General features: G+C 31.6%; 4 protein-coding genes across 5 annotated transcripts; 3 read left to right on the top strand and 1 right to left on the bottom strand.

Annotated features, from left to right (window-relative positions):
• Positions 9,715 to 14,682, top strand: LOC109352437 (putative metallophosphoesterase At3g03305). The gene is made up of 4 exons (XM_019594426.1): positions 9,715 to 10,091; positions 10,822 to 11,063; positions 12,223 to 13,800; positions 14,316 to 14,682. Exons 1-4 carry the CDS (start codon positions 9,857 to 9,859, stop codon positions 14,430 to 14,432), a joined length of 2,172 nt encoding a protein of 723 aa, XP_019449971.1. The 5' UTR covers positions 9,715 to 9,856; the 3' UTR covers positions 14,433 to 14,682.
• Positions 23,059 to 26,662, top strand: LOC109352438 (eukaryotic translation initiation factor-like). Its single transcript, XM_019594427.1, has 5 exons — positions 23,059 to 23,298; positions 23,936 to 24,104; positions 24,201 to 24,326; positions 26,146 to 26,211; positions 26,288 to 26,662. Exons 1-5 carry the CDS (start codon positions 23,099 to 23,101, stop codon positions 26,333 to 26,335), a joined length of 609 nt encoding a protein of 202 aa, XP_019449972.1. The 5' UTR covers positions 23,059 to 23,098; the 3' UTR covers positions 26,336 to 26,662.
• On the bottom strand, positions 28,996 to 30,497 carry LOC109353024 (protein PROTON GRADIENT REGULATION 5, chloroplastic-like). The gene is made up of 2 exons (XM_019595215.1): positions 30,087 to 30,497; positions 28,996 to 29,229 (listed from the first exon to the last, which is right to left on the bottom strand). Exons 1-2 carry the CDS (start codon positions 30,354 to 30,356, stop codon positions 29,125 to 29,127), a joined length of 375 nt encoding a protein of 124 aa, XP_019450760.1. The 5' UTR covers positions 30,357 to 30,497; the 3' UTR covers positions 28,996 to 29,124.
• LOC109352436 lies at positions 42,331 to 46,155 on the top strand. Of its 2 annotated transcripts, none has more exons than XM_019594425.1 (2): positions 42,331 to 42,942; positions 44,825 to 45,127. In XM_019594425.1, the coding sequence occupies exons 1-2, from the start codon at positions 42,626 to 42,628 to the stop codon at positions 44,844 to 44,846; spliced, it is 339 nt and encodes a 112-aa protein (XP_019449970.1). In that variant the 5' UTR covers positions 42,331 to 42,625; the 3' UTR covers positions 44,847 to 45,127. The 2 variants fall into 2 exon arrangements, with proteins under 2 accessions (XP_019449970.1, XP_019449969.1); XM_019594424.1 differs by lacking the exon at positions 44,825 to 45,127 and adding an exon at positions 45,604 to 46,155 and having other exon boundaries at positions 42,333 to 42,942.

Here is a 54,103-nt window from a genome sequence, read left to right as displayed (position 1 = left end):
AATGAATATAAGTGATCATCATTCTACCATTTTAGGACATACACTAAAAGGGGGATTTTAGAACTTGGTGTTTGGAGTTAATCAAAGTAAAACATAAGAACTTGTCTAAGTAGTTCAAATTCATAAGAAGTTGAGAAATATTTTCCTTTTTCAAAATGATTTTGTCTCCTCAAGAATATGTTAATATTTAGTTTATTTTTCTTGTTAATTTTTTATCTGCAATTCAATTCAACTCAAAACCAAAATATGTTTAACTCGTTATTTGTACATTGACATGTTCATATGATTCATTCTATTAGGCAATTCCTTGTGGTTCGACATAAACTTATACTATACTACAATTGAATCTTGAAACAGGTGTAAATTGTAAAATAGTAAAGTGTTATCAATAAATATATTTGTTGAAAATAACTTTTAATATACAAAAGTGATGAAGCTAACTTACTAACTTTTATTTATTGTTGTTTACATTCCATCATTTATTTATTCTTTAATCCCAACCTTCCTTAAGGAAGAAGTTTGGTTTGTTAAATAAAAGGAATCTAAAATGGAGTAAATAAATAAAGGTCACTTAAATTTATTATTCTTTTATTCTTTATTTATTTATTTGTTTCTAACAACTAACTACTCATCACTTTTGTACATTAGAATACCATTAAACCGGTGTTGAAATTTATTCCACAAAACCGAGATGGTATTCAAAGGTACATAATAATTATGTAATAGGGGATTGTTTCGATACCATTGTACCGGTGTTAGAATTTATTCTAACAAAGTCGAGATGGGTCAAGAAGGAGTAAAATATTTACATGATTATTAGAAGTAAGTTGTAACTGGAATATTCTTGAAACCATTATATAAACATTGGTATTTATTTCAACAAAGTCGAGATGGCGAATAAAGAATAAAACTGAGTTCACTTACTTAATCAAATAAAAATGAAAACACACCAAAGAAGAGGAATTTCACTCTCAACAAATTAGCACTACTTCCAAGACGGTTTGTTGAGGGGGGAAGCCTCCTCCTCGAAAAATCTTTCAACGGTGCACACCGTTAGGTGCTTATCTAACACCGCTCAGCTGCCTGCTTGAGCAGGTTTGACCGTGGTGATGGTTATGTGGCATGGTGCTTGCTGATCTGGTCAGGTGTGTGGTTCCAAGTTGGGCGGTCCAGGTGCTCCACTAAGCTGTCTGCTTGAGCAGGTTGTCTTGTGCCAGACTTGTGGTCTGACTGTGTCATGCTTGTGTTCTAATTGTGCCAGGTTGGGTTTGACTGTGTCAAATCGGTGTCCAGGTCAGTTGGGCGTGGACTTTGTCCAAGCTAAGCTGCTTAGTAAGTAGCTTCAAGTTGACTCCATATTTTTCACATAGGCCAAGTCTTGTTGAGTCATGCTTAAGCACATAGCTTGCCAGATCAAGCTTAATCATGTAATTTGATGATCATTTTTTGCATATTTTGAGCACTTTGTTTGTGTTTGATTAATTCTTCTCTTTTCCGCCAAAATCCTACAAAATATATTACAAAATAAATACACAAAGCATATATACAAGATTGTGATATTTTATCCAAAAAGTGTTGAATTAAGTTGGTATTCTCAATTTATTCAAGGATAAGTGCCATGAAAAGTGTATGAAAAATAGGTATTTTTGGCATTTATCAGACCCTAAAAACATAAAACTTTCTCGCACTCACACACATTCTCTGCAATCCCAAAACTCATTTACTCACCATCGAAACTCATTTACTCTCAAAATCATTCAGTGCCGAAAATCATTTACTCAGAAAATCACTTAACACCAAAAATCATTTACTGTCGTATTCATTCTACCTCAAAATCACTCCACCTCAAAATCATTCAACACCGAAAATCATCACTCATTCAACATCGAAAATCATCACTCATTCAACACCGAAAATCATCACTCGTTCAACGCCGAAAATCATCACTCATTCAACACCGAAAATTATCACTCATTCAACATCGAAAGTGAGTTTTCTTTATAAATATTTTGCCTTATTTCATATATTGAGTTTGATTTCACCTTATTACATGAGTTTTTCTTAATGTCCGAATTGATTTCACCTTATTTCAATCATTTAGCTTCTAGTGATTAGGGTTTTCTTCTTTCAACTTATTACATGAGTTAGAATGCAATGTACCCCTTAGTTACCATTTACAAGGAGAATATATAAGAACTATAGATTAAATTATCCATAGAAAAATTAAAATGAACAAATAAACAATATATTTGAAAGTGAACATCCCAAAGTATAATGTATTTCAATCAAAGTTCATTTTACTCAAAGTATAATGTATTTGCTCTACTTGGGGAGCTTAACTCCAACTTTTAGTGTTTCCTAAAAGATTTAACTCATTAATATTTTTTGTCAATTCCTTTCTAGAAAATGAATCAAAATTGGATGAGGGCCAATCGATTGCCAAATGAGTATGAGGATGGAGTCAAATATTTTGTTAGGTTTGCTACTGATAATGCTAAAAACCCGAATAGAATTGTTTGTCCTTGTTTAAAATGTTGTTATTCCAACCGAGTTCCTCCTAATGAGTTAAAAGTTCATCTAGTGTGTCACGGTATCGATCAGAGTTACACATTTTGGACAAGGCATGGTGAGAAATTAGATGTTATGGATTGTCCTGAGACACATATGAAAGAAAACAACACAAATGCATATGAAGGAGATCATTTTGAGGAAATGACAAATGTTGTCGAAGAGGATCTTCGGGATTGTCCTGAGATGTTTCAGCGGTTGATAAGTGATGTTGAGGAACCATTATATGATATTTGTACTAAATTCACTAGATTAGCAATGATTGCAAGATTGTATAAGTTGAAATCAGTTAATGGTTGGATGATAAGAGTTTCACAGACCTACTTGCACTTCTGATGGATGTATTACTGGAGGATAATGTGCTCCTTTCTCAAACCTATGATGTTAAACAAATGCTACGCTCCATTGGCATGGACTACAATAGGATACATGCTTGTGAAAATGACTGCATCTTATTTCTTAACGAGTACGCTTCGTTGAAGCTATGTCCCAAATGTAATGCAGCACGTTATAAGAAGGAAGACTCAATTTCAAAAAAGGTGGTATGATATTTCCCCGTCAAATCAAGATTTAAGCATATGTTCGGCAATGCTAAAGATGCAAAGAACTTGACATGGCATGTTGATGAAAGGAGTAAAGATGGCAAGTTTCGGCATCCTGCAGATTCTCCTCAATGGAAAAAAATTGATCATGACTATCCTAGTTTTGGTCAAGAATCAAGAAATCTACGCCTTGCATTGTCAACTGATGGAATTAACCCATATAGTGTTCAAAGTAGCTCCCAAAGTACATGGCTAGTGATGTTGGTGATATACAACCTACCTCCTTCTCTATGCATGAAGCGTAAATATATGATGTTATCTATGTTAATTTCTTGACCTAAACAATCAGGAAATGACATAGACATATATTTGGCTCCATTAATTGAAGACTTGAAGCAAATGTGGGAGACATGTATAAATGTATATGATGCGCATAGAGAGGAAAAATTCAACTTGAGGGCTATGTTGTTCGGCACAATTAGTGATTTCCCTGCATATGGCAATCTGTCAGGATATAGTACAAAAGGGCATTTTGCATGTCCTATGTGTGAAGATAATACTCATTCAATGAAGTTGGAACACTATCAGAAGAATTTATTCCTTGGAAATTGTAGATTTCTACGTTCTGATCATCATTATCAACGATGGAGAAAAGCATTCGATGGGAACAATGAAGAAGGTCGTGCTCTTTTGTCATTGATAGGTGACCAATTATTTCAAAAGTTAAAGGGATTGAATAATAATTTTGGTAAGCCTTCTTTGAATAGCCATCATATTGGAGTTCATTATATGTAAGACATTTCCTCGATGTTATGCATATTGAAAAAAAATGTATTAGAAAGTCTCCTTGGTACCTTACTCAATGTCCCTGGTAAGATCAAAGATAGCTTGGATGCAAGATTGGACTTGGTTAGCATGGGAATAAGAAAGGAATCGGGACCGATAATGAAGGGAAAACATACATATCTACCTCCAGGAGCTTATACTTGGTTGAGGAAGGAGAAAATAGAATTTTGTAAGTTTCTCGACGGTGTTAAAGTTCCAGAGGGGTACTCTTCCAACATTTGGAATCTCATATCAATGAAAGACCAAAAGTTAAAAGGCATTAAGTCTCATGATTGTCATATACTCATGGAGTATTTCTTGCCTATAGGCATAAGGTCCATTCTACCTAAAAAAGTGCGAGGAACCATAACTAAGTTATGCTTCTTCTTCAAGGCAATTTGTAGCAAAGTGATTGACCTTGAGAAATTACCTAAATTGCAAAGACAAATTGTTTTGACTTTGTGTGAGCTTGAGATGTATTTCCCATCATCTTTTTTTTGACATAATGGTCCATCTAAGCATTCATCTTCTTTGAGAGACACAACTATGTGGCACTTCCTATATGAGATGGATGTGCCCTTTTGAGCATTACATGAAGACATTAAAAGGCTATGTGAAGAACCAATCAAGACCAGAGGGTTGTATTATTGAGCGATATATTGTTGAAGAAACTCTTGAGTTTTGTACCGAATACCTTGCCAATGGTGATTTCATAGGCATTCTAAAGACTGGCTATGCAAAATGAACATTAGGTGAAGCGATTACTGGGAAACAAATACTCACCATCTCAAGAACCGAATTGGAGCAAACACACTTATATATTTTATATAATGTCGACGAGGTTGAGCCATATGTTGAAACACACAATGAGATGCTTAGGAAGTCTAACCCAAGTAAGAATAAAAATTAGATCTCCAAAGAGCATAATCGGTGTTTCATAAAGTAGCTAAAAAATCACATTGTTGTGGAGTTGAATACAAATGCACATTTGATTTCCAAAAGATTGAAATGGTTAGTCAATGGTCCAAGTATTCATGTTCTATCCTACATTGGTTACCTAATTAATAGATTCACATTTTATACGAAAAAACAAGATGATCAAAGTAAAATGCAAAATAGTGGTGTGACAATCGTTGTTCGTACTTTGCATATGTCAAGTGACAAAGATAGAAACCAAATATATGCGAGTATGACATACTTTAGGGTCATTGAACGAATATGGGAATTGGATTACACAATGTTTTGATTGCTAGTTTTTTGTTGTATTTGGGTTGATAATAATAATGACTTCCTCCAAACAAGGATATTACAAACCAAAAAAGAACAAAAAAAAGGAAAAAGTAGATGCATATCTTTGTATGTAATTTTATGTACTTTGCAAAAAATAAATGGCATGAGAATATTGTTTGTAATTTGTATTGTGTTTATTTTTATGTATAATACAAACTGTTTGGATATACATTCAGGTATTAATGTGTATGTGTTGTTAAGAATATATATCTTTGTTGTTGAGTATAAATATATGTCTTGTTGATCAATGTATATGCAGGGTATTAAAGTGTCTTGTTGAGAATGTTTGTCCTCTGTGTTTCATAAATGTATATGCAAGTGTGCAATAATCAGCGGCGTATGCTAGTGGAAACTCCTGCATATGATGTTGTATATGCAATCGCGCACATTGTAAGAAGCATTGTTAGACATGTGACCAATACAACAGTGCATTGTAAACAGCGCATTGTTGTATTGTATATATACAGCAGCACACATCGTAGGAAGCGTTGTTATATACATGGACAATACAATGGTGTTTCCTACAATGTGTTCTGTTGTATATACAATACAACAACGTGTTGTTTACAATGTATTATTGTATTGGTCATATATCTAACAACGCACAATGGAGGAGTCATTGTTGTATAGTTTACATACAACGGTGTCCTTGAATGTGCTGTCAAAGAAGGATATATACTACTGTGGTCACATAGATTGCGCCCGAAAGCGGTATTATACCTGAAATATGCACTGTTAAACTGCATATCTGGCGTAGTGATTAATGAGGATTTAGAGGTTTCATGATTCATAAGATTTTGCTTTAAAACAAGGAAAATGAGGAAGGATACTACAAAGTTTTAACTAGAAGACGAAAAAGATTATCCCAAACTCCTTTAGGATTCACGATTGTTACCACAAACAAATGCTTGTCTTTTTGATATACTCTATCCTTATTAGCGCAATTCCTAGAAGGTCACATATCTCAAAATTTATCTTAATTAAACACACTTAATAATTGAATTCTTAAGTGGTAGGGTTCCAAAAAGGAAATGTTTTTTGGAAGTAGTAAATAAAATTTTATAAGTCATAGTCAATTGTATGGTCTCATACCTATACACTCTTAGGATCCTCTTATTCTAGTGTGTTATTGGTTTTATTCATGCGCTCATGCGCCTATAAGCCTGTCAGGAATCGCTATTTGCTCGTGCCTTTTGCACTAACGACTACTCTAAGTGTCACATGATCTGAGCAATGGGTCAAAATGTAACAATAGTGGGTTGTACTGCAGAGACAGTGGAAGGTCCATGTTAATTGAGTTGTAGAGGGGTGAATGAGATAACCCTCATATTTTATTTCCTAATTTTTAAAAGGAATTTTTTATTTTTCACTCGCCTGACACGTGCAATTCTATGAGTTATTATCCTGAGAAGTAATGAAAGTAATGAACTCACACTAATAATATAAGCAATGTTACCAATTATGTATCAATCATCAAACAAGTTAGAATATTAATATAATTGCAGTACAATCAATACTAATTAAACTACATATCAAATGAAATTAAATATAATTATATTATATTAGTATTAACATTGTAAGTTAATAAAGTAGTTAAAAATAATTTTATTTACACAAATTAATAATGCAAAATGCGTGTATTAGGGGTGTAAAAGTTAAGTTCGATTTAGTTTTTGATGCAATTTAGTGATCGAACCGAACACAAAGATATGATTCGATTCTACTTGATTAACTGCAAATTTTATTTAGGAACCGAACTGAACTGTTCAATAATGGTTCGGTTTGGTTCCACTGTTTTTTCAACTTATCAAAAAATCCTTTAAGAAATAATTGAACAAAATTTATAAAGTATAGAGCCAATTAAATGAATATTAAACACATCAATAATAAACACATCAATAATAAACACATCAATTTGTGTTCGGGTTCACACTTCAGTCACACATCCACCATCAAGCCAAGTTTCTGCTCCTCAATCAAGGTAAGAGCACTAGCCACCATCTAAGGTAGTTTGTGGTTTTCAGCAACCACTGGTGGTTTTTCCCATGTAAAAGACCAAAGTTGCCTAATCAATTTCATGTTTTATTGACCCTATTGTAATTGGTACTTTGGTAGTCACGGGTTCTTCTATTTAATCAGCAATGCTTTAGTTGTTTGAGCTCCACATGGTCATATACATTAGGAAACTATTTGATTGGGGTTAATGTTAATTTTTTAGGAGATTGTCATCTTCATGGTTTTTCATTGTGATAGTAACATATTAGAAGCCTTGTTTTTTATGGATATTTTACTGATCATTCTGCTTACGGCTTTGCAGTCGTTCTCATGGCAATTAAATTAACAACTCTTAGTTTAGAATCTCAAAATATCACTTCACATGCATAATTTCCTTCCAAATTATTGTTGTGCTGATCATGAGTGTCAGCTTAAATAAAAGAAAATAAAAACCTAAATTAAGAAATAGTATACTAACAAGACATTGATCTAGTAGTGTAAGGCCCTGCTAGATCCCAGAAAGACCAAAAGGTCAAGGGTTTGATTAATGGGAGTGACACTTGTTGGGGAGGCAGCCACGCACCCTGAAAGGGACTAGTTTCTGAGGAGATACCCTTGGTAGTACAAAAAAATATATTTTCAAGACTAAAAATATGGGCTCCTCAAACCTGTTAAGTTGTATTGTACCAAAAAAACACATTTTACAAGGAAGCAAGGAGATTGTCTTTGAACCGTAGAACTAGAATAAGAGACCATAATCCCAGCCCTAACTAATCAGAGGACAAAATCACCCATCTTGCGGTTTGCATCATATATCAGACGCAGGAAGCAGCTTTATCCTTGTTGGCGTCGCCTCTGTATTCCTTGTGTTGGTGTCCAATTCATATTGATTGGAAACTTGTTTCGTTTGGTGAGTTGAAACCTTATCTATCAAAAAACTGTGATATTCACACTGCACATCTCCTTTGCCTCCTTGTGCCAACTACAAAATTTGAAATGACATTTGATTTCAAACAAGTATGGGAAAGTTTAGTATAGAATTGTGAATTCTGTTGTCTTAAACAAGGTTCATTAGATTCAGTATGTTTAAATAGAAAAGAAATAAGTAATGATAAGGTAATGATGTGCAGGAATAGGATAGAAAAGAAGAAGACTTTGCTTTATGGCTGGTCTATTTTATAAATAGAATAGAACAAGCTATAAGATATAAACAGGTCATATTTTGGTTCTACTAGAAGAGGTGGAATCAGAGAGAACAGAATATAACATCTGGTTCCACCGGTTTGTTCTGTGTGCTAAATGCTTGCCAACTGTGAGCTTTCATACCAATGAATCATTAGCCTGACCCACCTTGGCCCTATGTTGATGATAGGTCTGAGTATTAAAACATTGCGACAAGGGTCTGAAAAGTACAACTCTGTTTACGTATTATGTTGTTTCTTCAGCTTTAAAACCTTGACATGCGTATTACTTGTTCCCTTCATTTGTCAGGGTAGGAAGATCCTAAAATGAGTGTTGAGAAAAACCAAAGAAAATCAGTGGTTCTCAAATTGTTAAGTTGGACAACGCATTGATTAGTAAACTTTATTCTTTTTGTGCTTCTGTAGATGGAGAATAGGGTTTAGGTATTTTGTGTTTGTCAAGTGAATGGTGAATTACTTTATGTCCAGATTGATGTATTTCCTAGGTTTGTTGTCAGTGCTGATTAACAATATAACTTGAGAAGGTGCATATTTTCACAACAAAAGATTTGTTTACATACTGGAACTTACTCTAGAAATTGACTTCCATCGTTCTGAAAGATTTACACTATTTGATTTATATAAGTTTGCAAGGTGTGATTCAGGTAAAATAAAGAACTATTCTAGAAGGCATCATTTTCTTATAAAACAAAGCAGCTTTATATTCTGTTTGAACATGGAATAAAATTCAAAACTTGCTCCCAACTATCTCTCAGTGTATGTTGTTTCATTGTACAATAGGAATTGTTTTCTTTTCCATACTCTATCTTTCAGTATTTTATCATCAAATGTTCAGGTTATTCCCAGTTAGTTTTATGCATTGAATAGTGTTATTCAACTTGGCTACTACACCTAACTTGTACACATAGAAAACACAATAGCGAAGGCATTGTCACTACACACTAAATATCCACATAAGCTCATAAGCAATGACACTAAATGATCTTGATTTTTGAGAGAAATAGTTTCAACTTATAATTAATGTTTTAGTGGTGATGATTACCTATAATTATGTGATTATTTTGTAGAAATTAAAAAATGGCATGGGCAAAATAGGAAAGCAGAAATTATATCATGATGAGAGTTACAACATATTTTAACTTTAAATATAGTATAGAAGATATAGTTCCCTTGTAATAAGGTATCTCTTAATATGAGCCAAAATCATAAAATATATATAGGTGCCTACTCTTAATCACATGCTTACACATGGATAAAATAACAACTACAAAAATTACAAAATCCTCATTTTCATGACATGAAATTATTTTGATTTGTGGTATGACCGTGCCTATACCAAATTGATTCAGCTTTACTTTATTTTCAGCACATGAAAGTGAATACTCCCAAATCAAAAAGTTAACAATAGTCCAGGGAGGAGGAAGAAGAAGAAGAATGAGGCTTGTTATGTTGATACTGATTCTCATCATTTATGGTGTAAGAGGAAAAGAAAGTGAGAAAGTGATAAACACAGAGGGTAACCCTGATTCAGTGGTTTGGGTGGTTCAACTTTCTGATATTCATTTTAGTGTCCATCATCCAGATCGTGCTCATGACTTCCACAAATACGTGGGCCCCGCTCTTAAAACCATCAACCCCTCCCTTGTCCTCATCACCGGTGATCTCACAGGTGCACACATACGTTTTCAATTTTCAATCCAATGTTTGTTGGGTAGGCAGGGGTGTAAGTAGTATCGGCAATTAGGGCAGTTCTGTTCGCGCCCACGCAATGTTGGGCGGGCAATTTTGGGCGATTGAGCAGATTTTTCATTCACTGTATGCCCAATAAATGTGGGCGGCCTCACAGGCTTGGCCCAAATTGCCGATGATGGTAGGTGTGAGGGTTCTGTTCGATTTCTAGGTAGTTCTGAACTGAATAAAAGGATGGTAGGTGTAAGGGTTCTATATTGATTTCTGGGTAGTTCTAAACTGAACAAAAGGATGATTCGGTTCGGTTTACGCTGTTTTTCATCGTTGGACAGTTTGGTTTGGTTTGGTTCATAGTTTGTTAAATTTTGTCATGTGCTTATTGGAATGTTGTAAAAACTTTTTTTGTTACTTTTGCTTATAGGTTTTATGGGAGACAAGGAATCTCTGTTGGAAATTTTACAAATTTTTGCTAACAAATGTAGTTCACCTCATTAGAATTTTACCATAGCCCCTACTCTAGTACTGCTACAGTGCTATTCATATCCATCCTACTTGGGTTGTGAACCATTTTTTGTGTTTTATCATAAATCCAAACTCATAAGATATGACTAATTTAACAAAGAACACTAGTGTTTAAACGCGATTCTGAGTACAGGTATTCGTAAAAAAACGATGGACAGTCTTTTATGATTTTTTATTCTCTCCTCCAGATGGAAAAAGCAAAGATTTGCTAACAATGAAGCAGAATGAGGATGAATGGGTGGAATACCGGGATGTAATGGACAGTGTTATCGAAAGGAGTGGACTTGACAAGAGCTTATTCTTCGACCTTAGAGGCAATCATGATAATTTCGGTGTTCCGGTTGTTGGCGGTTCATTGGATTTCTTTTCTAAATACAGCATCAATGGGCAGTTAGGCAGAAGTGGGAGTGTTAATAGCATCACCGTTGAGGTACGCCATTTACTCTAACTATCATTCTATGAAACATTAGTTCTTATGTATGCATGCATTTCAGCCCCAGTTAATGATGTAGATATTTTTAATCATCAACGTGTTCTGTATGGTAATTGATTATTATTAGTTCATTAGCAAAACAATACATGTTTAGCATAACTTTGTACACCATTAACTAGTGAAAAAGGGTGTAGTGGAAATTATATGCAATTAATTGTTTTATGAATTATACTTATAAAAACAAATTTTAAGCATTGTTAAACATTTATAATAACAAAAGTCAATGCAACACAAGATGTATAAGTGATTTTGTAGAAGCTCGATAATATATTATACAACGATACACTTGATAGCATTCGTCCATTGTTATTCCAATGTATGTTAAGAGAAAACTTTAGTACACAACTATAAGTTCCGTGATGCTTTGTGGTATTGAATGTTGGGCGATAAAGAGCCAACAACAGTATAATATTTATGTAGCAAATATAAGGATGCTACATTGTCTGAGTGGACATAGATTACAAGATAAAAGTAGGAATGAGGGCATTGAGAGAGAATAGGGGAAACATATATTGAAGAAAAAACAATAGAATCATGTCTTAGCTCTTCGGTGGTTTGGGTATGTGAGAAGTCAGAAAACTAGGTCATATGGAGGATAGCTCACTAGTAAGAGGTAGAGGGAGACAAAGAAAAACTAGGAAACCCTTAAAAGGACATAGAGGTAAATGGCCTTTCTGAAGACATGGTTCATGACAAAAAACATTAGCGTTCTTTGGTCCATGTAACCAACCCTATCTAGGCATCTACTATAGCTGTTGTAAATGATTTGCAACAAATCCAAAAGATTTCGACTCTATATTCTTTTGTTCAATGGCATGTTCCTATTTTTTGGCAGAAGAATCAGCCAATCTATTATTTGGAATTCCCAAAATGTTATTTTATCCTGTCATTTTATGGATTAGTTATTGAGTCATTCTCATGATCAGTTAAAAGTTTCTTCTTTCCTGAATAATACTGCTAGGAAAACTGTGTTTGAATAATGTACGTGTTTAAAGTTGAGAACTCAAAACCGTGGGCTTGAATGCTGATATATTTTATTGTTTGATACTGCAAAGGTTTTTCGTACTCATTTGCTCATACTTGCATACTATCACAGACTCAAGAACGGAAACATCTATTTGTTGGGTTTGACAGCACAATGTCAATTGGCTTACGAGGTCCAACTAATGTCTTTGGGCACCCCACAGATCAATTACTAAAGGATCTAGACTTAGAACTCTCCCGCTGGGATTCTCAGTCAGTGAAACCAGTTACGAAAATCTCCTTTGGGCATTTTCCACTCTCATTTTCTGCACCCTCTGGTTCTGGTAGGACCTTAGAAGATGTTTTTCTAAAGCATTCCATATCAGCTTACCTGTGTGGGCATCTCCATACCAAATTTGGTAAGAACTTAAAGAGATTCCATCAGTCGAGCAATCGTTCTTTATCCTTGCACAAGTTGTTTCAGTTTAACATGCACCAGAGTTCTTTTCAAAATAATGTAAATTGTCCCCCGGAAACCTTGTCAATTCAAGAGTTTTGGGAGTGGGAGATGGGTGATTGGAGAAAGAATAGACAACTTCGAATTTTAGCCATTGATAGCGGCCATGTTTCCTATGTTGATATTGATTTCCAATCAGGGAGCAAAAAAACAATTATATTGCCGACTTTTCCTTTAGACTCTCGCTTCATGTCGACATCTTTATCACATCATAAATATGAATGTCAATCTGTGCCTCCATCTTATGAGACCATTCGAGCTCTGGTGTTTTCTGTTTCTCCAGTTGTGTCAGTTGTGGCTAGGGTCTATGATTCAAGATATGGAAACTTTGATTTAGTTGTGGAAGCACCTATGAATATGATCAAGCATGCCAATGAGACATCCAGGGGAGAACTCTATGTTGTTCCATGGAATTACAAAGCCTTTGAAGATGCTTCTCCTGATAGATTTTGGCTTCAAGTTGAAGCAATTGACATCATGGGCAGATCAACTTTGACCGAATTAAGGCCATTTTCTATTAATGGTCATAGGTTCAAGCTTTCTTGGAGCTGGAAGGAGTTTTTGGTCATGGGATGTCAATGGTCTGCTTTATATTACCCATTATTCTGGTCTGCTCTGGGTTGTATGTTCTTCTTTCTTCTTCTTCCAAAAGCCCTCGTTCTTTTTTCAAATAAGATATACACTTACAAGAACTTCATTGCCAATAAAAGCTTCGCAAATGGTGTATTATGGGTTCTCCAGGAGCTATGCAGGGTTCGCACGTTGTGGTTTAGTTGGATAGGGTACCTATTCTATCTTATATTGTCCCCCTGGTTTATCGGCCATGTTTTTACTGAAGGGGAAAATAAAGGATACATGACCTATATAGGATGGGCTGTACAGACTTCTCACGGAAAAGGGAAGCATGAATATGTTGGAGCTCCAGATGTCATGGTGGTTGTTCTACCTCATTTATTGTTTGTGGTTTTGCCGGCATTTTTTGCCACTGGTGCTCTGACTGCTGAAAGAGGCATTTACAGGGAACATATGCTAGCATTTTCAGGGAAGAAAAAAGACGATGTTGATTTGAACTCTAGAAAATCTTTATCAAATGGCAACCAGAGCAATATACAATCCAATTTCCTCTTTAGCAAACGATGGATTCGGAAGCTTCTGTATGTGGTATGCTTGGCAGTATGTTGGAAGCATTTTATGGTAAGGCTTAAACCAATACTTTACAGTTCAGTCCATGCAAAAGTATAGATAACATGTTATTAACACTCTCTTCAACAAACTCTTTATTATTGGTGGAATTCATGTTGAGCCTCCTAAATAGAGAGTGAACCAATGTTATTTAATGAGTCTCCCGTGGATTCTGCCCAAGAAGCGTGGATTCTGCCCAAGAAGTGTGATAAAAGAATGTTTAAAACAGTGTTGCTAAGAGTTAATTGTTAGAATCATTGATGATACATTAGCATTAATAGAGGAGACTAAAAGATAGTTAGTAATGGATGGAATGCATTAAGTTCTTTGAATGGTTATTCATTTCTTGACATGAAATCCTAAATATACTTCTTGGTATCATTCTGAAAAATTAGCTAGAGCTTACTTTCATTATTGCTTTCTTCTGTATATAAATTATACTAATACAGTTTTTTGGCTCTCCATGCTTTGTTTCGCTCTTGTTTTGTTTGGTTCATTTGATCATTTTCTACACCATTCCATTGCAGAATTGCAGAACTCTTACAAAAGCCTATGAGATGAACCCAGTGCTCCATTTTCTGGGTTACGGTTTTTCAATTCCCTTGTTGTTGGCATATGCTGTAAGTGAAACCAGAAGTGCCTAATGAAACTTGTTCGAAGGACTTACAATTACGCCATCAAGCCGGACCCTATTATGGATGCAGCTAATATGGATATACTTATGGGATGAGTGTTAAAATTGGTGGAAACTAACCTGGGTCAAGAAATATTCTACCTTTTTAGAATTGTTGCCATACAGAGACAACAAAAATGCTGATTGTTTTGCAGACCATGCTCATAATCTGCTTTTAGTTTTCTAATGCATATCAAATTGCCTCATTCCTTCCCCTCCTCGATGATGATGTTTCTATTTGTCTGTTTTCTTAGGGTATGTTTCCGAATTGGTTTTTGGAGGGTGAGGGAAGAGAAAGGCTTAGGAGCCATGAAATATATTTTTAAGATGATTCTCAAGCCTTTTCTTTTCCTTCATTCCCATCTAAAATCAACTCGCAAATAGAAAACATGGTCCTGTGAAGTTTGGGTTTTCAAGCTGCTGAAGCACTCCAAAAAAAAGAGGCTGCATATAGTAGAGGCTTTGCTAATCTTTATTTATTAGAGGCTGCATATAGTACAAGATCTTTCACAATGCAGTAATATTCAGCAAATTTTTTGTAGAATGTAAATTTACTAATAATAAATCCAATGATATATTATAGGGATGATTATTCATACCTCACTGCTAATAAGCCGGGACTTATCATTACACTAGTTTCGGTACAGTATGGTCGTATAGTGTGGTTCATTAATTAAATCATATATGGATGAAATTAAATATACATTATACCAACATTTTGGTAAATTAAGTTATTTGATTTTATTTAATTATATTGTTTTTAAAGAAAATGGGTAGTACAACATTTTTTCATCAGTGCAATTTCATCGGTGCGACTGGTATGATATGAGGAAAGGTTTTACCGGGCTATTACAGTTTAGTGATAACAGTGAGATACCTAATTTTAAACAAGCATTTGGCATACCTAATTTTGTAAAACACAAAGGTAATCAAGCTCCAATTAATTTTTTTTACTGCATTGGGGATGTTTGAAAGATTATTATATGAAGTTTCAGATTGCTCAAGATTAGAATAGGGGTTAGATACTGAAACTATATATTGTACTAAGTTCCTTTGGCCTATAGTATTATATATGATTGATTGGGAATCTACTTACTCCAATAGTATGTTTTTTAAATTTATTTCACGTTTTAGCCATCAATTCTAGGGATATTTAATGATTTAGATCTATTCACTAATTCAAACCATTGGATTTCTCTTTAACTGATGGCTAGGATGATGAGTAAGTTTAAAAAACTTAATCTTGGAATAAGTGTATCAATCCTCACATATGTATTCTATAAACCCTAATTAGGTGTAGTATATCTTGTATTCCTACTCTCTTACTAATATATTGATTGTAGCTTTGACAATTTGGGCCATGTGGGTATGAGTGTGTTTCTTTGTAATTAGGATAAGAAATATTATGCTCTGTTTGTCCAAAACATGGATAGAGTAAGCTTGTAAGCCACCCGACATAAAAAATAAAAAAAAATATTTACATAAAATTAAATAATATTTTTTGTATGTTATGATCATATTTTTAAAATTGCATATAACATTGCATTAAAATTGAAATACAACATAATAATGCACAAGTCTAAACAACTTAACATTATACATCATTTAAGTCCAATGGCAAACTAAACGTCTAACACTTCATAATCACGATTCATATAAATCAATAATTATCACAAATAACTTTGGAGACTTGTAATTATAGGTGGCAAAATTATTCATAATCCATCTAAATTAAATTGACCAAAATTCATTCACCTGAGCTAATGGATTTAAATAGATATATTCTAATGGATAATGTTAATAATAAATGAATTCAAATCCACACATTATATCTCATGGATATTCATGGGTATATCCAGTTGGATGGATATAAAAAACAAAAGTATTTTTTTCCTATAAAGCAACAACCCAATTTTGCTATGCAAACCCAACTTTGAAAATATAAACTAATGTTATTAATATCGTGTCGGACAGAGTACTAATATAGTGATACGATGGTTAAATCAGTGGTTCATTAGTTAAACCGTATACTGGTGAAATTAGATATACATATATTTTATACTAATATTAATGTTGAAAAATCAATAAAAAATAATAATTATTTTTATTTAACCACTTGCTAAAAAACATTATTGTAGACCATAATTTAGATGTATAAAAATGTAATAGTTATGTTTAATTATCTATACTAATATTTTGTTAAAAATAAGTCATATTCATTAAAAAAAATTAAATGAAACCAGCTAGTATGATCGATATGGGATTCAATTAAAATTGGTCGGTATTACCGATTTTTACCAATATAATTACGTAGTTGATATAAATGTTTTATCCTATCGGAATTAGGACTGGTTCACCGGTTGAACCAACCATTACAAACAGGTTTTGATAACATTGATATAAACTACTCACTTTCTAACAAAAATGACTCATTCAACAATATTATCATTTTATGAAAGTATTTTTTCAAAAAGTTTCAGGATTGGTATAACATTTTGTGTCAAGATTGAACACAAGAAAAAATGTATAATTGTACAATGAGGATGGAGTATCTTCTGGTGTGAGGAGATAATTTCTCTCCTTACACCAATTAGGCAATGACACATAGTTATTTTTTACATATTTTAAAAATAAATAAGAAAACAAAAAATAAAGTAATACAAAGTGTCTATTAATGAATGAGTGTGAGGAGATAATTTCTCTCCTTGCATCAGGACATACATTATTCTCTTGTACAATACATATATGTGACCCCACTTACACTATTGTCTTTCAGAAATTTCAAAGGTAAATTTAAATACTGAGATTTTTTAAAAAGTGTTTTCTTTTCCAAAATCACTTTTTAAAAATGCTTTTTTTTTCAAAACACTTTCTAAAATTGATTTTTAAAAATATTTTATTAAATAATAATTTTTTAAAGATTTTTTTCCTTCAAAAAATGTGTTGGTTCAAATTAAAAAAAATGAATTGCATATTCATCCAATCCATTAAAATGGATATATAGATGAAATGGATATGTTAGAATCTATTGGATATACATGGAATGGATAGTTTAGAAATATTATTTTATGGATTTATATGGATTAGTGAATAACTTTACATTCATTCATTATAATCCAAATTCATCCAATTGTCACTCTTACTTGTAGTTTTCGTCTAACATCAAATACAAAAATAAATTAATAAGAATAAAAGTCAAATGTCATTATGTTCCTCATCCTTAATCAGTCGTCATTGACCTTGAATGCAAATCATTGTCATCATTATCACATAGATATAACCATTCAAATAAAACAATTAAATGCACATCTAAATTATGATTCAACAACTTTAAATGTTAGTATGAATTAATTATCTCCACAAAAAGCATGCAATCAATTATGAGTACAAATCAAACATTAAGCATCACATATACTTTAAGCCTAGGGATGGCAAAAAACTCGTACTCGTAAAACCTATATGGGCAGGGGTATGAGTCACAAACGGGTACCTACGAATATTATAAACAGTTTTTTAAAAATACTTATAGTATATACGTACAGGTATGGGTATTATGATACATGTGTCTGTGGGTACTCGTTATTTATATGATTAATATATTATATTTAATTAAAATAAAAAGTACATTATACTAACATTCGGTACACTATGTATATTTTTCCTATTACTTTGTTTACATATTTTATTGATTTTGGTGGTGAAACAAACTACAAATATTATTACATGTGTAGAAACACATATTTTACAAAGAAAATATATTTTTTTGTTAAGGAAATGAGAAAAAAAATCACACAAATAGAAAACACCAATAAATTTAACATTTTTGTCAAACATTCAATCAAAAGGTACAAAAATAATTAAATTTTATGTCATTTGAAACATAATAGAAGTAAAAAATTAAAAATTCATTTATAATATAGGAAACCCGCGGGTACCCGTTGTACCCGCGAGTACTCAGAAATATCTGCAAATACTTGCACACAAGTACCCGTACGTGGATATGATAATGTTCTCCTATTTTGAAACATGTAGCGGGTAGCTACTACACGTGCCCGTTGCCATCCCTATTCAAGCCGGTAAGTGTTTGTTTATGGTTGTTATTTCCTTAATTAGTAGCTCCTGTCCCTTTGTCTCTATTCATAGAAAAATATATCTTGTAACAATCTAAGAACAGTGAGATTGAAGTGGTAAAAGGTTTGTACATGTGAAGATTAAACTTTGAAAATATGAACTGAATTATCACACAACTGAACACAAGGCTTCAAATAAACATGCACATGTTGCATTCTATCAATTTCTTTATGTCACTTCCCACTTTTTTATTAGGAAGTAACTTATCAGGATGCTGTTTCTTGCAGTAAGCAGAGATTATCTAAGGTTGACAATGAACATAACTAACTCGGTATTCGTTCAAAACTCGATTCGTTATTTAGCTAAATAAACTTGGTTCATGAACCAAATGAGCCAAACTTAAACTAAGAATTGAACTCGTTAATATATAAACAAACCGAACTTAAGTTAGATACAGTTCGACTCGTTAAGTTCATGAGCTAACTCAATATATATATATATAAACTAATTTTTATATTTATTATGACTCATGCAGTATTTTTTATATTTATTTTTATTATATATATAAACAGGGTCATATTTATATGTATAAAACATTTTGTACTATTTTTTAAAAATTAATTAACTACTTAAGTTATCCAAACGAACAGTTCACGAACTTTAACTAAGTCGAACTCGAGCTCAAATAACTCGTATCAAACTCAAGTCGAGTTTCGGGCTGAACCAATCCTTATCGAGTTGAACCGAGCGGAACTCTGGTTCAACTCGTTCGGCTCATTTCCTGTCCTAAGATTATCTAGTAGAAATCATTCTCAAGATAGTAAAACCAAAGATGGGGATGCAAGGAATCAAGAACCTTCTCATAGCAGATGGAACAGAATTCCAAGCAAGGTTCAAGAAACAGCACCAATTAATTCTTATAATATACTAAACTGTTTTCTATTACAAACAAAGAAACAAACCCAAAAGAGAGTAATTTGTATAGTTCTTAAAAGTGCATCTTCATAATACATCCCAAAGTTGCAGAAACCTCCACTGCTTTTGTATACCCCAAAACAGATTCAATTTTGACAATCTATTGATAACTATCTCAAACAATGGCATTGGCAGCACTTGAATTTTTGGCCAAAAACAAGAAATTATTAGTGTGTGAACTCAAGTCCTTGAAGACATAAAGATTAAAATAACCAAAACATGAGTTGATCAAAGAAATGTCAGCTGCATAACAAAGCACAGCAAAATATGCAATGAACTACTTGAGACATTGAAGCATCTTTAAGAGATAAGAAAACCAAGCAACGAAGAAATATCAAATCACAGTCATCTTAAGGAAGGAACATTAGGTTAAGTGTAATGGAAGAGGATCAAAAGAAAAGTATTTTGCTCATAAAGTTCATGAACAATAAAAGATTTTCAAAGGAAAATGTACGAATTTAAGAATAAATGTATTGTTCAAATCTATATTACATTTTAATGAATACAAAAACAAGATTGATAGAATCCTAGACACGCCAAATCCAACATTGTAAAACAAAGACTAAAAGTGATCATGCTCCACAAATGTATTGACCTAATGGAACAGATGTGAGCACTGAACATCACAACATCTGTAACGAAGGCCAAAGTTAATTTTCCAGACATATAACTGTATCAACCATGACATGTTAGAGGATACATGACTAATGTCTGGGAGAATAATGATCAAAAACAACAATTATGCAATGCACTAAGAAATAATGAACTTACGAATTATAAACGAATCAGATATGGTTTGAAGCTAAAACAGAGTAATTACAGATTAACAAATTCATATCAAGAAAATGTAAATAAAAAAAACTGAATTAAGTAGAGTTAATGCTTGAGATGTAGAGCCCCAATGGAGCAGATGTGAGCACTAAGAAACCATCACATTTGTAACGATGGGCTCGATAATTTTCCAGACTCGTAACTGTATCAACCGTAGTATGTTGAGGAGGATACCTGACTGATGTCTGAGGGCAGTAATGAACTACTAGAGCACCAAAAAGTGAATTAAAATAAAATGATACAAAGAAAACTTAAAAAGGATTCTCATAACAGTCAGTCTAGTTACAAATTGAAAGTATTAAAATCAATGAAGAATCAAAACCAAAATGTTCCAATCTTGACAGGGATGATTGTAAAAATGAACCATCCAGATTGGGGTAAGATTGGAATGGCGATATAGCTGGTCATGGGAGGTGTAGAGATACCATTAAATATATAATCTCCACACTACATTACCAGCCATTTTCACTACATTAAAAATACCACATTGTATTTTGGCATTTGCAACAAAAGAGGCCAATACCATTATAAATTAACATCATGGAACTAAAAATATAGCTGCTACTACAGATTGAGCCTTTCATATTCCCTCTTCTATATGGTTGCATACAACATCTTATAGAAGCAAGTTAGTTCACAAATATGAACAAAATAAAAATCATCTCAGCCATCATAATTATGAAGCAAAATGCAACATATCATCCATCATCAATCATAGATAAAACCCTGAACAAAAACCACGCTGAGAAGTAGCAACCACGACACAATGAGGAAATAACCTTCAAAGTTCAAAGTAACTGAAAACACATTCTTTCTTCAGCAAGGATTACACTCAAAGTTCTAAATCAGGTCCACGAACAACAGACCCGATGATTAAGATTTTGGGAGTCGTCATAACCATACGGCGACTGCAATTGTGGCTACATGGCGACTGCAATTGTGGACACTTGGCACACATGTGGCTCAATTGTCTGAAACATCGAAGTTTTGGGGGGTTTCCAAGACCACAGCCACTAATTAAAACCTTGATTACACTGCCTAACAATGAGAGCAGTCAAAACCTTCTTCGTAGAACCAGTCTTCCAATTTTTGGTAGCCATAACCATGTCCCCAGCACAAGCAAATCACAATCTATTCAAGCAGCGGGACTTGATTCTTCACGGATATAAGGTAAAGGCTCTTAGCCCCGTGTTGTTAGAACAGTCCACCGTTGCTGTCACTGGTAAACCAAGTGACATCCTGAACTTGTTATTACTACCATGAAAACCTAAAACATAAATGGATCAAAAGGGGTTGTCATTTTTATATGTAAAAAAACAAAGTCAGCAAAATATTAATAGATCAACTTCAACTCCATACTTACGGCTTCGAAAACATAACCCAAAAGGGGAAAATGTGTCATTTTTCTCTGGAATTATTGTGACAAAAAAATCTGTAAAGTCTTAATTCTTAAGAGAACAAATTTATGACAAAATAGATGCTACCCCAACTTAATTTAATGCAATTAAAACATCTAGACACATCCAACGGGGAAAAAACGTATTGATTTTTTTCTTCCCATGTATTGAAACCAACAAAGTCGGAATCATAGTGCAAGAACAAGGCGTATGTATAGACGAATACTGACCTCGCTTCGACATCTTCCGTCGCTGCGTAACAACGAATGCAATTAGGGTTTTTGTTTGAGTATATATATATATATATATAAGAGGGTTGAACTAGGGTTTTGGTGAGAAGTGAAAACAAACGATGCAATCCAATTTGGGCCGGGTTAGTTTTTGGTGAGCATTGAGAACAAATTATGCAAGAAAAAAATGAAAATCAAACATTTTCATATGAAGAAATTAGAGTCTCAAGTATGATACACTTTTTAAAATCTTGTATCAACTATATCATGTTTCCTAGTTGAAATTCTCCAACCAAACACCACCTCCTCATCCTCTAGGTTATTGACTTTGCTTTCAAATATATAAAAATGAGTTATTTTACATTCTTATTTGTTTTAAAATGGTATATAACTCAATTCCATGATAATAATGTTAGATATTCGATTATTGACATATATATGAAAATAAATTTATTAGTACAAGAGTATATAATTTTTTTGAATTGGATAATATGTAGGACAAAATAGTTAATGCATATACATTTTTTAAAATTGTTATAGGATAACAATATACCATTTTTCAAACAAGAAAACATTTCATTACCATAAATCTATCTATCACCTTTTTATGTTTGGTGAAAAATTATAATTTTATTTTATTTTTTGACTAATCACTAGACAATGACATCGATAGTAGAACATTTTTGTATAATTAAGAATATCTCTTTATCTTTTTGGACAAATAATTAATTCATTTTGTGTGTAACTGTTTCTTTCAATAACTGTATTTTCAAGAATCGAATTATTAATTTTTTTGTCATTCTAAAAACTATTAAGATTTTATAGTAGCATTCTCAAATTTCAAATTTGGTAACTTATGTTACAAACATTTCCAAGTTTACATTTGTTGTCTCACAAAAGTATGTTACTTCTGATTTGTTGAAAAAATAATGAATTTAAGAAACAATAAAGTATTTTTATGATTAATGAAGAAGTGACATATAAAAGGTGTAATTTTCAGGATACTTAGAACTAGTAAATTATGGGCCAAATAATGTCCCCAAAACAAAGCCCACAGAGTAGTAACATAACCTACGAACCCTGCTCCTCTTTCCTTCTTCAGAGGCACAAGACAGACGCTAGAAAAAACAACGATGGCAACCGAAGAAGTAGCAGCAGTTGAAGTTGTGGCGGTTCCCGCGGCGGTGCCGGAGTCGGAGACTGGTTCCATAAACAAACTAGAGAGGCAATGGACTTTCTGGTTAGATAATCAATCGAAACCTAAGCAAGGTGCTGCTTGGGGATCCTCTCTTCGCAAGGTCTATACCTTCGACACCGTTCAAGAATTCTGGTCGTGAGTGATTTTATCTCTTCTGGTTCTTCCTTATTTCTCTTCAATTCCGTTTTTTTTATTTTTACCAATTAGGTTAGGTTTATTGGAATTAATGTTTCCAATCTGAATTTTCATATATTTTTGTGGATCCTAGGAGTGAGACCCTTATAGGGTATTGGTATCGTTGATAATAATTCACACATGGGTTATATGTTTATAATTTCGAGAAATTGCGTTGTACCTTTGGCTTAATTGCACTACAATCACCCCTTAGGGTTGTCTGTTTCGAGTTGGTTTTCGGAGAGAAGGAGACTGAATACATAGAAAGGCGGCCCGGTGCATGAGACTCCCGCCTATTGGGATTTGGGGAGTAGGTGTAGACATCCTTACCCACCCATTTGAAGAGTCTGTTTTCGGAATTTGAATAAATAACATCTGCTATACATGACTCTCTTAACTTAAAATTGAAAAAATATGTCTCCCCTTGTCTTTTCTTATAAAATCGAAGTATCAAACAGATCCTTAAGATTCAGTTATGGTGATTGTATTAAATTCGGGGAGGTAGTTGTGATTTCCCTTTTTACGTTTTGGGTTTTGTTATGACACAATCTGGTTTTGGTAGATATGGCAATTTATTTGATATGAAATTTTGCTGCAGTTTATATGATCAGATATTCAAGCCTAGCAAGTTGACTGGAAATGCAGACTTCCATTTGTTCAAGACTGGGATTGAACCAAAATGGGAAGATCCTGAGTGTGCCAATGGAGGAAAGTGGACTGTTTCTAGCAACAGAAAGACTAACCTCGATACCATGTGGCTTGAAACTGTAATTGTTTTTAATCCGATTTGTTTATTTTTATGTAATGTGGGAAGACATGTTGTTTTGATATTTATTCTTAATTATTTCATTTCTATTGAGTAGCTCATGGCTTTGATTGGGGAGCAATTCGATGACGCTGAGGACATATGTGGTGTGGTTGCAAGTGTTCGCCATAGGCAGGACAAGATTTCCTTATGGACAAAAACAGCTGCAAATGAGGCTGCCCAGGTCTGATATTATGCTTATATAAATAATTCCCTACTTTATTATTTTGGCTGTATATGATTTCATAGTGTTCCTTGATAATGGCATGCATGCAAAAGCCTTGGAAATCAAGGAGTCAAAGGCAAATGTATCTTTAAGATGGTTGGGGTTTCAATGCCACAAGGCAAGCAATGCTAAAAAGCTTACACCTCTTGTGGAGAAACACATTAACAATGGAAGAAAAAAGATAAAAACAGCGAAATAGACCCTTTTTGTATTAATTTTCCATATAACTAACTACACAACCAGAACTAACATTCATAGTAAAAGTAACATATTCTGATACTTCAATTCATGAACACTATGCAGCTTCCTGGTTAGATCCCAAAGATCATTTTGACTTTTTAGCCCCAAATCATAGGTAGCCATATAGGTTGCTTGACCTCTTGGGATTTTATACACTCATCAATAAGGCACTAAATTCGTACCCGGACCAGAATGATGTGCCTAAGTCGTCAGTCATGTGCCTCACACAAGGTGGGCAATGCCTTAACCAGCAAAGGAGCAGCCTGATTCTTGTGCATGCCTTGCTTTTGTGCTTTAGGCATGCCTTTGGGATAGGGTCTCAATGGTTTGTTTCTTAATGAAAACCAAACCAAATCAGGTTCAGATCCGGTTTATGGATAAAACCAAATTTAGAACCTGTATCTAAAACCAGGTTCAAGAGCCACACGCTGTCACCTCCACCATCTGCAGAGAATCCATTCCACGAGCATGAACCTCACTCCTCCACCTCGTCCTTCCTCAAACAGAAGCACCAAGTTATCAATACCAATCACATGGTGGTGATTGATTCCACCCATGATGGTGGTTCTTTCCTCGTTAGAAATTGGGGGTTTTGGATTTAGGAGTGAAATTTTCATTCAATTAGAGTAGACAAATGAAGAATAAGTTGATTCTTGCTTTCTTTGAATCTCAATGCATTATGTGTGATTCCCTTTGACTATGTCTTGGCATATCAGATAGATATCCAAGTTGTGATTGGGTATGCTACTTTCTTTTCCAATCTCCAAATTATTAATCATTTTGTCCCAAACCATGATTATATGGTGCTTACTATCATGATATACAATCTAAAAGATCGCCGAGCCCCTTATAGATGGACTTCAAATTTTCATTTAGAATAACTTTTGGGATCAAGACTCAAGAGAAGAGAATTGTAGTTAATATGTTCATTATTTCGTTGAAATGCATCAAATACCTTGAACTTTTCACCAAAGTGGTTACTAAATGCAAATCGGTAGTGTTTGGAAACATTTATAATTGCAAATGATTTGATTCAAAAATCAAAATATGATTTTGGATCCTGTTAAAAAACAGGATTTGAATTTATTTAGAAATTAAATTGCGTTAAAGGAGGTTGTTGTAGTTATGCAGATCAAATCCTATTAATTTTGATGGGCTTCCTAAATTTAAAAGAATATATTCTATATGATTCAAGTAAACTATCATTTCCTATTTCTTAACATTCCCAGCACAAGATTTGATTTACAAATAAAATCATGTCCCATTTTCTTACATTCCAAAGACAGGGTTAGCGTAGTTCCTCTGTAAAGCATCATTATGTTTGTAGTGCTACAACTCTGAAAGAATGACTATGCGATATTCTTTCGCGTACTTCTTTGTGCAGAATATTATCACCTTGAACGAAAATTAGGATGTTCATTGGTTTTGTTTTGGGTTGGATGTTGAAACCTCAGTAACTTTCTATTATTCACACACATGTAGGAACCTATTAAAAGGGGAAATGGAAATTACTTATGTTTTGGAAATTATTTTGCAGATGAGCATTGGAAGGAAGTGGAAGGATATCATTGATGTTACAGACAAGATAACATATAGCTTCCATGTAAAGTTCTGCTAATTGATTTTGATGAACTAATGCCATTAAATATCTTCAATTTTGACATTTCTAGTTGTTACAGGATGATGCTAGGAGGGAAAGATCATCAAAGGGTAGATACAATGTATAAACATTGCTGGAGCATTTTCTTGTACTTGTTCTGATAAGGCAACAAGGCTGAAGTGTTGTTCGTATAATCATGTTGTGCGCTATGTACTTGAAAACAATGAGTTTTTGGTTGAGGAGTTATTTATTTATCTCATTGTACTATGCCCCCCTTTTGGATGTAATACAATTATACTGTGCTTTGATTTTTATAGTTTTCGGTCAAAATTTTCACTAGAGTTCGTTCACCTCAAAGACTTGGAGAATTAGAATTTTGTTTGTGGAGATGCTTAGTGTTTTCACCACTTGCAATTTGATATATTTATAAGTTGGTAAAAACCTGTTATTTTGGTCCTTCAAGTTAATTTATTTTTCCAACCAGTTCCTCAACCTTGGTTACACTCTTAAGTTACTCCTTTCGTCTCGTTTCTTTCTAGGTGATTTTCTAAAAGTATTCTCATTTGTCAGTGATCTTTATCTTTGATAGTATAACATACAACTCCATGTATGAAAACTGGTTTTGGTAACCAATAATACATTGGTCTAGGAGGGTAAGACTCTGTTAAATCCCTAGAAAGACCAAAATGTTAAAAGTTGAATTTGAGCTTTAAATTGAACTCATTAAATAAACGAGTTGAACTTGAGATGGATATAGTTCAACATTTATGAGTTGGCTCAATTATATATATATATTTTATATATATCTATATGTAAAAACTAGCTATATATATATATATATATATATATATAAATAAGTTATATTTATGTATACATATAAAAATTTGCAATATTTTTAAAAATGAATTAATTATTTGAGCTGTCCAAATCAGCCAATTCGAATTGAGCTGAATAGTTCACGAACTTTTACCAAAACGAACTCGAGCTAAAAAATTAACTTGTATCAAGCTTGAATCGAATTGAACCAATCTATATCGAACTGAATCGAGATAAACTATGAAGCACGGATTCGTCAAATACCCTCACGTGTCGGTGTCCGACACGGATACGCTCAGATTCGCGAAAGATACGTATCCATAGAGTATCTAAAAATTAAAAAAAAAAAATAAATAAATATTAAGACACGTACTCGATTCGTTTTCAATAAAATATAGGATATATGAATTCGTTTTCAATAAAGTATAGGATATATAGATTCGTTTCTAATAAAACAGGATAAGATAGATTTGTTTCCAATAAAACAGGATAAGATAGATTCGTTTCCAATAAAACATGATAACATAGATTCATTTTCATTAAAATAGGATAAAATATATTTGTTATGGAGGGCAATGATTTTAGGGTAGATTCTTTTTCATTAAAATAGAATAAGATAGATTTATTATGGAGGGCAATGATTTTAAATTTCCATATTTTTTACTTTAGATATTTTGATTTACACTTGTAATTTTATCATATTTTATGTGTTTTTATTATTTTATACGCGTATCCCTGAACGTATCGTATCCTGTATTTTAAAAAAAATACGTGTCGACGTATCGGATACGTATCGTACCCGACACACGTATCAGTATCCATGCTTCATAGGAGATAAACTCTAGTTTGACTCAGTTGACTTGTTTCCAACCCTAAACACAAGTATTTAGGTAGGCAAATAATGTTGCAGAGTCATGAGCTAATCTACTAGTTTTTTACTCAGCTTGATGCAGATAATAATGTTGTTAAGGTATGTTGCTGCAGACCTATGTTTAGAGGGCCATGTTGGTCATGCCTCATGGGTTCTAGAGTCTGGACGATAGTCTCAATTGCATGAGGTGGCCACTGCCATGACAAAAGTGTCTTATTTGAGTTTATTTTTTATTTCGGATTTAGGTATGAGTTGTATTGAGTGTTCCAAAATATGTCAGAATAATTAGTTATATGCAAAAAAATAATATTAACTATAAGATTAATTCAGACATTTATTTTCTTTAGGTGTGCACTCAATGTCAGGCTTGGCGACTACCTACAGTAAAGTGTTGTTATATCATGCTTTGCTGTGTCTGAAAAAAATGTAAGGACAATTTTTATATCCAAATAAGATAATAGATATGAAATTCAAATTTAGCAAACAAATATTAGTGTAGAGTTAAAGACTAAATATAATATTATACTATTTAGGTATCTTGACCTAAGATTTTTGGATTAATCATATAAGATGATGATGAAATTGATGGAGATATGAACCATTTATATTAATATAATGTTGTTCGATCCATGTAGTTGATAAAAGCTTGATTGTTATTATATTAGGATATGAAATTGTTTTGTAAAACTTGAAGGGATGTTTCCTTTGTGGCAACAAAAGTCAGAGTCATTGCATTCACGGGTTGTACCTATATGTTATGGAGTCTTTATTTTTATTAGTGATTATTAGTTTCATATCCTTGTACAAATACCTAGACCATAATAACAATGAGAATAACTCAATAAAGTATATTTTCATATTCTAAAAGATAAGTTATCTCTTTAAAATTATTTATATATATATTTTTTTTATAATATATTTTAAAATAAAACTTTTAAAGAAATGAAAAGAGATGCTATAAAGAGATGGTTTAATTTGAAAGTTAAAATGTAATGAATGGATTTTATTAGTGATTCGCAAAAAAGGCTATGAAACTTGTTTGAACAAAATGTTGTATACTTTTATTTCATGTATCTAGAGAACAAAATATGACAGATAACTGAAGAATGAAAAATCACAACTATATATGACTTCCTAGTTTATATTTTGCTGTCAATTGAATACCATCAACTTTAAAATTGAAACTTCCTCATATGGTAATCACAAAATGAGTTACATTTATTAAACTATCATGCAAGAAACTCTAGCCATTCTCCATTTTTCTTAGCCAACCTGATCAACCCTTGTTTCTGTTTTGCTTCTGCTCCTATTGATTTGCAGAATTCTGTAATTACCTAACAATATCAAATCGAAGCTGTCAGTAATATGTAGCAAACTCTTACATCCATTTTATGAATAAGAGTAGTTCCCAATATTTTGTAACAGTTGCACTTTTTAAGTTTAAATTAAGTTCTTTTTTAATTAAGGAAAACCAAAAAGTATGTCCGTTTCCCATTATTAATGCAAATTTTTGAAATCCATGAATAAAATGAAGTAGGCCAAATGCACAGCATAAAATAAAGTAGTACTCCTTGTATATTCTTAGTCCCGAGGCTTAATTGCAATTTCATCCCCCAATTTTAACGTTTTGTCGAAGTTCCTTCCTCAACCTTTTTCTCATATGATAGTGGTCATCAGACTTTTGACGGATGGAAGCACTCGACTCTCCGATACTAGAATACGAGATGAGAATGAAGTTTAATAACTTTTAATATTATTTTATTAAAAAATAATTAAAATTTGGACCATGGGTAAGTATTTGCATGTTGTATTAGATTTTCTAGTACCGAGAGAATATTTACTATCGGAATTTAGTCCTTCATCAAGTTTCTGACAAATGGAAGAAGGTAGGTGAATGGCTATGTAAATATTTTAGAGGGACTAAATTTGCATGAATGAATTGAATTCATGAGCAAAAGTTGAGGGAATTGAAGAAAATTGCATATAAGACTACTACTAAACATATTAATGTTTTTGATTTGATCATTTCAATTTTCAATTTAAATAATAAGATAGGACTAATCCGTCTCCCATCTTCATGTTCAACTTGATCCATTGTTGAAAGATTTCTTGCACAAATAAATAAATAAAAAGTGTTCAAATTAAGCAAAAGAATTAACAAGTCTTGCTTAAAAAATGAACTAAATTATACCTGAGAGTGTAAAGCAATAGCTTTGCCTCTAATCTGATTGAAACTCTTGTTGCCAACAATATCACGTGTAATCACTACAAGAGGAGCGAAAATACCTTTTCCTTCATTGATATTCTTCATCATGGGTTGCATCCTCTTTGGCTTTTCTCTTCCTATGTGAACTTGTGATGACACTAACTTGGCTTGCAACATGGTGTAATCTTCACTAACCATGGAAGTTCCTTGCCAACTTCCATAAAAGGAGGAACCAATACATATTGAAGTAACCATTTGATATATGAATATATATAAAACTTTTAGCTCTTTCTTTTAAATTGTTGGAGATTGAGAAATGAGAACTATGGTTGCTATGGTTTATATTTGTTTGTGAAAGAGAGGATATTGGGGTGTAAAATGGAGAGCCAGTGATTTAGAATGGACTGTGGTTTTGATTCACAACTTGGAAGCATTAGGAGCCACACATATTAGCTTTATGTCATTGTCGAGATCACTTATGTCCCAATATATTTCAATTCTTTCTTCTAAATTAATCAAAATATTACATTTTATTTTTAATTTTTTTCTTTCATTCATATAGTAACGTGTAATTAGTGTGAGAAAAGGAAATGAAATACTATTAAAGACATGTGATTTTTGTCATTTTCATTGTATTATTTTAAAACAATGACAACATTTTTATTTTTATTCTAAAAATCAATAGATCAAGATTATTATCATAAATTAAATGAATCAAAGACTTCTAAATATTTTCTTCTTCTTACATGCACATGTATTTTGAGAGTTTTTTAAACTTGTGTCTTAAAGATATATTTTAACTTATTTAAAAGAATAATTTATATTGACCAATAAGTTTTAGTGAAATTATATAAATCACCTTTTACTTTTTTACACTTACATAAACCCCTCATTTTTATACTCATTACACTAATCATCTCTGTATGATAAATAAGTGTAATCTTTTAAACAAAAAATGTGATAAATGCAATTACGTTAAACAAAACATGGTATATTATAGAGAAAAGTCCAAATAATATACAAATCAATGTATCTTTATTAGTTTTTTGTTACAAAATGCATCAACAATTTTAAAGAGATATTGTTTAAATCGCTCTTATACTATATCATGACATCAAAAATAATCAAGAGATATTGACTCATATATTATTTAGAATTGTATACACAATATGTCATGTTTTGTTTAACTAAATTGCATTTATCGCATTTTTTGTTTAAAAAATTACAGTTATTTCTCATACAGAGGTGTCCAGTGTCATATAGAGGTGCTCAGTGTAATGAAAGTGTAAAAATTAGGGGGTTTGTGTAGGTGTAAAAATAATGGGTGATTTATATAAATTCGCTAAAACTCATGAGTATCAGTATAATTTACTCTATTTAAAAAGGAGTAAATTTGCAATAGAAGTACATGTATTTGTAAATTTGATGTGTATCAATAAATATGTTAGGGTTTACTTAATGTGTATCATAATACAAATGTTAAAGATACTTGAGTAAATTTGCATGAGGAAATAGTGTGTTTAATACTTTGGAATGGATATTTCTAGTTTTCCAATAAAGATTTACTATCTTAGCTATCCTTAATATGTGTTCTCGGTCACAAGTTACAGAACTTTTTTGTACCCATAACTTTATGAAATAAGAAAGAAATTGCATCTTAAAGTTTCACTTAATTATATTTAATACTTCTCTTATTTAAAAATTATATGTGCATCCTTTAAATTTTATACTATAGTTATTTCTTTACTCCATGAGATTTATGTTATTATTACAATTATATTGCATATACTGTATATACATATATGATAAATATCAATGGAATTTATGAGATAATAAGATGTCAGGTATAACTAAATCAAACAGCTATTGAAGTGGGTAGATATCTCACATGTTAGTTTAATTTTTTTAATTAAAATGATATCATTTTATTAACAGAGTTTAACATATAAGATAAAATTTATGACAACAAATCTATGTTCCATTAAGTAACATATGTTAAATAAAAAATTGAAAAAAAATGATGAAGGGTTGGGAATGATAGTTTTAATAATCACGAAACATGACTCTTAAAACAAAAGCGATAGTAGCTATCGCCTTTAGGTGAGACACAAATTGTTATCTCATATCTTGGTTTAAATTTTCTGATTGAAATATTATATTTTTATTGGTGCAAGATAATATATGAGACATAATATATATTAAATAAAAAATTGAAAAAAATGATCAAGTATTGAGAATGAAAATTTTATTAATCAATTCTATACTAGTTAGCATGACCCTTAAACCAAAGCTAAGGAATAATTAAATATTCAAATCTAAAACGGAAAATATAAATTAAAACCATGCTTCTTTACCCCCTTTAAATATTATAAAACTAAACCTTGACCATCACTGCGACCACATAAATTAAAACCATGCTTCTTGAATTTTCTAAACCGTAGGAGAAAAGTCTTTTTGTTAAATAGAAATTTGAAAAAAAATCTTTTCATTATTAAATAAAGTCAAAATAGATTCAAACACACATGCAGCTACTGTTGTATCATATAGGGCAGCTGAATATGATTCAATTCAAAACAATGATTAGTATTTTGGTCCATGCTAATGATTCAATTCATTAAAAAAACAGTATTTCCCAAAATATCATTATTTCTCATCTCCATCAAAGGTGGGGTTTGAATTATTAGGACCACTTTCACGTGTCAAATTGAATTAATTTCATATATAGAATTTTATATACAAATTTTCATGGACGATATTGATTATGAAATTCAGATTTTGACCAAAACTTAGAAGCAAAGTTGCATATTGTATTTTAATTTCCTGCTTCAACCTCATTCATGTGAACATCATGTTTTGTTGGTACTATATTAAATTCTATAGCCAACCTTAATTAAGTTAGGTGGCAATGTGCCAGCGATGAATGTGTCATTATTTTCAACCTTGTGAATTTTCAGGTCACAGCACTCACATGTTCAAAAATTAACGCTTTTTGTCTGTGCTCTTTTTACTCATTCGTAGGGATGACAAAAAAATTCGACATATGGGTACTCATGGAAATATCCGCAATAATAATTTATGGGTGGGAGTGAGTTTTGTGATACTCACTTTGCGGGTACCCACAAATTTATATATTTAGTTTTTAGTTAATTTTTTATATATATTTATTATTATTTTAAGATTATATATTATATATTAATAGTTTATTATTATTTCATAATAAATTACACATATTTGACTATGATCATAAATTTATCATATAAATATCATATTATTTATGTAATAATTATTTTTACATATTGATTATTACAAATTATATAAACATATAATTAAAGTTATAAACCCCTTGAGTACCCGCAAATATCCGCTACCCGCACGAGTACCTGCAAATATTGTGAGATTGGGCACAGGAAAACACTACCCGTGTCCGCCCGCGTCCCTTACCATCCCTACTCATTCGTTAAGATCATCTCCAATTGAGATTTTCATATGTGGCAAAATAAATATTTAATGATCTAATTTTTTACCTTTTTCAATTAAAAAATTGATGAAATTAAAAATATCACTTGTTCTTTTACTTTGAAGAACCTCATTCCATAAATACGAGCATTTGTAAACTAAGAGACATAATGACCAATGGATGAGATTGTAATATATTGCATAATGCATTCATTTTATTTCTTAAAACTAGTTGTGAAAGTCTATCTCATCCTTGCATGTCTACTCAACATTGTTTGTGCCTTAACATGATTATATTTATTGCTTGAGTATGCTGAATAATACCTCTCATTTCATTAATTGATTTTGGAGTCATAATGCTTCTTTTATACTTATACAAGCTATTGCTTAAGATGCAAGCTATCCTAATGATTCTTAACAAACTTAACTAATTAATTTTGTTTATTCCCTTAATACCCAATAATACTAACTAACAATTAAGCCTAAAACTGAATTATATTGGATTACATAAAAGATTAACCAAAAACATCATAAGAAGCCAAGGATGGCTAATCTGGTTTGTGCACCATGCCATGCCTCGCCTGAGCCATGCCCTGTCTTGTTTGGTTTGTGCCTTGCCTCGCCTGGCCCGTGCCCTGCCTTGCCTAGTCTATGCCTTGCCTTTCCTGACCCGTGCCCTGCCTTGCCTAGTCTGTGTTGTGTTGCCTTGCCTGGTCTTCCTGATGCATCAAGGCCTTGTCTTCCTGATGCATCAAGGCCTTGTTTCTATGGTCAGGCCCATGTGCCACATTGTGCTTGTCTCGGTCAGTTTGTGGCGAAATGTTGTTTTGTGTTGGTTGCTTGGGCACCAAGAGATCATGTGATTCATGCTTATTGTTCAATAATATTAATAGTGCATCATACATCATCTTTGATTTGTTTTGTTGATAATCAGTTTTGTTCCTCTTCATGGCATATGCATAATATTATCAGAAATTTATTGGAGCCGTGCATTTGTTGGCAATGTTGTGATCACATGGAGAAAGTTGTTTTTTAGGCTTAATTTCCTGTATAGGTTATAAGTGATGATTTCTTTCAGTTTGAATTGGTGGGGGAAATTAAGTACTACAACATTTAACTTTATAATGGATTTTGAGAATTGTAAACTATTAACTTTTGTCCATACTGATTTACTATCCTGAAGATGTAGTGGATTTGTGGGTTGCTCTTCAACAATAAAAAAATTCTTATATTTCGTTCTCATCTTTATCTATGTTTTATCTTATTTGTTGACGGATAAAGATAAAGACACTATTTTAAGTCAAATATAGTATAAAACTAACAATTATTTGGTGAAATATTGCAAGAGTTTTTAAAAATTTAAAATAAATATGTTAATGAAAAAATAAACAAAATGCTGACTGAATTAAGATGTTAAAGTTGGAATTAACTTATTTTGTACTTCCAATTTTTAGAATTGAAGTTAAAACCCTTTGTCCAAAGTGTTCATGTAATAGGCGTGTAAATTGAGATTAATTTATCTCATATTTGCAACTTCTTTTTTCAATAATGTCAATTGAGTTTAATTATTATGTAAATATGATATTCTTATTCTTTAAGAAATTCTTTTGCAAAAGAGCATTTTTATGCTTATTTTTGTAAGAAAAATGTGGGTCCCAAGATATAAAAAGGAAAATAACTATTTATTATTATAAAATATAAAAGTGTGAGGAAATTGTCGAACCTAAATAAGAGTAAAAATATATCTCATTAGATAAAAATTAAATGTTATTTTAAATTTATGTGGATGTATAATAAATTATAAATAAATTGTGAGATCCAATTAAGAATAAAATTGTTATTCTCCAATATAGATATTCTAAGGAATAAAAAGAACAAATTTACATATTAACATTATTCAACTTATTATTATAAATTAATAATTAAAATAAAAAAATTAAATAAAAACAGTATGTTCCACGTTAAGTAATATTAATGAATTTAAATAATTTAATAAATATAAAATATGTCCCAATAGCTAGCTCAGTTAGTAAAGATATAAAATATGAGTAATTAGATTCAAATTTGATAATTATTAATTTTCACATTTTCCTCAAAAGTTTGTCAATAAAGGAATAAACTATATAACATAAAAGGTAATAAACAATTTTTTATTTTAAAAAACGTGTCACAATATTTATGAGGCGTATACAAACATAAGAGATAAAAACACATTTTAAGGTGGAAAAAGAACATAGATCTTCTTTTCTTGTCCACGACAATATGAAAAGGAATAAAATCTTTTTTTTTATAAAAAAGGAATAAAATCTATACAAACTTTTAAGTTTACGATCTGTAGAAGTTGAAAATATGTCAAATTTGTTAATGTGGATACCAATGCATATCTCTTGGAAATAAGCTATATTCTCTAACGAATAATATGATAACATGCGTTATATTCTTTTTTTTAGTTTTTGGAAATATTTTTTTTTTTTGTAGAAAAGAGTTAAACAAAATATGTGTAATAATTTTAGTGGTTGAAGAAAATAATTTATCTCTTGATATGATGTAATACTTTATTCTGATTCTATTTTATCATACTCGTAATTAAGAGAGATAAAAAATATATGCACTAATAGTGTAAAAGTTTTATATATTGTCATTATATCATACTCTTAAAAAGTAATACAACTAAATAATAAATGATTTATTAATAGCATATAAATCTTTAAAATAATAATGTATACACATTGCATTCTAATTATAAAAAAAACATTAATATCCCTCAAAGCATTAATTTCAATATCTAGAAATGACAATGGACTGAATATGGGTGATTAGTCATTATGACGTGTGAATATCATATTCTCAATTTTCGTACTGTTTCATGTATTATTAACTTTGTTTGATTAAAAACAATATTTTAATTAAAATTATAATTATTAAATATTTTTTTGACTAATCATATTTTTTGATACATGAAAAGACACAAAAATATGAGACAAATATGTGCTCCCATTTAAATGTATCCATGTGGATGTTGACCATTGACATACATTCAAGAGATTTTGAAGTTTAGTTATATTTCTATATTTTTTTTGTAATAATTAATCTATAGTAAATACAAAATATAATACAAATAGGGGAGGGATCCATGAACTCTAAGATTAAGTTTTTTAAATTTACTCATCATTCTAACTATTAATTCTAGGGAAATCCAATAATTTGAATCAATGAATAGATCTAAATCATTAGATGTTCATAGAATTGACGACTAAGATGAGTAGTAAGTGGATCCCTCTTCATATAAATATTATTGTAGTGTAATTTTTAATTCCGTATTTTGCATTTAACATTATTTAATCCGTACAAAAAAAACTTTCATAGGTAATCATCATACTACCAACACATTAATCACATCTCTCACCTGAAATTGAGCATTATAATAATGACAAAAAATTATAATATAAAGTATGTCGAACAAAAAAAATACATTATAATTCCTCATAATAAAATATATAAAAATTGATACTTAGTATCATATAATGTGTACGAGCATATATAAGGTGTCGGTTGACATACTAATATATATAAAAAATAATTATTATATAAATAATAAAATATTTATGATACATTTATTACTATAAGTCAATCACCGAAATTGATGGTGAAATAATAATAACATATATAATATAAAATCTTAAATTAACAAAAACAAATATATATATTTAAAAAACCGCCACATAATTGATATCATGACACTTATATATATTCATAGGTTATTATTATTGTGTGTATGTATTACAAGGGACCGCAAAAATATTGGGTGCTAGTGAAAATATCCGCAATGTATGTATACTACAATAATAACTTATAGTGAGAATAAATTTTATAATATCAGTCTCTCTAGGGTACTTGTATATTTATAAATCTGTTTTTTAATTTAATATTTGATACATATTATAGTTTGTATTGTTATTATTCTAATATTATATTATCTAACTTTTTATTATTAGTGTGTCGACATACATTTTGTGTTCTCTCAACCCACTATTTTTAATTTTATGCAACTAAATACTCAATTTTAGGTATTTCATTTTGTAAAATTATAATGTATTTTCTATATTATATATATATATATATTATAATTTTTAATTGGATATACTTTAGATTAGAATTTTTGTTTTTATTAGAATTTTTAACTTTTTATTATTATTAAGGATATTCCATCACCTTGTAGGTAATGAGTTAATCCCCTTTGAGATTTGTGGTTGCTCATCCCAACAAGTGTCACTCTAATTTAAGGTGAGAGATGTAATTTCAACTTGCAATTAATGTTTTCGTGGTTATCTATGTTTATATGTTTTTTTTGTAGAAATTAAGAAATGTTAAAGAAAAAATATAAAAGTAGAAATTTCATAATAAATTTTAGTTCTTAGATTATAGTCATAAATTTATGATATTCAAATCTTATTATTCATGTAATGTTTATTTTTGTTGATTATATATAATTAAAATTGAAATTCCATTAACCATCGGCGAATACCCATTACCCCACACAAATAATGGCAAATAATATGAGCATGGACATGGGTTAAGCACTATTCTTAGTTTCATACCCACTTGGTCCCGTTTCTTAACTAATGATTGAGTATTTTTATCATCTCTATCTATATAATCATTGTTGCTGTAATTTCCAACAATCCTCATCTCGGTTCAATGGGTAAAACCCCAACCCACGGTGGTTAATTTTCTGGGGTACTTTTAATATTGGATCCATTCTAATTATTTTATGGTGATAGTGGATATCGAGGGAGAAGGGCTCGGTTTATATTTTATGCCATGGACATTTTTTTGGGTGAAACTGGTGGGTAAAATGTTCCCATTATTTTGTGGGTACAGGAAATAGATTTTCTTTGTTTATATTGACAATTTTGTGTGTGCTTAGAATATTTAAATATCTGAACCAATATCCTTGTGTCCTGCTATTTTGAAAAATTACATATCATCCTAAAAATTAATTTCAAATTATTTCACATAATAAGAAAACGAAGCAATATGCTTTAATTATTATTTTATTTATTAATAATTAATTTATGAATTACATACATCATTTTTATATAGTTTAAAAAGATACGTAGCCTAATCTTATAAGATAATCTATCCTATTTTTAGCGAATTAAACACACTCTTGTAAAAAATGACATGCCAAAATAAAGATGACACTTGATTAAATACTACATATTGAATAATATACTTTCAAACCAAAACATGTTAGTCAAAGTGGAATGAGTTTGGTTACATAAACATGAAATACGTCCTGAATTCGATCCTATACACATATGTATGTAAAAAAATAATATTAAGAGAAATTTTTATTTAAATGTCTAAACGTACTATAATAACTAATATATGTATTAAGTATAATTGGTTTAAATAGTAAAATTGTTTAATCAGGGTAATTTTATATATAAATGCAAAATTTTATATAATTACATTATGTAAAATCACATTGAAGTAACACATTTCCATCTTTTTCTGACCAAATTAAAAAAATATTACAGTAGTATTTTGTTTTTTTTTTAAATTATGTGAATGATTCAGTTTACTTTTCGGGTTAATATGTTTAACCAGGTTTAACACGGTCAAATTGAAACTTCTCTTGTTTAAAGCGGTATAATTCCTCATTCAGTTAATACTGTAATCAAGAATCGTTTTCAAGTTCAATTAAGTGTCTGACCATCAAACTATGTGGTTTGGTTCTCATAACATTAATAACCGAGTCTCTTAGAGATATGGAAATATAATACTCTAAAAAATAAGAAAAAAATGAAAAAATAATTTATTTAAAATCAAGCATGAGCTCGGTTGGGATAAGTTACCCAATTCTAAATATCTTATGAATCATTTTTTTAAACTTAGACTTAGACCTGAAACTAATCTGATCCTAAATATCAACTTAGTCAGCATTTAGACCTGAACCCGACTCTATACCCAATTAAAATAATGCACAGTCATTTTAGATAAAGTCTTCTCAGTATTATTTATTAATATGAACATGTAATTTGACATATAAAGTAATATATGTATATATATTATTAATCATATATATATATATATATATATATATATATATATATGATGAAAATATTAGAGAGTCAATGATATTTTCGACCAAAAAAGTGTCAATACTTTATACACATTTGAATAGAGACCCATACAAACATGATGAGTGAGTGATCATGAGACTGGGTGGGTCGGGTCATGCTTGATCCATACTCAGCTCTAAATATTGTCAAAGTCTAATTTTTGAATTGGACCTGACCTTAGACTTGATGGTATCCGACCCTATTCGGGTCCGATGATGATCAGACCACAGTAGATGAGCGGGTAGGATCGAGTCTTACTCACCACCACTATTAGTCACTAACCTAGTTTGTTTCCCCTTCTTGTACATAAATATTTATTTATGAGAAGGGATCCACTTACTCCAAGAGTAAGTGAAAAAACTTACTCTACATTCTAGTCACCCATTCTTGAGAAATTCGATGGTTTGAATTAGTGAGTGCATCTAAACCATTGAATTTCTCAAGAATGGATGACTAGAATATGGAGTAAGTTTTTTCAAGCGGATCCCCTCCCTTTATTTATACTATTAAGTATTAAGTACAAATAAAACAATATATGCATTAATAATAATATATTTTGTCGTTGCATTATCCATCAATCCTGAAGAATTATTATTGATTTCCAAAAAAATAATAAAAAAGAATAGTATATGATATATTAATCATGTATAATTATTTATAATGATGTGTATAAATATTACACTCTTAAGTACTGTTTTGTGAATAATCTTTGAGTTTGTTTTATTCACTTTAATAATATATATTTCGGATCAATATTTTGGAGAAGTTAATTGACTGTAATATATATAAATTGTCATTACAAAATTTATACACATTCACTATAAATTTACTATTTTTTGTATTACTTTTTAAAAAAGTTAAAGTTAATAATAATTAAACATGAATACAATGTTATAAAACTCGGCTCGAACCATCTGGTCCGTCTAGTTCAACCATGAACCAGTCATATAATCGGTCCAAGTCTCTCATAGAACCGGTTTTGCGTTAAAACTGGGTTGACTCGATCAGTTTAAGCCTAAAACTAATGACTTAGATGGTCAAACCAGTTGAACCGGTTGAGTCAATCAAAATTAAAAAAACAATCAAATTGATGTTATTTTTAAGTGAAATAATCAAATATTTTTAACTTATCTGTAATTATGTTTGTCATTTGTTATCTTACGTTATAACAAAATCTTTATTGTTTAATTAAACTTATTATACATTTTTGTTGTAGTTAAAACATAGTTTATATGTTATCTAATAATGTTTTCGATTTGTTTGTTTCATTGTATAGTACTAAAATTTTATTTGTTGGTTGTTTAATTAAGTACACTAATAATTTTAAATATTTAGTATACAATTATTAAATATTGGTATATAGTATCATTAATTTATTAGAATTTTTAATATAAACTAAGTTAATAGATCCCACTATTGATCCATTGGTTGAACCAGTGACTCATTGATCCAATACTCTAATCGAGTCATTGATCGGTCCAAGTTTAATAACTATGCATGAATGATTCAATATACGTTGCATATATTTTATCTCAATTTAATTTAAACTGGTTTTTTCAATATTTTTGAGTAAGTTTTGAAATGAACTTGTAGACAAATAAGATCGGTTAATCTTTCCAAAAAAACAGATCAATTATATGGATTTCGCTTAAAAAATTAATTTCATAGATTTTGGTGACTATTTATATCCACGTTTTTATTGGATACATCATTTTTTTTATTGGGTATATCATTTAAGTTCATAGGTAGAAATTTTCAAAAAATAGGAAATAAAAATTATTATAAAATCAATGTTTCCATTTAATAATAGAATCTCTTAGACACAAGAATTAATAATAGAATTTCTTTATAAATTTAATAATATAATCTCTTTCTCAAAAAAAGAAACTAATGGTAAAAAATTGCATGACGTATTAATTGTATTAATTGAATTATAGTAATATTTAATAATTTAAAATGCACACCTAATTACATTAAATTTTATTCCATATCAAGTTTATATCTTAGTTGGGTTTTGGAAGGCTGACCATGGAAGATGTAACTCAACTTTGACAAATTATTTACTTTAATATATTTGATGTATGAATCAAACAAATTTAAATTTAACTAAAAATTGAACTCGTTAAATAAATTAGTTAAATTTAAGAAAAATACAATTAAACTTCACCAAATTTAAAAGTCAAATTGATATTATATATATACATACATATTCATTAATAATATGCATATATACACACATATAATTATAAATGTCTCATTTTCTTTATATATAAACCTATATGTCAATATTCATCATTTAAGATGATGAATAACAAAAAATTAAACTCATTGATTATTTAAAAGTCGGTGAACTTTAATTAAACCAATTTTAAACTCGAAAAAAGAATTCACATTAAACACAACACAACTGAAATCAAGTTCTTATTTGTTGGATTTGTTTTTCTTACTTTTGGTTTATAAGCGTTTTACAAACCAAATTGGTTTAAATAAAAGTTTAAGTTATAAAAAGTTTATAAAACAATAAAAACAAGAAGAAAAATTTCCATGAGTTGTTTTTTTTCCAAGTAGTTTATAAATAAAAAATTCTTTCCTAGCATTTTATAAATAAAAAAATGTGATGGGTTGTTATTTGTGATTGTGATAAATTTTTCTCTCATTCTCTCTACAATATCTTTTGTTGAACACTGAAATTCTTCTCTTACATAAGCTTCATCATTTTCTCCCTTCTCATTATTTATTCTCTTCACCTTTTCTACGCGTGATCGTGAATTTAAGCGTTGACCTGTTGTTTTTGTTTTCCCCCAATCCCAAAGTTGTGATCTTTTTGAAGTTTTGAGAAGTTGGCACATGATTTTAGTCAAATGGGTCAAATGGGTTTCTTTCAAATCCCAATAATATTGCCCTGAAATTTTTTGTTGAATTTTTTTGTATCTGTTGCTGATGGATACAGATAGGAACAATGATGCTAATGGCAGCATAATGAATAAAGCCGTGTTGGGTTCTTGTTTGGATGATGAGGAAGTTGAAGAAGCTCATGATAATGAAGAAGAAGAAGACACTGATTCCAAATCCTTGTTGCCTCCAAGGAAAGGTGGCATGTCAAAGAAATATGATGAGAAACGCAGGAAAGTGCAGTGGAAGGATAGTAATGGAAGCTTGCTTGCTGATGTGTTGAAATCTGGTGAGACACATAGGAAAGTGCATTGGAAGGATACTAATGGAAATATGCTTGCTGAGGTGTTGATATATGAGCCAAGGTATGCTTTTTGTTGTTGCTGAGTTTAGGTTGATTATTAAGAACATGGATCCTGTGTCCCTAAATGATTATGTTCCAATGTTTTTAGCCCATCAACTTTCTACCAGTAATATAAAAATGTTATTTTTGTGTTATTAAAATTTTTCTTTTTAATTAAGTGATACATTTTAATTGGGCTGAGACCGAAAATTGGGACATGAATGAGGACATGTGATCTCTCTTTCAGTTGATTTCTGCCTTCAGAATTGTTTTGTTGTTTTTGTTTGGTTGGCAATTTGAACTGTGTGGTGTGGTTTACCTTGATTAGTTTTTTTAATGATAAGTTGTGTCCAATTTTTGTTACTACTCTACAATTTTAGCATTTGAATGTTCTGTTGTTTTATCTTGCTGTGAGAAGATAAAGGAAGTAGTTGGCATGTTTTTTTTTGGTTTTTCTTAATTTGAGCATTTAGCTAATTTTTAGAGGTTTTATTGTTTTTGCTAAATTTATGCTGTGTGAACTAGTGATGACATGTCCTGTAAAAACCTAGTTTTGTTTTGTTGATGGTAAGATGGAAGCCATATATTATGTCCCAAACTTTATACTACTTCATGTACCCTTGTTTCTCATTGGTCGGAAAAGTAAAATATGAATTAAATATATATTAACTTTATATTTTTGGTCAATGAGAAACAAGAGGTACATGGAGTGATACAAAATTTGTGACAGAAGATGTGCTCCCGATAAGAAGATGGCTTTTGTAAATTTTGGAAACTTGGTTATAGCTGGTTAGAACATTGGGGTGTGTTTATGATGAAAATATGTTATATCTGAAATTAGCTATGTTTCCTTTCTTGTTCTTTTTTTCTTTTCAAAAGAGTATCAGTATAAACATAAGGTGATTCAGAGCTTTCAAGTCTCTGTTTGAAATGGTAAGCTTGATTAAAAGAAATGAAACAATTGAAAAGGAATAAAGAATACTAAATTAAAGTTGAAATCTAGAAAAACAAGTGTCATGTCATTTGTCAGTACTTTTTGTTCACTTGCAGAAGTAAAACACTTGCCAAGGAATGCTTGAGTTTTAAACTCAACATTTGAATGATTTGCCAGCAAGTTGATTCAACATAGCTCATCTTTGCAAATAAATTCCTGATGCGAGCATAGGTTAGAATGTTAGGTTTTACCAGGACAAAGTCCATGGAGGTCTTCTAATCTTTTGACCACCTTTGAGTTAACACTTGCAAAAAACAATGTATACTTTTTATGCAATAAGCACCGACTTATATGATTTTTAAAAACATATAATTGTGGTGGAATACGATGTGGCTAATGATATTTGCTCAGATTTGTGATAATATTAATACGTCTTAGCTAAACACGATTTTTTGATCTCAAGGTCGTTTAAGTTCAAATTTCTGAAGATTAATCTATGCATTCCATTAGTTGCTTGAAGAGAGAAGAAAAAAGTATCTAAATTATATTGATTCTCTATCTCATAATTTTTGTGCTGCATTCTTTTTTTGCATCTGCAATACTTTATGCACCCTAACAATTTGAATGCATTATATTCTTAAAGAGTAAATTAATGTTTTGATCATCAAAAGATTGTATCCCCATAAAAAAATTACATTGATTAATGGCAGAATTCTCCATAATTGACTCTTATTTCTCCCACTATGGAAATGAATCTATTTTCTGGAGCACTGTATTTTCTTGTTAGTTAAGTCAAAATTAAGGAATGTTGTTGTTAATTGATGTAAATAATGTTTGGAGAACTAAATTAATGTATGTACCATGTTTTGAGGACCAATATATCGATTTACTCATTTTCTAGGTTTTGATATTTAGTAATGCTTTAAATTGTACTACAAGGAAGATGCCTAATTATCAATGCTAGTTGCGGGCAAGAAATTAGATTGACTTAAGAAATATTGCATGCATACCAATGCCGACTGTCCTAGCAATCGGCGTATCTTCTGAAATCTCTCAGATGTAAGATGGACGTGAAACGGGGATAAATTTTTGAAAGAGGCATGGAATAGAAATCTCCAGAGATAGTTTATTCATGCAACTTTCTATCTGATGCATCAATAGCTCTTAAGTGAAAGTATTTTGATTACTTAATAATCATTTTTTATGTTCAGAGGCTCTTGGGCATAAAACATTGGTATTAATAGCACGTTTTGGGAAACATGAAACTGAGGGGAAGGAAAACTTTCTACTTCCTATTGCTGTTGTAATTTTTCTTGTTAACTACTAAAAACATGAAACTGATGGTGAGAGGAAAAAATAACATATGAAGTAGTACATTTTGGAAATTATTATCGTTTTATTTTATGCTAAGGGAACATGTATCATAGGAGCCATATGACTTCAGGTGAACAACAAATAACTTTTTGAACTATTAAACTCATTTCATCTAGTCTTTGTTCTCGATTTGCATAAATCATGTAATTTGATGCATAGTTCATACATTGGTATTTTAAGTGACTACTTAGGATATTATTTCAAATTCTGTCCCCTCTATATTTTATTTTAAGTATTCTTGTCTACTTGGGATAAAAGTTCAAAGCATTTCGATACCACTTAAACGTAGTAAAATATTATTGTGTGTGCCAATATACTCTATTGTGCCATTTATTCAGAATTAGATTACATTTGGCCTCCCAATTATGTGTGCAGTGACGACAGTGACTCGGATGATGAGGAATCAGATCGTTGCATTTGTACAATAATGTAGAGATCAAACAGGTGGAGTTGTCTTAAACTTTCTGCTGGATTAATCAGAGGAGGCATTATCGTGGCGTGCCGACTCTGAATCTGACCAAAATACGACAACTCAACCTGTTTGATATTTGTTCTGAAGTGGGACCAACTGTCGTATAACCAAGCGGCTCCTCAAGTATGGGTTTTGAGATGATTCCTGTGGTGGATGGTGGTGAGTTCTGGTATGTAGCTAAAGTAAACTTGTTACTTCCAACAATATGATTTGGATAGTGATGATAACAGCATGACTACCAGGTAAGTAAAACAAATGAGTTTTTTTTCTTCATGTGTAGCCACATGTATTGATTCAGCAAAAGTTGTAAACTCAATTGCTCTAATAATTTTCTTTCTAATTAAATAGGAGACCCCTTATATTATTTCCTTTTTTAAACCTGTTTCATGGATTTGTGTAACAAAATTTCATGATTAAATATTCATTCGCAAGTAATTCTGCTTAAACTTAGTCTTATACTGCTTTCACCATGCCATCGAATAAGCATGTGCTCGTCGCGGTCATTATATTCCATTATAATTTTTAATTTATATGAATCGACCCTTTTTTTGTTGGTACATATATGAAACTACTGTTTAGACTAACTCAATGTGTGCAGATTGTTTTGGCAAGAGTCTCCCTTATTTGAATATCTAACTATGTGTTTGAATGGCGCGATTACTAACTACTTTTTTGAAAAAGAATTTATTTTCATTGATCAGAAATAACTACTTACAAAAACAAACACATGATAAAAATAAGACAAGTAGCTCATATGTACTCTGTTAAGGAAAAAAAATTAAAATGTTGTCTATGTAGTGAGTGAGGTTCTCTACTGAATGCGCCCATGTTCTTGCTTTGATTGTTTGCTTTCATTGCCTTCCTCCATTGTGTGAGGTTCTCTATAGGGCTAGAGACATAATCATGGGTGCGCTTGCTTTGGTTGCCTTCCTCAACCGAAGGTGGTTCTCTATGGGACTCTATGGGACTACGTAGAGAATGCGTCGGTGAACTTTCTTGGATTGCCTTCCTCCATTGAATGAGGTTCTCTATAGGGCTCCTTACAGAATACGTATTTATGTTTCTACGTCCTCCATTAAAATTTGATTCCATCATCGGTTCAATATCATTTTGAGTTGTTCTGTCACCAAGTGCCAAAGAATGGCATGTCTCGATTTGTAGTTTGTTTTTGTTGTATTCTTCAACCTCATCCTCATCTGAATCAGCAGCATATGCATCATTATCGGATTCGTATTTCTCATATGTGATTAGGTGGGTATCGATCATTTGAGTTTCCATATTTCTGCAAGATGAAATAACTGGACACAATTATTATTATTGTTAAACTAACTAAAAAAAATATAAAGACCACTACTGTTATTGAAGAAACGCCATGATTTTGGAAATCCTGAATAATCAAAGATTAAGACAGAATTATCCTTTCTAGTATTTCCTCATATACTAAACATAAAACCATGGACGGGGTTTGAGGTTTACGAGTTATATACTTCATCTACTGCTGCATACAATATAATAGCAACAAGAACAAAAATTATAAAATTCATCTTCTGCATACAATATACAATAGCAGCAACAATATATGTGAAATCCGAAAACACTAACGAGAGAGAGAGGTTTAGAGAGGTTTGTTCTTGTTGAACATTGATGGAATGAACCAACGAACCTTAACCAGCAGTGATGTAATGCATCCAGACATGTCGGACTCAACAGCAGATTCTAAAGACATGAAACCAATGAATTGTGTATACATTCTAATACTGAGCAAAAGGTTATACTTATAGTTGGAGACAGGATTTGAAAATTAATAACATAGGGGTTATTTTAATAACAAATCTCTCATATACCAAATCAAATCAATTTCCTATATGTTTTTTTCAATAATTATATCTTCACAGATTGTTTGAGACCACTTGTGTCTTCAATTATTTAATTTTTCTTAACTTTTTAAAACCTAATATTATGTTTCCTTTTTTTATTTATCACCACATGTGATCAAGAACTACTTTAATTGAAGTAGTTACAAAACATGAAGTTTGAGGATTCACACGTTTGAATCTTGAAATTGTGTTGTGTTTTCTTTTAAAAGTGAAAAACAAAGTTTACCTATTAAAAGTTAACGCAATTGTATTCCCATTAATTTTATGATTAATACTAATTTACTAAACAATTCTGATAAATAGAATATAATTTATTTAAAAATATATTTATCAATTCTTATTAAATTTTAGGTATATCTTTTGCAAGTATGAAATATTTTTTTCTTCCTAATTATTTATTACACTTTACCGGTTGGTGAAATTGGTCCATATATAAATATATTCTTAAATTACTAATATATAACAAGTAAATTGCTGTAATCAGATTCACAATAATAACAATGATAAATTGCGAGTTAATCAACAATGATATATGGAGGGAATTATCTTCAAAATATAAAATTGGTTGAAAAGAAGAAAGTAAGTAAATTAATGAGTTAAAAGTTGTTAATGCATCAATATTGTTATATATATATACATAAAATAAAACTAACAGTCAAGATTAAAAAAATGAATGAGTTAGAATTTTGTGTTGCTTTCAATTTAAAATTAGATCAATTTTATAAATAGTTAAAGTTTAAGTGATAATTAAAAAAAAAATAAGTTGATAGTGCCTATTTGCGAATAAATTTTTATATTAATATCGTACATTTATTTACATAGGACTTTTAGTTTTCTAACATTGATTTAGCATTTTTCATTTAAATATTGCCTTTTAAGCAAAACTCAATTACTAATTGTTTATTTTCTTGTATACAAGTCTAAAAAATGACTCAAAGGTCATCATTGCATAAAATATAAAGGATGTAATATGTATATTGTTGAAGCGGAAGACCCATGAAGAAAATATAATAGAGAAAATGATACCGATAATTTAATGTTTTGACAATTTGCCTACATCTACAGTTGAAGAGCAACCATGATTATTCCACTATGATAAAAGAGAACTACAAGTGCTTCACTCACTTCCCAAAACTTAAGTACACTCAATCTCACTCTCACTCAAGTATTTCTCACACAATTAGAACAAGAGAACAAGAAGAGAGAATATGCATTAAACTAAGTATTTGGTGTATCTTACAATGACATGAATCACTCCTATTTATAGCCAAAACTCTTGAAGATTATGTGGCCAAATGAAAAGAACATTGATGATAATTTCACCATAGCCACTTCTTTTTACTTTGCTAGAAATTCTCCTTTTCTTCAAGATGATCTTTAGCCACTTCGTTTTTGTTTGGCTCAAGAAAGTCTTTTCATCATCTTTTTCTTTTTGCCAATGTTCAATATATACATTGATAGTATAATTATTTTTATACTATCAATATATCATTCACCATTAATATGTTAACTATAATTGACTCTTGAATAAAAGTAATATATATCAATGGTGGATGATGTGTGTAAGAGTAAACTCAAATATAAAATCATAAAGAGATACATTTTGAGCAATATGTAACGCCCCGAAAATTACTCCAAAAATCTTGCTCAAAAATGGGTAAATTTTTTTTGAATAATGAAACAATATAAAGTTATTTCCTTATATTCATTTCATTTTCGGAACATCACTTTATGTACCATACAATGCAGAAAATAAAAAACCATTACCTAATGATAACCAAAAAATAACTCAATATAACTTAGAATAATACTTCATTAGAATATCAGAAAATGTTGGTACGAAATACAAGGAAAAATCCTAAACGTCGCCCAAATAAAACTACTCACAAAATAAATACCATACACAGGTACCCTAATCAAAAGCAAAATGAAAATGGAAATAGCTCCTAGCGGCTAGCCCCAACGTCTGCGGGTGTGCTGGAACACTCGCTTGGGTTCTCCTCCATCTCAGAGACGGAGGAGAGATTGATAACCTCAATGGAGTCCTCGATGTTGATCAACTCCACGCAGTCACCCTCTTCAGTTGTTGGCTCCTCTTCCTCCATCGCTATGTCCTCCTCTGGAACATAGGACAAATGTTGCGATGGAGTCACCACCCCTGCATCCGCCTGGAGGTCTGACATCATCCGTCGGGCTGCTCTCCTCCATACTGGGGAACTGATCGTGTCGTTCCAATTCCGTCGCCTCATGGAAGGCCCTGCAGCATCTGGTCCCTGAGGGGTCACATATTGAGTCGACGGCACAATAGGTGCCGACCTTTGAGGTGGCAAGGTAAAGGAAGCCTCAAGCTCCTCGTGATGGTATGGAAAGCGCATGGAAGATCCATCACATACTATCTCTAGCTCTAGGGCACAAGGGCCTGTGTAGGTATAACGGTTTCCCTCAATCCTCCATGCCCCCTCTTGGGACATCGAGAATCGGTAACTCCGAATCTGGAGGAACAATCCATCTGAACAAAACGCGAATAGAAGACAAACAGAAAGGAGAAGGAGTAAGACATCTAATGAATATTACTCATTGACAGCATGAAATTACACGTTATAACTCAAACCATGATGATTAATATCCACGAGCTTAATATATGAATGCTATGTTTATTTCATCTATCCTTACACCAATATCCTCCCAATAAACTATTAAGAAATAACCGAGAGTACAAGTCCCATAACAAGCCAATTCGAACACACCAAATTTTTCCTCGCAATGATATATGATCGATCTGTTCCAAAGAACTGTCAATTTCAGGACGGTGTCGTATCAAACACTTTCTGGACATCCCTCCCATCAATCCTGATTGCAAAGAGGGGTTGTTAGAGATCGTCTACTTTTCACTCTGAGAACTGTCCGATCCAACAAAATACCTCATCTAGGAATACAAGGGACTCGTCTTACCTAGACTCACCCTCAAGACTTTGCTAACGAATCACCGCCATTGTCGTCCCTCTCAACATCTCGGGGCTCGTTCGATTCCTATAAATTTCCCCTCCACTACTTCATTATCCATAATGAGTATGCACACTAACCGAGGTTAGCCGATTAAATATTTTAATCATTATTTTATATGATCAACCTAACCTAAAACATCTCCCAAAGGAATGCTTCATGTGGGACCCGATCTTACATCATCACGTAATAGATGAATAACATCCTTACAACTACGAACCATCGCTGAACATCCTGGATGACCACATGGCCAAGCCTCTTACGGCTAGACGACCTAGCTGCATGGTATCATGTAATACTTTTTGGGCATTGCCTTAATCACGACATTACAGTCAGAAACCTTGCCCTAAATAGACACAATAAGAAAGATACTTGTATAAGTTTGTCGATTTTGAGCACTGAACTCAATCATCAGAGTCACGATCTTTTCCAAGTGTAAATACACTTCACAACTAAGCTAGGGCTATTTCATAAGAAATCAAACAATCAGAAATAGTTAAAAATATTATATGTCTCTTGCTCAAGCGACAAACTCATCAAAACAGACTCAATTCTCTTCGTGATTCTCGACCAAGCTAGGGACTATCGCTTAAGCGACAAATCCATCAAAAAATGGTCAAAATACCTGTCTGGTCCTCGTCCGAGTGAGGTAACCGCCAAAAACGCCCAGAACAGGCCCAACAGGCTGTCTGGCCCTCGCCCAGGCTAGGGATGACAACAGGCATAAGCGAGCACGGGTAGTAGCTACCCGCTACCCGTTTTGAAATTTGGGGTTATTACCCGTACCCATATGAGTATCCGTTTGCAGGTATTTCTGGGTACCCACAGGTATAATGGGTACCCACTGATTTCTGCAATATCAAAAAATTTGTAATTCCTACTCAACCATATAGGGTGTTGGACAGTTGGGTGTACCACCAAATTCAATAATATAAATTCAACAATTCTTTCCTAACATTGAAGAGTAATTATAAAAATTCAATGGTTCATACAAAATTTAAAATTTAAACTACTTTCAAAATATTAAGTCTTCAACAAAATGAAACAAAAAATGCATTCATTTCTATAGATTATCATTGCTGCAGTTTCTGAATCTTCTTCAACGGTTAACGTCATTCCCTCCAATAGCACTACCTTGGCTAGTTGAATCCTATAAAAAAAAAAATCAAAATTTAAAATCAAAGCAAGAAACATAATTATTTTTAAGTGGTCTCAAATCACAACTTAACAACGTCACTAACATCAAAATCTTCCAATACTGTACCACACCCAATAATGTCCAGTTTTGAATTTGAAGAGCCTACAAAAACATAATAACTTCATTCAAGATTTATACAATGTATCTATAACATATGTAATTAAAAGTAATAGACAATATTACCTTTCATGTCATACCTTTGCTAATCCTGGAGACATATCAATGCCTCTGCGCTATCTGAACGTAATCTACTACGATGAGGAGTAAGAATTCGTCCTCTAGTACTAAATAAAGATTCTGAAGCAACAGTGGAGATATGAATTGCGAGCAAATCTCTTGCAATTCTTTGCAAGGTTGGATATTTTATCCCATTTACTTTCCACCAAGTTAAGATGTCAAACTCTCCACCTTTATCAGGTAATACTCCATGCTCTAAATATATGTCTAGTTCTGACCTACGGTATGATGTAGCAATATTTTGCTTAGAAATAAAACTTTGATACTTTGCCCTCTAAACAATATTCACGCCATCTGCCCCCACATCTATTAAATTTAGAGTTTGACTTTGACTTTGACTTGAAAAAACACTCTCTTTACCCGTCATTTTAATCTCATACTCTTTCACCAAATCTTCACAAATACTTTTCACTTTACTCATTTTTGAAACATGTCGATGTCCATAAATTATGGGATAAAAAAATTCTAAAAAACATAGTTTGTGACCCATACCCGTGCTCGCGTGAATTTTACCTACAGGTACGAGATTTTTTGCCATCCCTAGCCCAGGCGAGAAACGCTCGCTCAGGCAAGGGGTTGCTCGCCCAAGCGCCAATTAGAACCATTCTCCTCTACTTCTCCCTCGCCTAGGCGAGGCTGGCTCGCCCGGGCGTGGTGGTCTAGTTACCAAGACCATTTTCCTCGCCCATTTGAACTACTAGATTGAAACTCTCCACTATTTTTTATCTCTATGCATTTTATTTTCCAGAGTGATGTTCATTCATGGATAACTACCACAATCCTTGATACTTTAAGTTATCCTAAGCATACAAGTTAAGAAAGTATCCATACAAAATCCATGCACACAAATATTTGATTAAGTACGGGTTTTCTTAATACACAAATACAATTCCAAACTTTTGAGATAGTTTAGGAGATTCGGGTGTCATATTCAGACACCACTATGTCATAATGTATTCCCCCTCACATTTGGTTGTCGCGTGCTGTTGAAAGGTTTATTTGAGGTTTCCCCTCTCAACAAATTGTCCCCGGCAACGACGCCAATTTGTTGAAAGGTTTATTTGAGGTTTTCCCTCTCAACAAATTGTCTCCGGCAACAGCGCCAATTTGTTGAAAGATTTTATCCGAGAGAAGGTTGGTTTTCCCCTTTCAACAAATTATCCACGGCAACGACGCCAAATTTTTGAAAGCGGAATTTCCTCTATTTGGTGTGTTTTCTCATGTAAGTGAACTCGGTTTTATTCTTTACTCGCCATCTTGGCTTTGTTGCAATAAAATCCAATGCCAGTATAATGGTTTCAAGAATATTCCACTTACAACTTACTTATAATAATCATGTGAATAAGTTATTTCTTCTTTGCCGCATCTCGGCTTTGTTAGAATAAATTCTAACGCCGGTACAATGGTATCGAAGCAATCCCCTATTACAAATTATTAAGTACCTTTGAATACCATCTCGGTTTTTGGAATTAATTCCAACATCGGTTTAATGATATTCTAATGTACAAAAGTGATGAATAGTTAGTTGTTAGAAACAAATAAATAAATAAAGAACAAAAGAATAAAGTTAAGTGACCTTTATTTATTTACTCTCTCTCGGGTTCCTTTCATTAAGAAACCAAACTTCTTCCTTAAGGAAGGTTGATATTAAAGAATAAGTAAATTGCGGAATGTAAATAACAATAAATAAAAGTTAGTAAGTTTCCTTCATCACTTTTGTATATTAAAAGGTGTTTCAACAAATAAATTTATTGATAACACTTTACTATTTTACAATTTACATCTCTTTCAATATTCAATTGTAGTATAGTATATGATTATATTGAACCACAACGAATTGCCTAATAGAATAAATCATATGAATATGTCAATGCACAAATAATGAGTTAAACATATTTTGATGGTTTTGTTTGAATTGCATATAAACAATTAACAAGAAACATAAACTAAATATTAACAAATTCTTGAGGAGACAAGATCATTTTGAATGATGAAAGTATTTCTCAACTTCTTATGTATTTGAACTACTTAGACAAGTTCTTATGTTTTACTTTGATTAACTCCAAACACCAAGGTCTGAAATCCTCC

This window comes from Lupinus angustifolius, chromosome LG07 (genome assembly GCF_001865875.1).
Source record: "Lupinus angustifolius cultivar Tanjil chromosome LG07, LupAngTanjil_v1.0, whole genome shotgun sequence".
Taxonomy (NCBI): Eukaryota; Viridiplantae; Streptophyta; class Magnoliopsida; order Fabales; family Fabaceae; genus Lupinus; species Lupinus angustifolius.
Note: the sequence above shows the minus strand (reverse complement) of the source record. Positions and strands in the feature narration are given on the sequence as shown.

What these genes read in the sequence shown, in the direction of transcription:
- LOC109352437 (XM_019594426.1), top strand. Translation starts at nt 9,857, where the DNA reads ATGAGGCTTGTTATGTTGATACTGATTCTCATCATTTATGGTGTAAGA. An exon ending in CATCACCGGTGATCTCACAG is followed by an intron (nt 10,092 to 10,821) that starts GTGCACACATAC and finishes TCTCTCCTCCAG; the next exon opens with ATGGAAAAAGCAAAGATTTG. An exon ending in TTAATAGCATCACCGTTGAG is followed by an intron (nt 11,064 to 12,222) that starts GTACGCCATTTA and finishes ATACTATCACAG; the next exon opens with ACTCAAGAACGGAAACATCT.
- LOC109352438 (XM_019594427.1), top strand. Translation starts at nt 23,099, where the DNA reads ATGGCAACCGAAGAAGTAGCAGCAGTTGAAGTTGTGGCGGTTCCCGCG. An exon ending in ACCGTTCAAGAATTCTGGTC is followed by an intron (nt 23,299 to 23,935) that starts GTGAGTGATTTT and finishes ATTTTGCTGCAG; the next exon opens with TTTATATGATCAGATATTCA. An exon ending in ATACCATGTGGCTTGAAACT is followed by an intron (nt 24,105 to 24,200) that starts GTAATTGTTTTT and finishes TCTATTGAGTAG; the next exon opens with CTCATGGCTTTGATTGGGGA.
- LOC109353024 (XM_019595215.1), bottom strand. Translation starts at nt 30,356, where the DNA reads ATGGTTACTTCAATATGTATTGGTTCCTCCTTTTATGGAAGTTGGCAA. An exon ending in CTATTGCTTTACACTCTCAG is followed by an intron (nt 29,230 to 30,086) that starts GTATAATTTAGT and finishes TGATATTGTTAG; the next exon opens with GTAATTACAGAATTCTGCAA.
- LOC109352436 (XM_019594424.1), top strand. Translation starts at nt 42,626, where the DNA reads ATGGATACAGATAGGAACAATGATGCTAATGGCAGCATAATGAATAAA. An exon ending in GTGTTGATATATGAGCCAAG is followed by an intron (nt 42,943 to 45,603) that starts GTATGCTTTTTG and finishes TTATGTGTGCAG; the next exon opens with TGACGACAGTGACTCGGATG.